At 40.4% G+C, this 71801-nt stretch overlaps 4 protein-coding genes and 2 long non-coding RNA genes across 9 annotated transcripts; 3 read left to right on the top strand and 3 right to left on the bottom strand.

The window, feature by feature from the left end:
* Positions 1-3445: 3445 nt before the first annotated feature.
* On the bottom strand, positions 3446-3829 carry LOC126633869 (adenylylsulfatase HINT1-like). Its single transcript, XM_050304406.1, has one exon. The coding sequence runs from the start codon at positions 3827-3829 to the stop codon at positions 3446-3448; it is 384 nt and encodes a 127-aa protein (XP_050160363.1).
* A 2449-nt stretch (positions 3830-6278) lies between these two features.
* On the top strand, positions 6279-8511 carry LOC126583218 (uncharacterized). The gene is made up of 4 exons (XR_007609694.1): positions 6279-6445; positions 6608-6663; positions 8120-8161; positions 8247-8511. It is a non-coding gene; the product is annotated as an uncharacterized LOC126583218 (long non-coding RNA).
* Positions 8512-8672: 161 nt separating this feature from the next.
* Positions 8673-15105, bottom strand: LOC126583216 (uncharacterized). The gene is made up of 2 exons (XM_050247542.1): positions 14725-15105; positions 8673-9103 (listed from the first exon to the last, which is right to left on the bottom strand). Exons 1-2 carry the CDS (start codon positions 14983-14985, stop codon positions 8924-8926), a joined length of 441 nt encoding a protein of 146 aa, XP_050103499.1. The 5' UTR covers positions 14986-15105; the 3' UTR covers positions 8673-8923.
* A 26087-nt stretch (positions 15106-41192) lies between these two features.
* Positions 41193-45329, top strand: LOC126583213 (mitochondrial arginine transporter BAC2-like). 2 transcript variants are annotated; one of them, XM_050247539.1, is made up of 3 exons: positions 41193-41225; positions 41293-41967; positions 44449-45329. In XM_050247539.1, the coding sequence occupies exons 2-3, from the start codon at positions 41734-41736 to the stop codon at positions 45157-45159; spliced, it is 945 nt and encodes a 314-aa protein (XP_050103496.1). In that variant the 5' UTR covers positions 41193-41225; positions 41293-41733; the 3' UTR covers positions 45160-45329. The 2 variants fall into 2 exon arrangements, with proteins under 2 accessions (XP_050103496.1, XP_050103495.1); XM_050247538.1 differs by lacking the exon at positions 41193-41225 and having other exon boundaries at positions 41241-41967.
* A 1490-nt stretch (positions 45330-46819) lies between these two features.
* LOC126583214 (pyridoxal 5'-phosphate synthase-like subunit PDX1.2) lies at positions 46820-48727 on the bottom strand. Its single transcript, XM_050247540.1, has 2 exons — positions 47509-48727; positions 46820-47212 (listed from the first exon to the last, which is right to left on the bottom strand). Exon 1 carries the CDS (start codon positions 48444-48446, stop codon positions 47520-47522), a length of 927 nt encoding a protein of 308 aa, XP_050103497.1. The 5' UTR covers positions 48447-48727; the 3' UTR covers positions 46820-47212; positions 47509-47519.
* A 3146-nt stretch (positions 48728-51873) lies between these two features.
* Positions 51874-62615, top strand: LOC126583219 (uncharacterized). Of its 3 annotated transcripts, none has more exons than XR_007609697.1 (5): positions 51874-52284; positions 52368-52527; positions 52633-52701; positions 61354-61412; positions 62403-62615. It is a non-coding gene; the product is annotated as an uncharacterized LOC126583219 (long non-coding RNA). The 3 variants fall into 3 exon arrangements; XR_007609696.1 differs by lacking the exon at positions 61354-61412 and adding an exon at positions 53400-53458; XR_007609695.1 differs by lacking the exons at positions 61354-61412; positions 62403-62615 and adding exons at positions 53400-53458; positions 54449-56384.
* The last annotated feature ends 9186 nt before the right edge of the window (positions 62616-71801 follow it).

Below are 71801 nucleotides of genomic sequence, written 5' to 3'. Positions count from 1 at the left end.
CAAAAAAATAATAAAAAACAAAAATTAACCTCACAAAAGCACGTGCATTGCAAATTCCACAAACTTACCATATATGTTGCAGCAGCCCACACCTTTTATTATTATTTTCTTTAGTAGCTTCAAACCCTAGCCTCATAGCCCCACGTGCCTCCTTCCTCCTTCTTTATTTCATGTTTAGGAGCTTTAATAATGATAGTTAGTACTTTCAATGCTCCTATCATGTTCCCGCTCTCGCCATTTTCAACGAAAATGTAATAAACTATCTCTCATAATAATCTTAACTGATGATTTCCTATTTGAACTTTTTGTGAGAATGGAATAGGCTCCCATCTTTCCTAAAATTAGAGAAAGACCTGCTCTCTTCAGACTTAAATGACTAATTGCTTTGGATGACACTTCCTGAAGAGATTCGACCATCATAATACTTTTGATGACATTCTTGTGTATAGAATAATTATTTGGGTTTGCTATTCTTTGTTAGAATATTCACGACTCATTCATTAATCAGTATAACAACTAATCATTTGTATCTAGTTAATGTTGATGACATGCCTTTTCCAAGTTTATTTTTCAAACCATTGGCCACTAATTTCTTGGCCCCCAAAACCATAGATGCTAGTGTGCATTTTCCAATTGAGCTTCATCTGTTGTCCATTGTTTTCTCTACCATGGTTAATGAAATAGTGATAGTACTAGTGTTCAGTTTAAAAAATAGTCAGTGTTTAGTTTACGAAATAGTGATAATATTAGTGTTTAGTTTACGAAATAGTGATAATATTAGTGTTTAGTTTACGAAATAGTCAATGTTTAGGTTACGAAATAATGATAGTATTAGTGTTCAGTTTAAAAAATAGCTAGTTTTTAGTTTAAGAAATAGTGATAATACTAATGTTTGGTTTAAGAAATAGTTAGTGTTTTGTTTACGAAATAGTGATAGTATAAGTGTTCGGTTTAAGAAATAATTAATGTTTAATTTACGAAATAGTGATAGTACTAGTTTACTAATGAAGCTTTGAAAGCTGGGGCTCTGTAAATGAAGTTTTCGAAGCTAGAGCTCTGTAAATGAAGCTTTCGAAGTTGATTGACATGAGTAATCCTCATGAATGTTTATGTTGATTGACATGAGTGATGCTCATGGATGTTGACATGAGTAATGCTCATGAATGTTGAATGAGTGATGCTCATGAATGTTGATATGAATGCAACTCATCCAATAAGATTAGGTCTAGCACTGAATTTCTCATTGTTCTACTATGAGATTCTCAATCAGTCTGATAAAGCTTGCAGCATGGCCAAACAGGAGAACATGCAGGAAACGGAGTGGGAAACAAAAGCAAAAGCGGAGATAAGATTCTTTTCTTATTATTAATTTTATTATCATTCCTTGTCTACCATTTGCAAAAGGGAAAAGAAAAATAAGAAACAAAAACAAAAACAAAAGCAGAAAGCAGAAAGAAAAACAAAAGCAAAAGCAAATAAAAAGAAGCAAACATAATTGCGGTGGTGATGGCATTATGGGCGTGACCCATTGAGCAGAGGGCCGGATTTATTTTTGAATGATGTGATTTTTTTTTATCTTTCGAAGACATCTGTATAAACCCCATCAAAGGGTAATAATAAAAAATAAAAAAATTAAAAAAAAACGGCAAGCCAAAATAATGGGCTGGAACGTTATGTGGAAGGCGAAGACCCATACGCCCAAAAAAGCCAGGCTCTCTATTATCACTAACCAGGTGATCAAAAGTACGTCTAGTACTTCAAAAATTATTCGGCAGCCTGCCGCTATTATCAACAAACCAGGTGATCAAAAGTACGCCCAGTACCCCTTTCCTTTATTACATAATTACATTTTAGTCCCCCGAGTATTTATACGAGATCTAAATACGGAGGCTCTAAGTATGGTACAAACAGTAGTCCCCCAAATCTTCAATCAAAAGAGTCTTTTGGTTTGAGACTTGAAATTCAGTCCATATGTGGGCCGAAGTAACTAGATGTCGTCTAGAACTGAATACTTGATATGAGACGGTGCTCAATCTGAAATGATGCTCAACTAGAAGTAGCACATGTTGCGAAGCTGCTCGGCTTATGGCTTATGTTGCCTTGGTTGGCTCGGCTTGTGGTGTTGAAGGTGATGGAGTCCCTTTTATAGAATAAGGGCTCCCTCCTCAATACATAAGTGATGGGTTAGGAGTGATGCTCACGGCGAGGCGGTTGTTCAGCAGGCGGCGATGCTATCTAATGATGGTGAGGGAGTTCCTTTTATAGAATAAAGGCTCGCTCCTCAATACATAAGTAATAGGTGATCTCTAATGAAAGTGAGGGAGTCTCTTTTATAGAATAAGGGTTCGTTCCTCAGTATATAAATAATGGGCTAGAGTCCCCCAAGTATTTTTCATGAGGCCCAATATATGGTACATAGTGTAGTCCCCAAGTCTTCAGTCAATAGAGTTTGTTGGCTGGAGACTTCAAATTGAATCCATGTATGGGTCGAAGTGGCGGTTGTTTGGAGGCGGTATTTGTACACCCTGCACTAAAGCTTTGTAGGTGAAACTTTGCAAGTGAAGCTTTGAAGCTAGAGCTTTTGTAAATGAAGCTTTGAAAGCTGGAGCTCTGTAAATGAAGCTTTCGAAGCTAGAGCTCTGTAAATGAAGCTAGAGCTCTGATTGACATGAGTGATGCTCATGAATGTTGATATGAATGATGGTCATGAATGTTTATGTATGATTGACATGAGTGGTGCTCATGAATGTTTATGTATGATTGACATGAGTGATGCTCATGTATAATTTTGGAGTACTAGATGTACTTTTGATCACCTAGTTGGTTATAATAGAGGGCCCGGCTCTTTTGGGCATATGGGCATTCGCCCTCCACATAATGTTCCAGCTCATTATTTTGGGCTTGCCGTTTTTATTTTTTATTTTTTATTTTTTATTATTACATTCTGATGGGGTTTATACAGATATCTCTGAAAGATAAAAAAAAAAAAATCACATCATTCAAAAATAAATCCGACCCTCTGCTCAATGGGTCATGCCTATAATGACATCACCACCGCAATTATGTCTGCTTCTTTTTATATGCTTTTGCTTTTGTTTTTCTTTCTGCTTTCTGCTTTTGTTTTTGTTTCTTATTTTTCTTTTCCCTTTTGCAGATGGCAGACAAGGAATGATAATAAAATTAATAATAAGAAAAGAATCTTATCTCTGCTTTTGCTTTTGTTTCCCACTCCGTTTCCTGCATGTTCTCCTGTTTGGCCATGCTGCAAGCTTTATCAGACTGATTGAGAATCTCATAGTAGAACACTGAGAAATTCAGTGCCAGACCCAATCTTATTGGATGAGTTGGTGACAAATCCGCAAGCGCTATGTGCTGGGCAGCCTTGTAAGCAAGCATAGTGTCCTCATAAATAGTCTTTCTCTCTTCAGTAGTAGTCTTTCTCTCATCATAGGCCATAGATTACCTTTCCCAGGCCGGTTAATCCATCATTGAGCTTTAGGATGACTAAAACGTGAACAGGAGCCTGCAGATTGATATCACGAAATGCTAAGACCAGATCATCCTCATATACAATGCTTGATGGGATTTCCTTAGATATGATCTTGTCAAATATTGTTGGAGCTCCAGTGTCGGCATTCACTGCAGCTAACTTTGCAGCAGCCTCCTCGTTGTTTGTAGTGCTAACACGGCACAGGGATCTACGAAAGTGCAGAAGAAGAAAGGAAGTTATGAAATTGGTGTTTGAGGCTTGCACTATCACAAAAGCGCTCACAGTTGTTGTTACATAATTTCTAAACAAAGAGAAGGAGGTGACTGCAGCAGTAACCATTGGAATTTTCACTGCCTTTTCGAGACTCAGGTTTGGAGGCTAAGACGGCAGCGTTTCGCTCCTCGTCCTGCTTGTCGAGAATGAAAGAGGCTGAATTTGTTAAAGTTTGTGTCATTGCATGCAGTGGCAATTGGATCGATGGTCGCAGAGCATAGAGACGCGATGGCTCAAACACTTGTTTCTCACGGACCGGCGCCGGCTCAGTTGTCTTCCAGTTCAACACCTCTACCCACTGAGGTTTTTCCCATCTGTGATATGAAGCAGAAATTGACGCTGACTGCTCCGCCACCATCGTCGTCGAAGGCCGTCAGGTATCCGACTAGGCCTGGGTACGGGAAGGTCGGCGAGAAAGTCCTAAACAAAAGTCCCACCTTGGCCATTGTCGTCAGCTCGGCGTAGCTGTTGGTTACATCGACGGTAGAAAGAGCATGGAGCTGTCATCGTCCTCAGATTTCTTTTTCCAGTGGAAGTACCTCATGGAGAAAGAGAGTATCTGCACCACTTGCCTAATCAGAGGATCTGCACCGTCCGTCAGCCTCCAAGGGTCGAGTCTTGTTTCCCTTTCAGCTGCAAGCCTTTGAGCCTTCTAGAATTCTTTAAGTACGGCCTGGAAATCCTTTGCAAGCTTAGCATCCGCAATCTTCTTGACAACAGTAACTTGGGCATGGTGATCAGTTTCACTAGCTTGCTTGAGCTTGTGAGAAGTATCTTTCATGAACTGCCTAATATGCGCCCTTGTCTTATGCAGCTTGTCTCAGAGTTGAAGGGTGTCTCCGGGGGTGCCGAGTAGAACTCCGACGACGCGCTTGCGAACAGAACCAACAGGTGAACTATCACCTTCTCGATCGGCCTTGACGAGATTTGCTGCGTTTTGATCACATCCATTGCTGGATTTCTTGTGTTTTGAGCACAAAGGGATGCGTCTGCGGCTGCAGCTCCAAGTAATCATACAATTAGTAGTCACTACTCCTCCACCACCAACACTCACACCCCCAGATCTTCACCCTCCCTCTCTCAAATTTAACAACCCACAAAAAGGTATCTCCAAGATTATGCTCCTCCTCCCTCACCTTCTCAAATTTCTCTCTCCAACCATGCTTCTGAAATATTTTTAGAGAGAGAAAGAAAGAAAGAAAGTTGTTTCCTTTCTCTCTAGAGAGAGAGAGCTGGGGGAGGTTGGTTCTTTTTTGGGTTTTGCAGTGACTGTGCAGGTGTTTGGTTCTTGGGTTTCTGCAGATTCACGGTGGTGAGATAAAAAAATGAAAGAGAACCGATGTAGCTTTTCGTGTGGATTCCCACAGACGACACCAAATGTTGATGTACAAAATCGGAGGGGTCTTGGAACAACGTAAATCCGACCGTGAATCTGCAAGAAAGTAAATAACACAAGATGTATCGTGGTTCACCCCAATGTTTGGGCTACGTCCACACTGATATTATGAGCCTTGTGGCTTTGTATGTGAGGAAGAGAGCTTCTAAGAGTGAGAGAGCTCTCTCCCATAGCCTAAGAATTGGTCTCCCTTAATGAGGAGAGTGAGGGGTCCTTTTATAGAATAAAGGCTCCTCATTTATTACATATTTGCCCATTCATTTATTACATAATTACATTTGAGTCATCCGAGTATTTATACGAGATCCAAATACGGAAGCCCTAAGTATGGTACAAACAAGTTTAAGAAATAGTGATAGTACCAGTGTTCAGTTTAAAAGTTAGTCATTATTTGGTTTGAGAAATAGTTAGTGTTAAGTTCTAAAAATAGTTAGTGCTCGATTCTAAAAATAATCAATGATCAGTTGTAAATATAACTAGTGTTGACATGACATGACACAAACTTAAAAAATTGTCCAAACTAAAGATAAAATCACTATTTCGAAATTAAAATAAGCATTGTTTATCAAACTGAAAAATGAAAAATTTTCTTTATTTTTTGTCAAAAAAAATCATGAAACAATGGTAAAAAATAAAGTTAGTGGATGATTTTTTGTTAATAAAAAGTTTAGAGAAACTCTTTTTCATTAAAGATCCCTTTATTTTGATTTTATGTAATATGTACTTTATCAAATCACTAATAAGTCAATTCTCTATACTTTCTCAAAAAAAATATATATATATAAAATATAAAAAATCTCTTTATGCCATCTTCCGCACCACATAAGATCTCTTATTATAAATTAGTTATTAGAGATAGATGACCAAAATGATGGAAACTGATTATCGTCGAATTCTTTTCTTGAGGATCTCGTGGATTCTGTGATCGTAATCGTTCATCGTACGTCGTACAGTCAGAAATTATTTGAAATTTAAAATTTAAAATTAAATGTAAATAGTACGTAACGAAAACTGACAATATGATGCTGCCACAATCACGGAATCCTAAGAAAAGAAACCGGCAAGATCCTTTTCCCAAAAAATCGACTCATGCCAGATCAAAAAACAGGGGCTGCCTCACGCACGTGAGTAGCACGAGCAATATCGAATATAAATTGGTGATTTTCCAACCACGAAGGGCAGCTGCGTATTATTGCGAATAGGGCTGTCCTGTGGATTTGTCGTTGCTCCCAATTCCAACCGAGCAAGACTTTTGCCCTAGATCGCAGCCATGTCTTCCAAGCAAGGTATATTCTTTACGATTGAAACCCTAGATTTTCAAGTTTCAATTCCCAATTCCGACTCCAATTTTTTGTAAACCATAAAATTGGGTTAACAACCCTAAAAATTCGTTAGCTTTCGTTTGGATATTCGAGCCCAGAAATATGAAATTGTGTTTCGTTTTTTAGGTGGAAAAGCTAAGCCCTTGAAGGCACCCAAGGCCGATAAGAAGGAGTACGACGAGGTATGAACTGGGAAAATAGTTAGAGGAATGATTAGGTTTATGTTTGAGGTGGATAATGATTTGTGTTTTGGCTGGATCTTTTTAGCTCTGAATTTCTTTTTACTGTATGTTGAAATTTAAAAATCCCTTTTATTGGGTAAAACTTATGTTAATGGATAGGATGTAGCTGAAATCGTTATCGTGTTTGATTAATCACTAGATAGGAGCAGGGTGATGTTACTCAATACTTTTCCGTCAAGTTTGTATTTTGTAGGATTTGAAGTTATTCAAAGAATCTTTATAAATAGATTTTGCCCATGGTGGTTTGTGACATATCACCGTACGTTGAAGCTCATGGTTTTACAAATACATGTTCAATTTCATGTAGTAGTTAGCTTGCTTTCCTGTGCTCTATAAAATTACTTAGGCTACATAGTCAAAATGATCCTTAAGATTTGCATAACTCATCATTTTGGTCCCTAACATTTCAAATCAATAAAAGTGGTTCCTAAGATTGTCCACCATCCATCATTTTAGTCATTCCGTTAAAAACTCCGTTAAGTGTCCCGGAACTCTTGGTCGGAAGTTTGGGCAATTTTCAAAGCTTCGTAACTCAATCGTTTCTTAATCAAATTCGATCCATAATATATCAAAATAAAGATAGGAAAGTATAGAATAAGATTATATCTATTTGGAAGTCCAATGGTTACCGGAGATGGCCGGAAAATAGCCTCAAAGTTGACTGGTCCGAGGGAAAACTTGAAAACTCGCCGGAAACTTGGTAAACTTTAAACGTTCATAACTTCTTCAATACTCAACGAAATCAAGTGATTCAAAAACGAAAATCATGCTTCTCAACGAGACAAAGAGAATGATACTTTTTTTTACGGCTAAATCGCCGTGATTTGACCGGAAAAATGCTCAAAAGTGGCTGTCTTGGTCTCGAGTTAGCCACTTTTAAGCAGTGTTACGGACAAACCACGGTGATTTAGCCATCTAAAAATGTACTATTCTCTTCGTCTCGTCAAGAAGTATTATTTTCGTTTTTGAATCATTTGATTTCGTTGAGTATTGAAGAAGTTATGAACGTTTAAAGTTTACCCAGTTTTCCATTTTTCTCTCGGACCAGTCAACTTTGAGGCTATTTTCCGGTCATCTTCGGCAGCCATTGGGTTTCCAAATAGGTATAATCTTATTCTACACTTTCCTATCTTCATTTTGATATATTATAGGTCAAATTTGGTTAAGAAACGATTGAGTTACGAAGCTTTGAAAATTGCCCAAAACTTTCAGCCAAGAGCTCGGGACACTTAACGGAATGATCAAAATGATGGACAATCTCAGGGACTATTTTTATTGATTTGAAATGTTAGGGACCAAAATGATGAGTTATGCAAATCTCAGGGATCATTTTGACTATTTAGCAAATTACATATAATGTCCCTTGCAATAATAATCTTTATCTTCTATTGTGCAGTCCGATTTGGCCAACCTTCAGAAGAAAAAAGATGAGGAAAAGGTGGGTTTATTTTTACCATAACCCGGCTCCTTTATCGAGTGTTTTGATAAATTATTGATGAAATTATCATGCTTGTGATAAACAGGCACTAAAGGAGCTTAGAGCCAAGGCACAACAGAAGGGGTCATTCGGAGGTGCTGGGCTCAAGAAAAGTGGGAAGAAATGAGTGGGTTTATCCAACCCCAAGCTGGGATACAATATATCGATCTTGAGCTGTAATTACGAACTCTATTGTGTTGGCGTCTTTCAATTTATGCGCTGTTCTAGTTTCTAATGTGCGCTAGATCTAGCTTGAGTGAATTTCAGTGTGCAACATTATGACCCAGTCTAAATAAATTGAGTTTGTCTAATCTGAAGCTTGTCTGATCTGTCTTTTTGAGCTTTCTTTGCAGTGTTGCCTTGTTTGGTTTGGTTTGTTATTCACAAAAAATATCAATGAGGTTTCGAGATTGGTGCTCTCATATCGCACAACCTGCTGGTCTATTTTTGTGTGAAGTAGAGAAACATAATATGAAACAACGCAAAAATCCCGCAACTCTGATTAACCAAGATTTTGATTTGCTTAACAAAAAGGCATTGCTATTTATATATATCTAAGTAGCAACAAGCGTTACGTTCCAGTATTATTCCCAAAAAAATTACTTCAACTGTATCTATTCATCCTTCAGCAGATGCACTCGCTACTTGGCAAAGCTTTGACACGCGCAAGGCAGTACCACATACAAGTGAAATATGCCCCACAAACTCTGGTTTGATGCATATCTACTGCTGCCCTGGGTCTTCTGGGGTTTCCTTGTCTGCATCTTCCTCCTCTTTCTTTTCTTCCTCTTCTTCGTCTTCTTCAGGAGGATCTGCTGGCAGTGGAGGCGGTAAAGGTGTTTTCATTGGGCTAAACTGGGGAAATATATCTGGTCTCCTAGCAGGTTTCGGCCATTCCCATTCCTTCAATGTCAAGAAAATGCACACAAGATAAGTATATCTAAATTTACAATTACTCAATCCTATACTTAATAATCCATACGATAACAACAACAACAACAACAAAGCATTTTCCCACTAAGTGGGGTCGGCTATATGAATCCTAGAACGCCATTGCGCTCAGTTTTGTGTCATGTCCTCCGTTAGATCCAAGTACTCAAGTCTTTTCCTAGGGTCTCTTCCAAAGTTTTCCTAGGTCTTCCTCTACCCCTTCGGCCCTGAACCTCTGTCCCGTAGTCACATTTTCGAACCGGAGCGTCAATAGGCCTTCTTTGCACATGTCCAAACCACCGGAACCGATTCTCTCATTTTTCCTTCAATTTTGGCTACTCCTACTTTACCTCAGATATCCACATTCCCAATCTTATCATTTCTCGTGTGCCCATACATCCCACGAAGCATCCTCATCTCCGCTACACCCATTTTGTGTACGTGTTGATGCTTCACCGCCCAACATTCTGTGCCATACAACATCGCGGCCTTATTGCCGTCCTATAAAATTTTCCCTTGAGCTTCAGTGGCCTACGACGGTCACACAACACGCCGGATGCACTCTTACACTTCATCCATCCAGCTTGTATTCTATGGTTGAGATCTCCATCTAAGTTTCCGTTCTCTTGCAAGATAGATCCTAGGTAGCGAAAACGGTCACTTTTTGTGATCTTCGCTAGATTGCTCCGGTCATTAGTGTGGATAAGTATATAAATGGATAGAGATAGGAAAGCAAACACAAGATGTACGTGGTTCACCCAGATTGGCAACGTCCACGGAATAGAGGAGTTCTCATTAATTGTGAAGGGTTTACACAAGTACATAGGTTCAAGCTCTCCTTTAGTGAGTACAAGTGAATGATTTAGTACAAATGACATTAGGAAATATTGTGGGAGAATGATCTCGTAACCACGAAACTTCTAAGTACCGGAGTGTGGTATCGTCTTGACTTGCCTTTTCTGTCTCATAGGTAGATATGGCATCTTCTCTGGAAGTACTCTTCATCCATCCAGGGGTGGTATCTGTAACTGGTGGAGATGCACAAGGTAATGTATCAATTTCACTTGAAGCTTACTTGTAGTTTCAGGCTTGGTCAAGCGCGATACAAACCATGTAGTAGAAGTCCCCCAAGTCGCCGAGCTAGGGGATCTGCTGAAAGAGGTGACAGACAAGGTAAGCAATCAGAGCTCCGGCTGATTGTTCACATTCTCCCTATCTTGCAGGCAGCATGAAGGATAAAGAGAAGAAAAATGAGAAGAGATTATATGGGATACTTTTGCTTTTGAAGAAGTAACTTTCCACAGGCTTATTCTTGAACTGGGCTGGAGGGTTTTCTGGTTTCCTCCAGAGTATAAGGCCGACTGAAGAATTTGAGGGTCAAAACAAGTCCATCAAATCTAGAGTACGTTCGACCCTACTGATATGGGATACTTTTGCTTTTGACAGAGTAGTGGATGTATCGGCACGTGTGCTGTTACGCTTGTCTCCACATGCTTCCTTGTATCCTTCTCACTTGCCCTATCTGTTCCTCAGGTAGATGCGGTATCTTCCCTGAAAGCATAAGATGTTGAAGATGAGTACTCGAGAGCAATGCCAGGTAAGTAATCAGGTAAGGGGTTCCAGGCAGTCAGTTCCTGGCTGGAAGCTTGATTCCAAATGCTGACTGATTGCTCTCTTTCTCATTGTCTTGCAGGTAAGAACAAGGCCAAAGGAAAAGACAGGGAAAAAGCATGATATGGGATACTCTTGCTTTTAACCCTGATGATATGAGATATTCTTGCTCTAGTATAGCTTGTTTACAGAGGTGTTATCGGGGGGAAAGAAAGCTGAATATTTCGAAAGGCTTCGTTGGGAGTGCCCTCTCAAATAAGAGGAAGGGTTGAGCATTTTTGCAGGTCTGCCTGTCCGTTAGGGATGGAGGTCGACATATATAGGAGTCTCCCTAACATCAAGTAATAATGTAATAATGCTATTCCTTTACCCTGCTTGGTCATAGCACGGTAGTGGGAGCTGCCAGCTTCACATGTTTTAACTCTGTCAGAGCACTTTGAAAAAGTGGTCTGTGGTATCTGGAAAGCTGATGTTGCGTGTGAAGATTACAGACAAGCTTTATCCAAGGAGATCCGGCTTTTGAAGTTGGGAAAGTGGTGCCTCTTCGGTTTTGAACAAGCAATCCTGTCGGGGATCTGGCTCTCGAGATTCGGAGAACGATGCCTCTTCGATTTTTGAGAAAGCAATCTTGCTGGGGGTCTGGCTCTCGAGATTCGGAGAGCGGTGTCTCTTCGATTTTTGAGAAAGTAATCATGTTGGGAGTCTGGCTCTCGAGATTCGGAGGGCGGTGCCTCTTCGATTTTGGAGCAAGCAATCTTGTTGGGAGTGTTTTCTCGAATGTGAATAAAGGTTGGGCATGTTTGCTAGTCTACCTTGCCACGAAGCACAGAGGTTGACACACCGGGACTTTCCAATTATCCAGCAGTGGTACTGTTCCTTTACCCTTGTGGGTAATAATATGGTAGCTAGACCTTCAAAATTTATGTGTCTAAACTTTGTTAGTGTTGTTTCTTTGCTATTCTTTTACCCTTCTTGGTCAGAGAGATGTAGTGGGAGCTGCAAGCTTCACGTGTCTCAACTTTGTCAGAGAACTTTGGAAAAGTTATCTGTGGTACCCATGAGCTACTGTTGCGTGTGGGAAGTGGGTGATTGAACAGTACGATTCATGTGCTTTCTACTTCGCCAGAAATCTTCGACAGAATGCCCATAATTTCCGCAAAGCTGAGTGTGCGTGTGACAGGTGCTGACAAGGCTGGAAAAGTAGGTGCCTCTTCGATTTCTGAGATCGGCCCTCGTGGTCTCTGAGCAGCCCAGCTTTTGAGAAAGCAAGCCTCTTCGATTTCTGAGATCGGCCTTCGTGGTCTTAGAGCAGCCCAGCTTCTGAAAAAGCAAACGCCTCTTCGATTTCTGAGATCGACCCTCGTGGTCTCTGAGCAGCCCAGCTTTTGAGAAAGCAAACGCCTCTTCGATTTCTGAGCAGGCGCCTCTTCGATTTCTGAAGCTTCGTCGAGTGCAGATTTTTATAGGAGCTGACATTAAGTTCCAAAGCACACTTGAATATCCACCAGTATAAGCTCCATTCTTGCACTTCTAAGATCTTGATTTGTCCGACCTCTTCTCTCTTCAACACCTTTGAAAATGTCTGGCCCCTCCGACCGTCGTTTTGACTTGAACCTTGTTGAAGAGGCAGCCCCGCCTTCTCCAGACAACATATGGCGCCCATCCTTCGTCTCCCCTACTGGTCCTCTTACCGTTGGGGATTCCGTGATGAAGAATGATATGACCGCTGCGGTAGTGGCCAGGAACCTTCTCACTCCCAAAGATAACAGACTACTTTCCAAACGGTCTGATGAGTTGGCTGTTAAGGATTCTCTGGCTCTCAGTGTTCAGTGTGCAGGTTCTGTGTCTAATATGGCCCAACGCCTATTTGCTCGAACCCGCCAAGTTGAATCATTGGCGACTGAAGTGATGAGTCTCAAACAGGAGATTAGAGGGCTCAAGCATGAGAATAAACAGTTGCACCGGCTCGCACATGACTATGCTACAAACATGAAGAGGAAGCTTGACCAGATAAAGGAATCTGATGGTCAGGTTTTACTTGATCATCAGAGATTTGTGGGTTTGTTCCAAAGGCATTTATTGCCTTCGTCTTCTGGGGCTGTACCGCGTAATGAAGCTCCAAATGATCAACCTCTGATGCCTCCTCCTTCTAGGGTTCTGTCCAGTACTGAGGCTCCGAATGATCCCCCTCCGGTGCCTTCTCTTTCTGGGGCTCTACCGACTGCTGAGACTTCTCCTAAGCAACCTTTGTGAAGGCTCCCTCTTGTTTGTTTATTTTGACTCAAGTATATGTACATATTTGTAACTTATCGGGGATATCAATAAATAAGCTTTCCTTCATTTCAACGTATTGTGTTAAATACACCAAAGCCTTCTTCGCTAAATTCTTTGAATTTTCTTTTATTGAAGCTTGTATGTTGAAGCTTTGTGAGTGGAGCATGTAGGTTGAGGTAGTGTTCCCTTAATTTCCCGAGTGAGGAAAACTTTTCGGTTGGAGACTTGGAAAATCCAAGTCACTGAGTGGGATCGGCTATATGAATCTTAGAACGCCAGTGTGTTCTGTCCTGTGTCATGTCCTCCGTTAGATCCAAGTACTCTAAGTCTTTTCTTAAGGTCTATTCCAAAGTTTTCCTAAGTCTTCCTCTACCCCTTCGGCCCTGAACCTCTGTCCCATAGTCGCATCTTCTAATCGGAGCGTCAGTAGGCCTTCTTTGCACATGTCCAAACCACCGTAACCGATTTTCTCTCATCTTTCCTTTAATTTCGGCTACTCCTACTTTACCCCGGATATCCTCATTCCTAATCTTATCCTTTCTCGTGTGCCCACACATCCAACGAAGCATCCTCATCTCCGCTACACCCATTTTGTGTACGTGTTGATGTTTCACCGCCCAACATTCTGTGCCATACAGCATCGCCGGCCTTATTGCCATCCTATAAAATTTTCCCTTGAGCTTCAGTGGCATACGGCGGTCACACAACACGCCGGATGCACTCTTCCACTTCATCCATCCAGCTTGTATTCTATGGTTGAGATCTCCATCTAATTCTCCGTTCTTTTGCAAGATAGATCCTAGGTAACGAAAACGGTCGCTGTTTGGTATTTCTTGATCTCCGATCCTCACCCCTAACTCGTTTTGGCCTCCATTTGCACTGAACTTGCACTCCATATATTCTGTCTTTGATCGGCTTAGGCGAAGACCTTTAGATTCCAACACTTCTCTCCAAAGGTTACCTTCCCACTGTAATCTACAATGAAATCCTTATCGAGACCATTCCAGAATGCATATGCTATATCTAAGATTATATTTACATAACAGTTACTTGTAGGTTAGGATGGAGAGTGAAGCAGACTAATAAATCATGCAACAAGCACCAGGTCAAATGAACCAGTGCACCTCTCAATGCTGCCTTAACCTAAGACAACACAATGTTGGAAGGACTCAACTCATTTCATATATGTTTAGCTGACAAATCACAAAATTGGTTGAGCAATTTCATTGCTTGAAATCTTGTTAACTTATTGGCAAGACACCGGTGTACACTTATTAGAACTCAATCAAAAGATGTTAAGTAAGGACAATCCAATCAACAAGAAGCAAGAGTGTATTAGAGATCCCTAGTTTGGTATGTGCGTGTGTGTGTATGTGCGTCCTGCTCGCTCGCACATACACACAAGTATAGTTTACACCAGAGGATGGGATAGTTCCACTACACAAACAGGCCATTGGCATTTGGAATATTGCTTCCAGAATATATAAGTTCCCAAGTACCCATGAAATACCCAACAAACAGGAACCCTCATGCTGCTAAGAGCTCAACTGGACTAAGTGAATTGATCCCAACAGGCAAACATTACAAGCATTATGGTACTTGTATAAGAAAATACTGAAAAAATAAACCACTTTTTGGACACAAAATAGAGCACAGAAAGTGTTCGACAAAATTACCCACAGAAAGATTGAGATGGGTTAGAAACTTACAATGGGGAAATCGAGAGGGGAGCGACGGGTCAGCTTTTCCTCCTCGGGAGCCATCCGAACGACAGGGCTTTGCGTCTGACGATTGAGAAAGGTTAGGGGTTTTGGGCGGAGAGTGATAGAGCAAACGAGATAACGTTTATACTGGTTCTGTCTGAAACTACACCAGAAAGAAGGATATGGAGAAGGAGGAGAAGAAGAAGAAGGTGTTGGTAATGGCTGGATTACGGCGGGCAGAGGCAGCGTGAGGCTCCGCAACGCCATATTTGGGTCGGGAGTTTGGATTACTGAGTTTCTTACTGAGACTGATATCGTATCGCATTATGCTGCTACTCTTCGGGACTCTTTAGTGCTGACCCGATGCAACTTCGGCAAGTCTGCGCCGGGCTCCCACCAATCAATTAATCCGGCTCCTGAAATTTGATTAAACAGTTATGAATAGGGAGCCATTTTAAAAGTTATAATAATTTTAGCCGTTGAATCAAATTTCAAGAACTCGGATTAATTGATTGGTGGGCTTTGGTGGGAGAGATCCGGAAATGATCTCCTCCCATCCACGCCGACTCAATCCACAAATCCAATCCCAATTCTTTTCTTTATAAGCCCAAGTCTAAGTAATGGGTTGGTGGTAGGGGTGCAACTCGAGCGAGTTGGGCGGGTTGGAAGGTCAACCCAATCCTAACCCAACTTTTACAATTCGTGCTCAGGTTTGGGTTGAGTTTCATTCGGGTTTAATTGGGTTATGGCTCACTTGGGTTGGGTTCGGGTTGCTTAACTTTTTCAAGTTTAATCTTATAACAACTTTGTTTCCAAAAATTCCTAAAAAAAATTAAGCCAAGTAGCATCAAAACTAGCTAACTTTAATTTCATAAATCAATCAAAGTTGTTGAGCAATTGCTTCAAGACACAAAGAATTTAGGTTTTGGAGACTAACAATCTACTATAAAGCTTTAGCATTTAGAGACTACGAATATCGGCTGACTAATCAAAACCTCTTATTCCCTAAAAGTTTAAGTAATTATAAAGGGTAATTTATTAAAAAAATATTAGAAAGGGCATTGGTTTTTGGACTTGGCTCACTTGGGTGTAGTATGAGCATTAATTGATATGGGTTACAATCTGGTTAGATTGGGTTTGGTTAGTCGGGTTGGGGATGGACGGGCAAATGATCAACCCAACTAAACCCAATCAATGAACGGGTTGAAATTGGGTAGGGTTTGGGTGGGTTATAACTAAAAAAAACCCGCTTGTTCGGGTTTAAAGTCGAGTTAGACATTGACGGATTCGGATTGGCCCAACCCAAGTTGCAACCCTAGTTGGTGGTTTGGGGAAAAAAATATAGGTATTCACTGATTTCTCCCACGCAACATGTAAGCAGTTGTCAATTTTTTTTCATAAACTTTCATTTTAGCTAATTACCTCTTCTGAGTCTTAATAATTGGACACAACTAATGATTTGTTTTCAGCAAACATTTTCTATGTTGTTGATTATTCTTTTTGAGCAAATATTGCAACAAAAAGCACTCCACTTATGCCCTGCCAAAAGGATTACGATACAATGGGGTTTACCAAGTCAAAAAAATGTTGGAATACAAGTAAGAGCTTGTTTAATATCCTTCTTATATCTAATTCTCTATTTTAGTTACATTCATCATTTCTGAAAAGAAAAGAAAATATTTTCAAATTGAATACCACAATACTGAAAGTTATTCACAATTATATGTCAGATTTGGATTTTCACTTAGGTGGTGCTATTCACACACCCAATTTTATCTTTCACACATCATCTGTTAATTTCTATCATTTGATCGTCTTCAATTCATTTAATTCGACATACAAAAATTGTCAGGGATGTGTGGAAGATAAAAAGCCGTATGTTGTAAAATCTCATCCCTGGATTTTACTATTTAGTTTTACGTATTTCGTGTTTATCCTCGACTGGTGCCCCCAATTGGTGCGGTGCCCCATCTAGACGACGTTCCAATTTTGGACTTGTCTCGGTGAAAGAGGGAAAAAAGAGAGAAGGGAGAGAAAGCAGAGACAGAAAGAAGAAGAAGATGAAGTCATCGGCTGCCACGTGGCAGTTTGAGGGAGTTTAGAAATCTAGATTAAGGGTCCATATTTAGTCAAGCTAGGGAACCAAAATGAAGTTTTCATTAAAATTTTAGGGACTTACGAAATTATCCAATATTTGGCAGTTGGGTGTAACAATCTACCCCCTTTATAAAAATTTCGTCCCCGAAATTTACAACCTTAAGCAAATAAAAATAGATGCTAACTCCTCATCAGGTCTTCCGTTTCCCACGTCGCTTCCTCAATAGCGTGGTTCCTCCACATCACATTCACTAACGGGATAACTTTGTTCCTCAACACTTTATCCTGTCAATCAAGAATAGCCACTGGTTCTTCGACATAGCTAGCATCCTGACTTACTTCTAGTGGCTCTCACTTAATGATATGAGAGGGATCTGATACATATTTCTGAAGCATAGAAACATTGAAAACGTTGTGAATCAGAGACAACTCCAGTGGTAACTCCAATCTATAGGCAACTGCACCAATTCTTTCCGTAATCTAATAGGGACCGACGTATCGAGGACTCAACTTTCCTCGCTTACCAAAACGAACAACACCCTTCTAAGGAGTCAACTTCAAGAATGAATAGTCACCAACCTTGTACTCAAGATCCCTGGAATGTTTGTCCACGATGTTTTTCTGTCGGTCTTGCGCTGCTTTTAGGTTTCTCTTAATCAGCTGGATGTTCGCATTGGTAGTGTCCACAATCTCTGGTCCCAGCAACACTCGTTCGCTAGCCTCTACCCAACACAACGACGTCTGACACACTCTCCCATACAGAGCCTTATAAGGTGCCATACCAATACTCGAATGATAGCTGTTATTGTATGCAAACTCAACCAACGGCAGATAGCTATCCCAGCTACCCTTCCACTGGAGAACAGACACTCTCAACATGTCCTCTAATGTCTGAATTGTCCTCTCAGACTAACCATCGGTCTATGGATGATAGGCAGTACTAAATAGTAACTGAGTACCCATGGCAATATTAAAAGCTTTCTAAAACCTGGAAGTAAACCTGGGATCTCTATCTGAAACAATGGAGACAGGTACACCATGAAGTCTAACAATATTATCGATAAATAACTTCGACAACTTCTCCAGTGAATAGGTCTGTCAAACAGGCAAGAAGTGAGCGGTCTTAGTGAGTCAATCGACAATTACCCAAATGTCGTCCAATCTCGACTGTGTCCTCGGCAAACCATACACAAAATCCATGGTGATGTCTTCCCATTTCCACGCTGGTATCGGAAGATTTTGCATCAGTCCTCCAGGTCTTTACCTCTCAACCTTCACCTGTTGACAAATGATGCCTCTACACACATAATCTGCCATATCCCGCTTCATTCCTAACCAGTAATAAAACGGACGGATAGTGCGATATAATTTAGTGTTTCCCGAATGCATGGCATATGCTAACAGGTGCGCTTCATCCAGGATTTCCTTTTTCACTGCTTCATTATCATGAGGCACATACAGTCTGTTTCCCCACATCAAGGCTCCATCCTTTCGGATAATAAAATTTTCCTCTTTTTTTTTTCCACCGAAATCTTTATGTCAGCACATTCCTGATCAAGCTCTTGGGCTTCTATGACCATACCTACTAAAATGGGTCTAACCTGGAAGTGTACCAACCAAGCTCCCTAATCACCTACTTCCACCAAAACACCCGTTTCTCGATAGTAGCGGAACATGAATAGCTTGAAGGGATGCAAGTTGTCCTTGATACTTCCGACTAAGTGCATCCGCCACTACATTGGCATGTCCAGGATGATATTTGATCGTGTAGTTATAGTTAGTGATAAGTTCCATCCATCTTCTCTGCCTCAAGTTCAAGTCTCTCTGCGTAAAGATATACTTGAGACTCTTATGATCAGTGAAGATGCGACACTTCTCACCGCACAAGTAATGTTTCCAAATCTTCAGAGTGAACACCACCGCACCAAGTTCTAAATCATGAGTAGGATAGTTTCTCTCGTGGATCTTGAGCTGTCTGGAAGCATAATCAATGACTTTATCATACTGCATCAGTACACAACCCAAACCTGACAGAGAGGCATCCGTGTACATCTCAAACTCACCGCTATCGTCTGGAAAAGCAAGAATGGGAGCTTGAGTGAGACGCTGTTTCAGCTCTTGAAAACTCCGCTCACAAGCTTCATCCCATTTAAATTCAACTTCCTTCCGAGTCAACTTATTCAAAGGTAAGGCAATCGCTGAGAAACCCTTAACAAATCTTCAGTAATAGTCAGCCAGTCCTAGAAAACTCCTTACCTTTGTAACATTCCTTAGTTGCTCCCATGTAGTTATTGCCGACACCTTCTGAGGATCCATACTAATTCGCTCAGTAGATACTACATGATTGAGAAAGCTGATCTGGTTTAGCCAAAACTGACACTTGCTAAACTTAGCATACAGTTGCTGACTTCTCAACCTTTCCAGCACCAACCTCAGATGCTTTCTGTGTTTACTAACACTCTTAGAATAGATTAGAATATCATCGATGAACACAATTACAAAACGGTCTAAAGACTCTGTACATCAAATCCATAAATGTTGCAGGTGCATTCATCAATCCTAAAGGCATGACACAGAATTAAAAGTGTCCATACCTAGTGCGGAAAGTCATCTTGGGTACATCTTCCTCCCGAATTAGTAGCTGATGATAACCTGAGCGAAGATCGATCTTAAAGAAGACCTGAGCACCTTTCAACTGGTCAAACAGGTCATTGATCCGAGGTAGAGGATAATGATTCTTCACCTTTACTCGGTTTAGCTGTCGATAGTCGATGCAAAGTCTCATCGATCCATCCTTCTTTTTGACAAATAAAACAGGAACGCCCCAGGGAGACATGCTGGGTTGGATGTAACCTTTATCCACTAACTCCTGAACTTGAATCTTCAATTCCCTCAATTCCGCTGGTGCCATCCAATAAGGTGGTAAAGAGATAGGGTCTGTACCTGGAAGTAAATCGATGGTAAATTCAATTTCCCTCGCAGGTGGTAACCTTGGTAAATCCTCCGGAAAGACATCGATGAATTTCTTCACCACCGGCACATCCTTAGGACTCAACAAAGGTTTATCCCTCGTCACTACATAAGGTAAGAATCCCACACATCCCCTATTCAACAATTTAGTCGCCTAGATAGCGGAAATAATACTATTGGGAAGGATTCGTCGCTCACCCAGAAATATGATCGACGGTCGTCTAGGCCGATTGAACGTCACAAATTTCTCCCAACATGCGACGTAAGCACGGTGCCTGGATAGCCAATCCATCCCTAAAATAACATCGAACTCTGCTAAATTAAAAGGAACCAGATTAGCCTCCATCATTTCTCCTTCCACCACTACTGGACAACTTTTATACTCCCACTGAGCACAAAATAGATCTCCATGCGGCATTTGTACAAGCATATCATAGCCAAGCGCCTGAAGGTACTGTCAAATTATGTGATGCTGAGGTCACCCTGTCGAAACTTTAAATACTCCTGCCTCTTTCTCAATCTATAACTGGGGCTTAGAAAATAAGTAATAAAACGTTTCCTGAAGGCAGCCCATGTCATCCAAGAACCAGGTGGACGAGATTCCTTCGTTGATTTCCACCAACTATTAGCATTGCCCTGAATAAATTAACCTGTTGTGTTTGCCCACTCATTTAGTGGACACTTCATAACCTCCAGAATATCCTCCATTTTTTCTAACCACTGCTTAGCCTCTTCACAATCTCCCATAGATTTCAACTCAGTAACCCCATGGCTTCTAGAGATTTCTAAATACGTCTGATTCGGCCTATGACCTGCAAGAGCATTCATTAATGCAGAGGTAAGCTACTGGATTCCCCCCATTATAAAAGAAAGAGGTCGTCAAGGCATATTCCCACCAAGATTAGCCATGATTCTGACAGGAGCAACCAGATTTAGGAAGGCTGAAATTTACCAAATTGGTGAAAAGAAACCCTAACCATGTTCTGATACCAATCTGACACGTCCCAACCCTGATATTCTCTGAATACCTGGATAGGCACGTGTTGGCCGACACCCGAGGGTGACGAAAGCCATTTATTGAATACAAGAGTAATGGTTAGGAGAAAATAAACATGAATAATCATTAGAATCTAAAGGTAATAAACAAAGTTTAAGGAAATGTCTAGAGTGCACAGAATACGTTCTAATTCAAGATCACAAAAGGAAAGATCTTTATAAGATATCACACAGTGAATGATAGACTGCTACTTGTAGGGGAATGCCTCGTACGTTGTCTCGTAGTCCTCGTTTCTAAGACCTGAATGGGGGTGCAAAACAAAGGTGAGTAGACCAAGTTCATATTTACAATACTAATAAAATAGTTATCAAGATACTAACCCCCACAGTTTATATAAAGAAAACTACTAGCATAATAAGTGATAGGTTTACTGAAAACCCTAGCATGCCAAAAACATCTCAAAGGTCATATCGCAGAAAAACATCACGGAGATCAAAATATCAATCGTCTCACAGATCATCTCGTAAGCACGGTGTGTTGCCAGTAAGATCACTGAATAAATATAACTCCTGGCCGTATGCCAGAACCATGGTCTCTGCGCCTCTAGCCAGAGATTACCAACTCCCGGCCCAATGCCTGCTCTGTGTCCCTTAGCCTATAGCTAGGGATTATTTCTCCCTACCTAACTGCCAACACCAGATCCTCGCCTCAGGCGGCATAATGTCCACTAGTTACGTACGAATAGTTACGCCTCTCAAATATAACCACTTCATAGTATAAAGTCATCCATCGTCTATACAATAAATAGGGGTTTTGAAAACATGTTCTAGCATCCTATCGTCATCCATCAAATAGTCTACCAGTTCATGGTTTTTATAGAAAATATGATATATTAAAATATAGCTCAATATAGGCCAACAATTAATTCCTTACAAAATAACGAGACGATAATCAACATTTCAATAAATTCATAAACTCGTAAAGCATGCATTTCATTTATGCATTAAACTATAAAAGTATGCAAATTTTAGAAGAGGCCCACTCACCGTACACCGATGGTGCAAAGCTGTACCAAAAAGGAATAATGGAATCACCGTTAATAATTGCACCTATTCACATAAAAGGGAACCTTTAGTCAAACTCTATTCAAACGATTGAATCTGGGAAAACGGACTTCAAAAACAAGTCTAGGACGTTGAAATTAGCCTAGGAAAGGTCCCAGACTAAACCTCGAAAAGTCAACAGTCAGAGTCAACGGGTTAAAGGGTCAGACTGGGCTTGGATTTGGGTTGGGCTGATTGGGCCCTAAGGGTTTTGGGTCTCAAGGGTAAACGGGCCAAAGGCCCTGATCCTCACAAGGCCTAAAGACCTGTGTGAAAGGGTTTAAGGAGATTGAGCTCAAACCCTTAACAGAAAATGGCCCAAAGGGCCCTATTTGGTTTAAAACAATTTAAATAAAAGAAACTAAAAAGGAAATGGGTTTTGGGTTGAAGAAAGAACGGGCCGAAGACTCTATTAGGAATGGCCCGAAGGCCATTTGGGTTTTAAAACAATTAAAACAACACAACTGACTAACTAAACTGAAGGGGAAAAGGGTTTTTGGTTGAGTTCACCATGGGCCTAACGCTCGAGTGTACCGGAGAAGAACACTGGAGCTTCTACAGCTCCGGCCGACTGCAAACATAGCCTTTAGGGTCCGATCTAGGTATCAAAATGAAGCATAAGATGAGAGGAGTGTGTTTATACCTTCCTTTTACGGTAGAATGGTCAGAGACGACCGGAAAATCCCTCAACTCATACGGGTTCACCGGAGATGGGTGAGCTTTCCCCCGAGTTGATTTCGTTCTGAAACCTCGACAACAACACAATAAAATCCATTAAAACACCATCACGCATGAATCTAGGACCAAATAGAGGGAAATTCAAGGCTCACCTAACCGAAAAATTAAGAAAACCTCGCAGGAGGTTTCTGGGTTTCGTCCTCGCAGCCACGGGAAAGAAAAGGAAAGAAGGACGAGGTTAACGATGATGGTTGTGGCTTCCTCTAGCAGGAAATGCAGATGGGTGCGTATGGGTGTGTGTGTGTGTGTCTCGATGAAAGAGGGAAAGTAAAGAGAAGGGAGAGAAAGCGGAGAAAGAAAGAAGAAGAAGATGAAGTCACGGGGGGGGGGGGTAGGGTATAGAGAGAGAAATATGAGGAGTGTTGGGCTGCTGCCACGTGGCAGTTTGAGGGAGTTTAGGAATCTAGATAAAGGGTCCAGATTTAGTCAAGCTAAGGAACCAAAATGAATTTTTCATTAAAATTTTAAGGACTTACGAAATTATACAAATATTTGGGGGTTGGGTGTAACAATCAAATGTGAGGAGTGTTAGGGTGTTGGGGTGTTACCATGTGGCAGTTTGAGGGAGTTTAGGAATCTAGATAAAGGGTCTAGATTTAGTCAAGCTAGGGAACCAAAATGAAGTTTTCATTAAAATTTTAGGGATTTACGAAATTATACAAATATTTGGGGGTTGGGTGTAACACATCCACCTTCTTTGCCTCAAATTTAGCTCATTATAGGTGAAGACATACTTCAAACTCTTATGATCGGTAAAGATGCGGCACTTCTCGCTGTACAAGTAATGTCACCAGATCTTTAGAGCAAATACTACTGCACCGAGTTCCAGATCATGAGTGGGGTAGTTTTTCTTATGATTTTTTAGCTGCTTGGAAGCAAAGGTGATGAATTTCCCATGCTACATCAGAACATAACCCATTCCCGACAAAGTTGCATCGCTGTAAATCTCAAACTCACTGCCATCGTCCGGAAGAGCAAGGACGGAGGCATAAGTAAGACGCCGTTTAAGCTCCTGAAAACTCCATTCACAACTCTCATCCCACTCTAATTTGACCTTCTTCCAGGTCAACCTAGTAAGAGGCACGACGATTGCCGAGAAATCCTACACAAAATGTCGGTAATAGCTAGCCAGTCCCAGAAAACTCCTTACTTCCATAAAGTTCCTAGGCTGTTCCCATATATACACTACAAAAATCTTATGAGGGTCCACACTAATTCCCTCAACGGAGACCAAATGTCCAAGGAAACTGATCTGGTCTAGCCAAAACTGACACTTATTGAACTTTGCATATAGCTGATGTCTCCTTAACCTCTCCAACACCAACTTCAAATGTTTCTTGTGCTCATCATTATTCTTGGAGTAGATCATGATGTCATCGATGAACACAATTACAAACCGATCAAGATACGGTCTGAAAACTCTATTCATTAAATCCATGAAAGCTGCAAGTGTATTGGTTAACCTAAAAGGCATGACACGGAACTTATAGTTTCCATACCTAGTGCGAAAAGTAGTCTTCGGTACATCTTCATTCTGGATCAGCAGTTAGTGGTAACCCGAATGAAGATCAATCTTAAAGAACACCTGAGCACCTCTCAGTTGGTCAAACAAATCATCAATCTGAGATAAGGGATAACGGTTCTTCATTGTCACTCGATTCAGTTGCCTGGAGTCAATGCAAAGTCTCATCGACCCATTTTTTTTCTAACAAATTGTACAAGAGTGCCCCAGGGAGACATACTAGGTTGAATGTAGCCTTTATCCACGATCTTCTGAAGTTGAATCTTCAATTCTCTTAACTCAGTTGGTGTTATTCGGTATGGTGCCAAGGAAATGGGGTTGGTACCTAGAAGTAAATCAATGGTGAATGGCGAATTCATTCACCATTGGCACATTTCCAGCACATAGAAAAGGTTAATCCAGCGTGACTACATGGGCTAAGAATCCCACATACTATTCTAGAGAATTCATCGCTCACCCTGAAACGTGATCGCTGGTCATCCAGGCCCATCAAAGGTCATGAATTTCACCCTACATTTGACATATGCATTGTGCCTAGATAGCCAATCCATTCCTAGAATGACATCGAACTCCACAAGTTTGAAGGGAATCAAATTGGCCTCCAAGATTTCCCCTTCGACAATAACTGGGCAATCCTTAAAGTCCCATTGTGCACATAATAGATCTCTAGGTGGCAATTGAATGAACATATCAAATCCGAGCGATGTAGGTTGTGGGTTTACAACCCGTGCAAATGGTGAGGATAAAAATGAATAAGTGGCACCTGAAAAATCAAAACACGAGCCCAGTTACCACAAACAAGTAACATACCAGTAATAACTTTGGGGTTCTGCTCACCTCCTGCTGAGTCATGGCGTTGATACGCCCATAGACCTGACGTCCCGAACCACTATTACGGCCGCCTCGAGTCCTAGGACCCTGGCTGTTGCGGCCTGCTCAATTCCTCTGAGCACGACTGCCTGAAACTACTCCAGAATACTGCGGTTGTCTCGAAACAGAAAACTGAGTACTCTAATTGCTACTCCCACCATAACTCTGAGTAGCCAAAAAATTACCCCCACCGTAACTCGAAGTACTTGGATTATTACTCCCACCGTAACCTGAACTAGAAGAAAATTATCAGATAAAGGTGGAGTATCGTAATTTCAGGCTATGTTTCCAAAGCCGTCACACCTGTAACACTCGACCAGATTAGCTGTTGGAGATATGCCCTGAAAGTCAATCTTTGGAAGAAACCTTTCAGGACAATGAATGGATGTATGGATGATTCTTATACATCAAATGGCAAAGATACTAATTAGGATTATCTCTATAAACGATATATGTCATAAATAGTGAATCCATGGACAATGGATTGATGGAAGAAGTAATCTAATGATGTTAGACTACAGAGACCTTCTTCACATAACCATCATGTCCAAAAAGGTTCCTGGTCATAAGATTGTCAGAGGGATACTGACAATGCATAGACCGGTACATACTATGTCCGCTTCAATTAGAAGGATGGAAAGTCTCATCCCATTCGTGTAGTGACACTAAGACAAGTATGTAGGTGCTTATTAAGGGAATGAGTTCACTGAACACAATCGAACGAGAGTACTTGCATGGAGGTCTACTCACATGTCAAGCAAGTAACTCTAATGGTTGGAATAGTGTAAGTAGTCCTTTGACCTGAGGCATCATCGTTGTCTTGTGGTTAAGTACTTGATCTTTGATTATGTCAAAGTCACTCCATCCGCGAGTGTCCACGGCATAGTCGGGGTTAAGCCACTTAGTCATGAAGGCAAGTGAATGTTCAACAAGGAATCTCTAATCCTCGTTATGAGAGGATGAATACTCTAAGATATGATTCGGGAATCTTCGGCCGAAGTATCGAGCGTAATAAAGGAAAGCGTTCCTATACGACTCAATTGAATCATATAACATGGAATAATCACATTAGGGGTTTGACATATTATATCCATACCCTAGTGATGTGATTGAGAGTATTGTTTTAGAGAAGGATCGAATTGCATTGTAATTCCAATTGAATAGGTTCTCCGAACAACTTCTACATTAGCTTGGGTAGCCATGATATATGGTTAGATGTCACTCATGGCTTGTGAGTTCTTCTAGATGATTAAATGTAGTCATCAAAGAAGAAGGTGAAGTAAAAGTAAGTATTAATTCACTAAGTGATTGGATTAAATATAATCAATTAGATTGGTGCCAATCACCTCACTGCCTTGCTAATTAGAACCTAAAACGATTGTTCACCAATACACTCTTGTAGTGAGTAACTAATGGATGATGGAAATAATTAATTGGATTAATTAAGTGTTGTGATTAATTAGATAGTCTAAAGAAATCATAAAAGCGATATAAGATCGTTTTGGGCTTAAAGAAACGTTCGGGTTTAATTGGGCCCATTGGGCCTAAACCCATTGGGATTTTATTCAAGCATTGGATGACTTGAAATAAATAAAAGCCCAAAAGCCCAAACAACACTAAGGGGGCCGGGCATATAGAGTGAAAAGGAGAGATAGGAAGTCAAGTTGTTGGCTAGGTTTCTTTGTGTTATAAAAGGAACTTTATAGTGAAAAAGTTCTTTAAGGGTTTTGTGTGTTGTTTTTCACAAAAAGAAGAAACCATCTCTCTCTCTCAAAACTCACACAAGGCCAGCCACCATAAGGGTGATTTAGCTAATCATTTTCTCACCCTTTTGGTTATTCCTTCATCCTTCTCACTACACTAGTGGGTGAGGATCTTTAGAGGTTTTCAATTTTGGAAACTTGAAGAGAACCTAGGAGCACTCATTCTAAACAAAGTGGAAGAGGCAAGGAAGGAGGCTAGGCTCAAGGAGTTCAAGGAGCAAAGGTCTTGGAGGTGGTCCATCCTTGGTCTAAGATCTAGATCAAGAGGTATAAAACTACTCATAAACTTTGTTCTTTTATATGAATTTGTTTTTTATGCATCTTACATAAACCTATGCATCTTGAAGGGGATTTGCATGACTAGAGCCTTGATATTATTTGATAACATGCTTCCGTTGCTTTCGTATATAAATCTTGAATTGTATATGCATGCTAGTCACTAGAAATCCCACATGAAATCTCATAAATTTCCCTTCATTAGCCGCACTCCAATTAAAGTGGCTGAAAAATCACCGCGCCAACTCACTGCATGAGCCCTCACTAGATGATCTTGAACCCTGACCCTGTCACTTGAATGACTGAGAGCTTCTAGGGCTGAAGGAATTAGAAGAAGTAGAAGGCTCCTTCATGCTTCGAGATTGGAATCCACGACCCTGTTGACTCCGGTTCCGAGGCTGGTTCTGGCTCCGAGGCTGTTTTGGTGTTGGGTCTAGTTAAGTCTGTTCCACCTCCTATGTTCGATTCTCAAAGCCGCCTCAATCATCTCCTCGTATAAGGTATGCCTCTGTGGTGCCAGAAGCTCACAAAAGTCATGGTTTATAACAATCTACAGATGAATCATCATCTTCCACTAGTTCCCATAGATTCTCTCATGATGTCTCGACAAGCGCTGAAAAGTGCTATTAAACTCTTTAATACTCAGATTGCCCTAGTGAAACTAGAGGAATTCCTACCTCTTCCTCAACTGATAACCGGGGCTCAAAAAATGTACGCTGAAAAGTCTCCTGAACGTAGCCCAAGTCATCAAAGAGTTACGTGGGCGAGAGCCCATCATTGACTTCCACCAATATCTAGTGTTCCCCTAAAATAAGTAACCAGCGGTATTTGCCCATTCAGACATTGGGCATCTCATACTCTCTAAGGTATCTTCCATCTTTTCAAACCAATACTCAGCCTCTGCATAAGCTCCAACTACATTAAGTTCTGTAATGTCATGGCTATGAGCAATCTCCATATATGTACGATTCGCCCTGTTACTACTAGGAAAAGCATTTCATAGGGCGGAGGTCAATTGCTGAATTTCTCCCATTAGACCAAAACGAGGTCGTCGAGGTATATTCCCACCAGTAAGATCCATGATTCTAATAAAAGGCAAACAAGATTTAGAAGGATGAAAGATTATGGTTACAAGAAAGCTTAGGATTACCAAGTGGAAAAATGAAGTCCTAAGTATGCTCTGATACCAATCTAACACACCCCAATCCTGATGTCCGGGGGACAGCAGGATGGCCACGTGCTAGTTGACACTCAAGGGTGACGCAAGGCATTTAATGAATGCATATGCCAAGAACATGTGAAACATGCATATAAATTTCGCTCAAACTACATAATGTAATATTCAAATGCAAACTTTACCAAAATAATATAATAGTCTTCAGCCGTCAATAAAATGATAGTGATAATGCATGACATGTTCAGAGCATATATCTAGTTCAGAATACAAGTGGAAGATGCTATTACATGTGAAGTCAAAGCAGAGAGGGTAACACGATATCATTAGTAGGGGAATACCTCGTATCTCATATCGTACACCTTGTTCCTATGTCCTAAGGAGGCGCGAAACAAACATGAGTGGACCAAGTTGATATATAAGCAATACAAACATAGTTATTCCACAATGTACTAACCCCCAAAGTTTATGGAAACTACTATTATAATAGGTAATAGGTTTTTCGAAAACACTAGCATGCCATAAAACCTTTCATAAAATATATATCATATATAGTGTGCTAAATAGTGGTATCAAAACGCCCGAAGGCTCTCCATCACACGCCCATAGGCAAAACAATTGCCCGTAGGCAAGACATACGCCTATAGGCACAACATATGCCCGAAGGCAGAATATACGCTTGTAGGCAGAACATACGCCCGTAGACAAAACAGTGACCACTAGATAAGCACAAAAAAATTGAATATAATCTTTCCAACATAAGTACATATATTTCGACGAAGCTTAGTAGCTCAAACATCATATCTCAAAACATTTTCATAGTATGTAGTCATCCATCATATATACTACAAAGAGTGTAAAAACATGTTCATAAATAGTATATAGTCATCTATCATATATACTACAAAGAACATAAATTCAATAAAGTATGGTATTCCAAAATATTCTCAGTAAAGCATAATAATCATAAAGTGTAACATCTAATTTACTCATAAACGTAACCATTAAATCATGCTTTTCATGTATGCATTTCTAATAGCAAAATTATGCATTTTAGAAGGGGTCCACTCACAGGTACTCTATCGTCGATGAGCCGTGCGAATTATGAGGGATGGAAACGCCACTAATAATTGTACCTAAGCAAATAAAGGGTCCAATTAATAAAAGTCCACTATAACGATTGAATTTCGGAAAACAGACATCATAAATGGATTCAGGACATCGAAAAACATAAGGGGGGACCTTGGGTACCCCTACGCACCACTGCATGGGACATCGAAAAAGTCACCGACGCAGCCATAATCGTCCCCGTCTATGGCAGCACATGTGTTCCATATGCCAGCACTAGCAGCCCTTCACACGTGCCCACGTACAAGCCCATGCACGGCCTGAGTTCCTGATATTAGATTAGGTTGGGCCGGATCTAGGTTTGGGCCTGTGCTTGGTTTCAATAGGTCGAAAGCCCTAGTTTGCACAACCCAAGGGCATGGTTCATAAGGGTTTTAGGCTTGGTTTTAATGGGCTTAGGGCTTGAAAGCCTGGCCCAAATGATTGGATTTGGGTTGCTCAATGGGCCGAAGCCCTTAGGTTTTGGGTTAAAAGGTTTGGGCCTGAAAGCTCGGCCCAAAGAATTGGAGTTGCTTTGTGGTGTCGTTGGAGGGATGAGAGAACAGAGATAGAGAGAAATATCTTTGAGAGAGGGAGAGTAAGCTGAGAGAAAGCTCGGTGGGGGGAGAGAATAAAGAATGAAAGAAAAATGATAGAGGTGCCACGTGGCAGGTAGAGAGAATAGGATAAGGTTAAAATAATAAGAAGATAAAAAATATATCTCAAAAGGTAATCCGGGTAGGGTGAGGAGATAAGGGCCAAAAAGGTAAATTCATAAATCCATAAATATGAAATTACATACATTTGGGACAGGGTTTCACATGATGCATGATTGGCAGTAGTAGCAAGCGTTAAGAGCTTATTACACCAGGGAACAGCCTCTAGAGTGGTTTCCACAGACACCTTCATAGATTGAGCTAAGAATCTTCAAGTCAAGGCGATAGGCAGCGGAGATGTGGTCCTAAGAAGGATCTATGAACAAGCATGACGTTCCACATGTAGTAGCGTGCTACCTTCATCTGGAGTTTCCTGGACTCCAGTCCATCTATGGGGAGTGTTCCGTTGACTATGTAGTCCGTATATGCTCGGCTTTTCCAAGTACTCGACTCAGATAGAGCGCTTGAGCTAATGGTCTAAGGTAGAGCCTAGGCCTGCTAGTGCATCTACATAGGTATTTTTTACTCATGGAACCTAAATGAGTATGTACACCTGGAGTCGCTAGCTGCTATCATACCTTTTCGAGGTATCAGGTCGTCCATGGATACTGTGCTGCATACTCCCCTGAGGTTTGGTTGGTTATCAATTGGAATCGGAATAGATCGCGAGCTTCTTCACAGCTAGGTCTTTCACCAATTGAAGATTTGCTAGTAGGAATTCATACTCTGCTTCGTTTGACGCCTTAAAGCTTAGAGTGATTGACTACTCGAGCATCAAACCGTCTAGGGTAGTAAGAGCTAGGCCTGTTCCCAATCCTTGGTAGTTAGATGATTCGTCAATGTGCAAGCGCCAGAAATCTCCTGCATTTAGGGTTGGTGCGGCAAAGGCATGCTCGGCTGCTCCTAAGGCACCTCTGAGCTGAGTTGCTGAGCTCGTCTAAAAGTCCGCCAATTTTTACGCCTTTAACGTGGTGCGTCTGGATTGTGCAAAATATCACATCATGAAGATAATTATGTATGTGTAAAGGTACGGCTTGAGCTTATGGGTTGCAACAACTAGCGCCAAAATCAAAGTTTTGATTTTTAGGTATCTGGTTTCCACATCGATGAGAGCTTTTGAACTAGAATACATGTGGTCGGGCCCCCAACTTTTCTCGTATGAGGGTAGAGCTCATTGCTACTTCAGATACCGCCATATAGATGCATATATCTTCCGCTGCTTCCGTCTTTGATAGTAGGGGAGGTGATGTCAGGTACTTCTTAAAGTCCTGTAATGATTTCTCGCACTTCATTGTTCCATTTGTCTCGCTATATGTCCTGACTGCCTTGGAAAAAGCTTGCATCAGTCAATAGGTCGCGAGAGGAATCGGTTGAGTGCAGTTGCTCATCAGGTCAGACCTTGGATCTCCTTCAGAGTGGTGGAAGACTTTATATCCAACATAGCTCATATCTTCTTTGGATGTGCGTTATGCCTGGTTTAACCGCTGCTTAGGGTAAGGGATATGTGATCGACGTCTTCTTCGAGTTTCCATCCGGATTCATCTTCCAGAGCATTGTTGACCTTGACGCCATCTTCCTGACCCGCCTGCTATGAATGTTATTTGGTAGAGGTAGAATCGTCTTTCTGCACTTCAGCTGCTACTAATAGGGTAAAAAAACTTCTTCTTCGTCTCCTTGAGAACTTGTACAGTGCATCGCCAAGACATAGCATGGTCACCTTTGATCTCTCCGACTGATACTCTTAGAATGCGAAATTAGATCTTCTGATACTCGATCGAGGTCACAGCTCCACTCTTCACTATCCAGGGTCGATCCAATATCCCGTTATGGAAAGATGGGCCACTGACAATCTGAAGGTCTGGGATACGACAATTGAATGGCTGGTTACGTCAAGCGTGATTGTATTAATAGCAGTTGAGGTAAGTCCGTTGAATCCGGTCAAAACCTCTGTTTTGCACTTGATCGTGTTTTCTAGGCCTATATTCTGGATGACTGACAGTTGTAGGATATTAACTGAGCTGCCATTGTCTACCATAATTCTGCCAATGATGGCATGGGCCAGTTAAACAGAAATCACCAAGGCGTCATCGTGGGGAAGGTCTACTCCCTCAGCGTCCTGCTCAGTGAAGCTAACAATTGGTCCAAGCATAGCATCTACAGCTTGAACCTGAAAGAACGATCTCGTCGCTTGGATCTTCCTCTTCTTGGAACTATTGGTGACCCCTAGATGCTCAGATTCGGCAAAGATTCTATTGATTTAGATCATCTTAGCTGGGGGTTTAACATCAGCATCTGCTTCTTGCCTTGGCATGGTAGCTAGCCTGTCGACATACTGGTCGCACTTGCCTTCCTTCACAAGCTTCTTAAGGTACTTGATCCATGTGATGCAATTGTTAGTTGCGTTCCTTGGACCTTTATGGAATACGCAGTACTTTGTTTGGTTCATCTTGGATGTGTCTCCCATCATGGGTTGCGGCATCCTGAACCACGACTTGTCGTTGAAGTCATAAAGGATCTGGTTGATCGGGACCGAGAACTTGGTGTACATCTTAGGCGTTAAGCCTCCCTTTGCTGGGGACCGGTCCCTGCGTTTGCTTCATAGCTTGTCTTTGTTATTAAGTGGTTTATCTTCTACCTTCTTCTGAGTTAGCTCTACGTCTTTACACGGTTGCTCAGGTGGTTTCTGGTGATCATTTCCTGCAGCTGCTAGATAGAAAAAGATCCCATGAATGGCATTGCTTGGTTTGGCTCCGGCTTCTCTTCGACTTTTTTCGCTAATGGCTCATCTTCTTCATTGACTTCTTTCTTTAATGGATTAACCATTGGGTCGACTTTCACGTCAGGCTTTGCATCTAGTTGGTTGACAAGTGCGGTGATTTGCAAGTCTTTTTCCTCCACAGTCCGTGTGAGTTTTACGATCGTTTCATTCATTTGAACCAGCTGCTCCTCAAATGAAGTTTCTCCGGTAGCCATGACTTGCATGGCTGTGCTGTCGCTCACTCGGAGTAGTTCCTCGGGCTTTCCTCACTTAGCGCCCTTAGCAAGGCCAAGGTGATCGCGAGCTCATGCCTCGGGTGCTTTGTTCCTTCGGCAGAGTTGATGCAGGGGTGGAAAAGACAGTAAAAAGAGATTTTGCCTTGCTTCCAGTTATGATGCCCGAAGTGACACCGCCTACGGCAAGGACGCCCTTGTTCTTCGCGTTGGTTACGGGAACAACTTGAGCCTTCCTTGATGCCATTCGTGCTTTTTACGGATTTGCAGATAGAGATAAGAGGTAGAGATAGTCCCACTGGGCGTGCCAAATTTGTAAACACTGAAATTCCTGCAATGAATTAGACAAGAACACGTGTACAAAATAATATTTGTATTAATGATTTAGGGGTTACAATCTCTTCTACAAATTTAGCCTCTGATTCAATCTTTGTAATGTGTAGATTTATGGATTGTGTTGTTGATCCAAGGGCCGTTGGGGCTTGATCTTGAAGGTTGACAAACGGATTTTCAAGGGGCTTTTGGGCTTGATCTTGAAAAAATGGTTGTGCGGATTTCTTCAAGGGGCTTTTGGGCTTAATCTTGAAGGTTGATGGGTGAACAGATCTTCAAAGGCTTTTGGGCTTGATCTTGAAGAACGGTTGGATGTGTGGATTTGTTGATGTTATTGATCCAAACGGCCGTTAGGGCTTTATCTTAGGATGAATGGACGATGAACGATAAACACTTTCTTCGAGGGGCCGTCGGGGCTTGATCTTGAATTGGTGGAAGTTCTTCATGGGGCGTCGGGGCTTGATCTTGAAAGAGGATTTGACGAAGAACGAAGAGACCTTTCTTGATCCTTCAAGGTTCGCTTGGGAGCTTTAGAGTTTCAAAGATTCAAGGTTTTGGAGTAATGTGAATTGGTTATCAATTAGACCTCCCAAAATGGATGAAATGGCCTTGTATTTATAGAATTTTTCAAGGCCTAATTTTGAATAAAATATTCAGATGAAATAAATCATTTCTGCCAGGTGTTGACATGTGTCCTTATTTGATGACTTTTCTTATTTATTTTGATTTTTTCGTTTAGTCACACGCTACGTGTAAAATTTATGTGACACGTGAGCGTTGAAATTGCAATTATTGGTCAACATTTATTTCACCGAAATTTCGATGTCTACAATATGTTTGACGAAGTTAGGGAGGTTAGTGTTTTCTCAAAGATGAGAGGGTTTCGCATAGAGCGAGAAATTGCGCAAGGCAAATTTATGTGTTGCATTGAAGGTCTTTTGAATGTTGCAAACCCTCTTCTATTTGTAGGAGTGATTTTCACCTAGTGCGGAGGTAGAGTCCCACTCGAACTAAATTTCCTTGACATGTCTTGATCTAGCAGACTTAGGACTCTGAACCTAGTCATCTCTTGGTATTCAATTCACTCCTTGTTTTAATCAGATTCTTAGAATATTACGAAACTTATTATGCCATCCTAATCCTTGAAGACTCCTAATTGAATCAAGACCGAGCCAAATTCATTATTGATTTTCAACTGTCCATCCTTAGTTCAAACTCAGCTAAACCACTTTGGGATGGGCTTCTTATCCAAACAGACCTGAGACTCAAGTTTGTCTTCTTAATCTTACTCGGCCCAACTCCATTATTTTGGGCACAAACAGAAGGTTATAACAAAACCAATTACTACGCAGCATCAGAAGGTTATGATGGAATTGATAAAACAAGAGAGAGGAGATGCCGGGGTGGAAGAACATTACAAGCGCAAATGATCGATCATCATGAAATAGTCGACATTGTAGATAAATTAAAGGTGTGGATATAGCAAGCTGTTTTGGTACAAAGACACCATTGCATTATCTTATGTGTACTATTTTAGCTGCAGTTTCTCCACTAATATGGTTTTGCCTTGACAGGTTAAGAGCATATCCACCAATTGGTAGAGGGCAATGGCAATTATAGAGAAAGGGCAATAAAATTGTCTTACTTTTCATTATAAACAGTAATTGCCTTTGTGCAAGTCCAATAGTTTGAAAGGACGAAAGGCAAGGGTAAAGGCGATTACTATTTACAAATATATTTTTTAATTTTAAATGTTTAGTTAAGTGTGTTGAACTTTGTAAAATTCATCAAGTGTGGACTTTGAATGTTTGTAATATTTTTATTTTTAATATATGGTTGGGTATTTGTAGAAAAAAAATTGGTTCTTTTTTGGGAATTCTTTAGTAACTTTTTGGGTTTGTCAAGGAATTTTTTTTTTGTTGGAAAACCAACGGTCTAGATTAATGGACCATTGGAAATCCAACCATAGGAATGCACCAGGAAATAGCCATTTGGCTCATGTTCTCATCATGTGGGGGGACCCACGTTTGTCTGCTTAAGCAACTTTGGGGCGTCTGCCCTTGCATCAATTGCCATCTGATTTTTCAACTGCTGGAGCAGTTTTAAGAGGGTTAGAGCAACTCCACCCATGGTGGTTGCTTGGGGGACAGGCTCTAGGAAAGAGCCCAAGGGCCGGTGGGAGGAGGTCCAGCGTTGGAGGGCCCGAGTGAGGGTGGGAGCCCGAGTTGCAGGCCCGTGGAAAATTGACAGGCCTGCTGCCTGAGGCCTGTGACGTCAGGCTGACGCAAGGCCTGGGTCCGGCCTTTTTTTTTTTTTTTTGTGTCAGGCGCGTGCCCCTCACTCGCGAGTGGGGGCGCGTCGCCCGACCGGATTTCAGGGCACGGGCCCGCGCGCCTTAGAAAACCCAGTGACCGTTGGGAAGCCACGTGGCTTCCCACGGTTCGTTCGATCCCAACAGCTCTTTAATACGAGCTGTCCGATGTGCAACGGTAATAAAAAAAAAGCTGATTTTATATCAACTGTTCGATCTGAGATCAACGGTTGATATTAATCTGCTTTATAAATTAAAAAAAAAGAAAAAATAGTTTTAAAATTAAGAAAAGTTACCGTTTTGACACGTGGCACAATCTGGAGTGTTGAATTCAAATTTTTTAAAATCCAACGGCAGAGATTAATTATTTGAATAAAAATTTAAAAAAAATTGTAAAAAATTCAAAAAAAAACTGTAAAAAATCTGAAAAAAATTTGTAAAAAATTGTTTTTACTTTTCTATAAATACCATTTCTTCTCCATCTACCTCACGAATTGGTCGCTTCTTGAAGATGTTGCGTTGTGCACTAGTTGGGTTGAAGTTACTCATAATTCCCTTACGGGTAATGAGATGCAGTTGCGAGAAATGTGGAGTTTAATTCATACCAAATTTCTTGAGCAAATGGGTGGGAAAAGAACCAAAGAATTGAGGTCCAGTCGTTGGAAAATACTTAGCCATTCCTTTAATACGTGGAGAGATGCCTTGACACAAGCTAGTAGTAATGTTCGAAGTGGGGCAAATTATATGGATGAGGTAAGAATATATTATAATTATTTGTTTGTATTATTATTTTGTTACCTAATTTGATTATAATTATTTGTTTGTATTATTTATTTGTTACCTAATTTCATTATTATTATTTGTTTGTATTATTTATTTGTTACCTAATAATTTCATTATTATTGTTTGTTTGTATTATTTATTTGTGACCTAATTTCATTATTATTATTTGTTTGTATTATTTATTTGTTACCTAATAATTTGATTATTATTATTTGTTTGTATTATTTATTTTTTTATTTGTTACCTAATAATTTCATTATTATTATTTGTTTGTATTATTTATTTGTTACCTAATAATTTCATTATTATTCATTTGTAGCAACTTCAAGCACAAGCATGGTATGCTCCCAAAATAAAATCAAGAAACAAATCATTCAACCGGTGGGAATGTTGAAATATTGTTAAAGATTGTCCTAAATTCAAAGTTGTGCCTGTTGGTCCAGAAGTATGCATGAACAGCACCCCTCCACACTCTACACCCGATCATGGCTCCCATGTTGATGAAGAAGATGGAGAAGAAGTGCCTGAAACGCCCATTCCTGAACAAACGTCGGGGTCGACCCGTTATCCAATTAGGCCTCAAGGTAAGAAGGCTTCAAAGAGGAAAGGGAGTGCTTCCAAGAATGATTATGGAAAGTACATGCAAGAACTTGCTCGTCAAGGTGAATTGACGTTGGCGCGGGAATTGGTGAAATATAAGGCTGAAAAGGCTAGAGATGAGGCAAAAGCTGCAGCTATTCAACAAGCATTTCAAGCTGAACAAAGGGAAAGAAAGCTACTTAGGCAAGAAAGGGAGTTGCTTAGAGAAGAAAGAATTGCACAACGAGATCATGACATTATGAACACACGTTTAGAAGGGATGTCTCCAAATTCTAAATATTTTTGGCAGTCGGAGAAAACGGATGTGGTGCAAAGGAGGTGTGCAAGAGAAGCGAGATCAAGACAAGATGATCCTAGCACAACAAGACAAGATGATCCTAGCACCACAGATTGGTTAAGTGATGATGAATAGGTTATTTTTTGTAATCGGAGCCCATAGTTTTCCAATCACTTTGGGTTGTAATTTATTATTTATGTTGTTTCCAATTTATTAAAGTTAGTACTTTATTTAAAGTGAGAGTACATTTATTTAATTTCGTAATATATTTATCCTAATAATAGAATCTTTATTCATCAAATTGTTCACGTATAATAAAATTATAAAACACACCAAATAAAACTAAAAAACTCACCAAATGGAATTACATAAACACACCAAATAAAATTACATAAACATACCAAATAATAAAAAACTCACTACAAAAAACACACCAAATAAAATTACATAAACATACCAAATAATAAAAAACTCACTACAAAAAACACACCAAATAAAATTAAATAAACACACCAAATACAAACAAACATACTAAATAAACTTAAGTATCTTCAGCTTGTTTCAATGCCCACTGGTGCTCTATCAAGTCAATTTGCCGATCATTGTGCATAGATGACCTTTGAAGTGCAGTATATCGTTGAATGATCCTTTCATTGTAACGTCCATCCCTTTCTAATGGCTCATGTTGCACGGGTTCTTTGGTGGCATCATGCGCACAATATATCTGTGTTCTTGAATTGTTCATCGTGTCTGGCTCTGGCTCATATTCATCAACCGCATCATAATCGAACTCATCTTCCACAATCATGTTGTGAAGAATGACGCACGTCATCATGATGGATCGAAGTGACTCTACATCAAACATTCTGGCAGCACCCCTAATGATCGTCCAACGAGCTTGAAGGATACCAAAACAACGCTCCACATCCTTCCTGCACCCCTCTTAACAGCTTGCAAAATGTTTTTCCTTTGCACTTCGCGGACGTGGCACTGTTTTGACAAATGTTTCCCACCGTGGGTAAATGCCATCAGCTAGGTAGTATGGCTCATTGTACCTACGTCCGTTGACGACATACGTGACTTTTGGTGTCTTTCCTTGCAGGACGTCGTTGAACACTAGGGTTGGGCAAGGACGTTGAGATCATTTTGAGCCCCCGGAACCCCGAAAAAGACGTGCCATATCCATGCATCAAAAGATGCCACTGCCTCCAAAATGATAGATTTTGCTCCTTTTCTATCCCCATATGCCCCTTACCATGCACTTGGACAGTTTTTCCACGTCCAGTGCATACAATCAATGCTTCCTATCATCCCAGGAAAACCTCGCATCTCGCCCTTCTTCAGAAGCCTTTGCAAGTTCATGTGAGTAGGTTTTCGGAGGTACTCTGCGGTGTACAAAGATTCGACTGCTCCGCAAAACCTCATCAGGGCCTCAAGAATGGTTGATTTCCCCATCCTCGTTATCTCATCCACTTGGTCTGCAGATGCTCCATACGCAAGCTCCACAACACAGCAGTGATTTTTTGCTCAGGCAGGAGACCCATAACACCACAAGCATCCTTCTTTTGCACAAAGTAAGAATCATGGTTGCAAACATCAATCATGATTCTGTTGAACAAATGTCATTCCATTCTAAAGTAATCGTCCAACAGCTCTTCACCCCGTCGTTGCCTGCTTCTATCAAGGTTTCTTGAACGGTTGGGCCTGCATATCTGAGTAACAGTCTGGATGACTCGACGGGAATGTGAGGCTCTGGCCATTCTTGTTTCGTCATCTCTCCTTGTATGCTCCTCATCCTCTTCCATCTCATTTTCGGCTATCTGAAGGTTGAACATTCCTTCATATTGGTTAAACAATTCTTCCTCTTACTGATTGATTTCCCACATCATCCTTGATGAAGAAGAAGACATTGTAAGGATGGATGGTGAAAAAGAAGCAGAAACTATGAATAATGAGATAGAGATGTTGAGAAAATTGGTGTGAGATTTGTGAGGATGGATGGTGGCTTATATAGATGATTCAGAAAGGATTGGATTGTAGATAAGGCCACGTGGCATGCCATCATTTGTTAAAAATCTGATCGAAATCTATCTTCAAAGATTCTGAAAAGATAATGACACGTGGCACGATTGTATTGGATAAAAATCTTATCGAAATCGATCTCCAATAATTATCTTTTCGGATAATGACACGTGGCGCAATTTTGAACGAGTTAAAATCTGATCGAAATCTATCGTCAAAGATTCTCAAAAGGTAACGACACGTGGCACGATGACATTGGAAAAAAATCTTATCGAAATCCATCGTTAAATAATTGTTTTTTTTATAAAATGACACGTGGCACAACGAGAACGATTTAAAAAATCTTATCGGAAATTACAAATAATTTTATTTTGTATTATTTAAACAAACAAAAAAAACTAATATTTTATTGCCTATTGCCAGAGGGGAGGGCTCCAAGGGTGGAGATGCAAATGACAATTACTATTTATTAAGGGTAGTTACTATTCATTAAAGACAGTTACTGTTCAATAGAGTGAATTCAATAGTGGATTGCCAGGGGGGAGGGTTCCATGGGTGGAGTTGCTCTTAGGGGGCAATTAAACCTAATTGCAGGGGTAATTCCACACTGATGGAGTTGCTCTAACGGAGAACTGAAGTGTATCATGGACGAACTCAAGGAGAAGGATGCCGAGGCAAACATTAACGAATTGCAAGCAATTGCAGTAGAAACTCGTAGCCCACTCGCAAGAGAAACAAGTTTGGTTCATAAATATATACGTAATGGTTAATCACTAGTTGTACGTTCTTTTGTTAAAGATAATAAAATTCGTTCATGTTCTTTTCAATTGAAATTATATGAGTTCAATACTAAACTGCCACTCTCGTATTTCTCTAATCGAGAGCTTGACTAAATTTCTGATGCTCAAGAGAGTTTGTTATCAAGTTTATCTCTATTGTTCGTGACTTAATTTTATTCCTGCCACACAAGTACATAGACATAAAATATAACAGATTTAGCATAGAGGAACTAATGCTACAAATTTTATCAAATTTAGTGACCAAATTTAATGGATGTTGAGTTCAAGGACAATAGATACAATTAAGTCGTAGTTTAAGGATCATAGCTTAAATTCATTCTTGATTTAGTGATATTTCTATTATCAAGATTGAAAGTTGTCTTAATTACAAATCCTCCCTTGAATAGGAAAAAAAATTGAAAATGTGTAGTGCAAAATGGAATAGTACATGGTAATGAATTAACAAAACTTGGGCTTGCATTCTTACAACCTCTTAAGTGAGATCGAAACCATACTATTACTAAGAAGACTTTCTCAAAAAAAAAAAGACTCTTAATGGATTTTCCACCCATCTCTTCTCCATAAATGGGGGGCACAAAAGGCCACACCTGGTACAACCCCACTTGTGCAATCTCTGCAACTTTTGATATGATATTTATAGCAACTCTATGAATTCCCTTGAATTCATCATCAATCAAGACAACAATTTAGATAACACGGACATATTTTCATTATAATATTTTGTACTAACAATATAATGTTATGTAAATAAAAATTTACATAAATTGATTATTTGAATGAGACATCAAGAGTGACGGGTCATTCCGTGCCATGTAATTCTTTCACAAGCAACCAGAGCCTTTCAGGTTTCATCATTTGTTGCTTTGCTCAGCCAACCACTGAAAATTGGTTGAATTGGAGTGTGATTCAACTTCACAATCCCAGAACTTTGGTTAACATACGCTAGGATGAAAACACTGGGATATCCTCAGCTTCCACGTGTGAGCCTGCTAATGGTCCACTTGGCATTCCCTGGTTGCTTTTCTGAAAAGAAAACATTGGCCGTTTCCTTCGCGCTTAGCTTTTTTAGGCACGCTCCCTACAAATTGGAAACCGGTGGCTTTTGGTTGTGTCCCTTGTTTAGAGAGAGAGAGAGAGATTGGAAACCGGTGGCTTTTGGTTCTGTCCCTTGTTTAGAGAAAGAGAGAGAGAGAGAGAGAGAGAGAGAGAGAGAGAGAGGCATGTCCTTCGCAGCAATTCAGGAAAAAAGACTTAAGTAAAAAAAAGATCACTTTTTTTCTTATTTTGTTGACGTTGTTGTTGTTTCTGCATACTTTTCAGGAGATTTTGAAAAGATAACCCAGAAGGAAATTCTAACAACCCTTTTTAGAATTGTATATACTTTTGTATCTGAATTGGGTTTTCCAGCTGAATCCGAATTCTGAGAGAAAAACGTAGAAACCAACACACAGAGAGAGAGAGAGAGGGAGAGGGGGAGAGGTTTGAACTTTAAACACAGATCGTAGCATTTGAGGCTGGATTTTGATTTGGGTTACCTTTAAAAGGGGGAACAAGAATTGGGTATTGATCAGAGAGGAGGATAGGGCAGTGGAAATTGGAATTTGAGGTGTTTGGTGAATGGGAAAATGGATTTCTGGCCAGAGTTTCTTGCGAGCAGTTGGGGAAGAGAGTTTGTGGCAGGAGGGGTTGGAGGGATGGCTGGTGTAGTCTCTGGTTATCCCCTCGACACTCTCCGGGTCTTGCAACAGAGCTCGCCTTCAGGCTCGGCCTTCAGCATCCTCTGTAATGTGGTCTGCGCTGAAGGCCCAATTGCCCTCTACAGAGGCATGGCTGCTCCCATGGCAGCTGTCACCTTCCAGGTTCTTCTTCTCCGCCGCCTTTTTTTATCTAACAAAAATGATCTCATATTTAATTTACTTTCTTTTTGTTTCAAATTGATTGATTTTGTTTCTTAATGTTGATCACAATATGTCCGCTAGGTGAATTACTTCATTTTCTTTTAGCATTTCTTGGAATAGTAATGTGACAACTGTTTGATAAAATTTCATGTACATGAGATGTCACACTAGTCGTGTCCTGTAGCTCAAACTAATTACACACAATTGCATGTTAAACTGTTTTTTTAAGTTAGTTCATAAAAAAAAAATTTCAATGGCATTATAGGATTACAACAACAACAACAACAAAGCCTTTTCCCACTAAGTGGGGTCGGCTATATGAATCCTAGAACGTCATTGCGCTCGGTTTTGTGTCATGTCCTCCGTTAGATCCAAGTACTCTAAGTCTTTTCTTAGGGTCTCTTCCAAAGTTTTCCTAGGTCTTCCTCTACCCCTTCGGCCCCAAACCTCTGTTCCGTAGTCACATCTTTGAAAATAAAGATATAATAATATGAAAATCATATCTAACAACTAAAATACTCGTAACTTTAAAAATGAATATTTAAATTTAGGTAAAGACGACAGTTATGATTTGAATTTTCTTATAATACAAGTAGAAAACAAAACAAAATATGGTTGCTTGGTCATAGAGATTCTTAATGTTATGAGTGATGAGTCAAATCACAAGTGCGATTACGTGTTTGCAATAGGGTTTGGTCCTTTTGTGGTTTAGTCACTTTTGATAGTGTTAAGTATTTGCATTTCAAACGTCTTTGAAATCATGAGAATTGCATTTTGTTTCTTTTTAGAAGTCACTATCTAGCAATGGGTCATAATTTCTCTTATTCTAAACTTGGGAGGGGTGACACTAGAGTTTAGTTAAGGTGCAATGAAGGGAGAAATTTGGTTTTACTTGCGAAATTATCATTTTATTTCATTTTTATGTAAATATGGGCATGGTTTGGGTTTGTGGGTTTGGGCCCCATATGGGGTGTGGTGTGAATTTGTGGGTTTGATGCTATGGTGTTCCTTGTTAGAGTAATGTTTTTACTCATTTAAGCTCATACAAGTCTGGCACAACTAGTTGTGGCTTATTTAAATGTATCTAGTATCTCTTTAAGGTTAACGGTGTATTAGTGGAGATGTAAGCACACTTAGTTGTATTGTTGTTGAAAAAAAAATGCATTTTTTTTAATATTGCTTTAATTTCATTTTGAGTAGAAAATAAACAAGATTTATTTTTCTTATTCTTTGTCTTGTACAAATATATGGTATTAAAACTTTTAGTATATTTTTTTAACTACATGATAAATTTCTCGACCCGCCGCAACGCACGGGCATGAATATTGGTACCAACTAAACTTATCAACTTACAAATTGATATTGTTCTTGCTTGAATACTAGAAAATCTGTCTTGTGCCACATGTATATATCTATTTTATTATGTGATTTTGCTCACGTAATAAGAAGTTAGATACAAGAGTATATACAATCAAGGGTTAGTAAGAATATTCTAGAATATATGATTTTGGTGCTTCAAAATCACTTTTACATAACCTCGTGCACTGAGGTTATGTGGAGGACTATGTGTTTGGAGTGTCAAAGCCATTTCCCATACATAAACCCTAGAATAAACAAAAGTTCTATGTAAAGATTAACAATGCAGATCATGTTTTTTTTTTTTGCATGCCTTGTGAATGCTAAGTTTCTGTAACATAACTGTTAATGTTTCGCATCAATTTTAAGAGCGGTATTTTATAGTATACTATAGGTATTTTATTCTCCAAAGTTTTTAATTGTTAGATTTGTGATGAAAAATAAGGATGGAGCTCTAACAACTAAAAATCTCAGTGATCATACAATTTTAAGAGTCTTAAGATATAGATAGCCAGTCAGCCCAATATGACTTGAAAAAGACAGAGAACTAAACTTTGCAAAACAAATTAGAACTGAAATTCTTTCTTGCTTGAATTAAAAGCAATGTCGCCACCTAGACGCTAAGCGGCTAGCCACCCTACAATTACTCTAGGCATTTAGAAATTAAGAAAGGGTGCTAGACCCACCTAGGCAGCTAGACCCACCTAGGCGGCTAGACCCGCTAGATCGCAACTCTCACTTAGACAGTTAGATACTTGCATGAATACTCATTATATGTTGGTTCCCGTGTTTTCAATATGTTCTAATGTTTTTTTAATTCATATGTCATTTTATTTGGAAATTTATTTATCCCTATACAATTATGTATATTAATATTTAATAAATTTAATTAAAATTAAAAAATAATTGCCTAGGTCCCCACTTAAGCCCCTCTAGATGCCTAGGCGCTAAACCCCTACCGGCCACCCAACTAGGGCCTTTTAGAACCTTGATTAAAAGCAATTTTAAAAATTGTGACCAAATTAAGCAAAAACCGTCCAATTCAAAATAATTGCTCTAAGCTGACAAATGATTTGTGCATTGCAGAATGCCATGGTTTTCCAGGTATATGCTATCCTCTCCCGAACCTGCGATCCTTCTGTTTCCGCCAAAGACCCTCCTTCATACAAAGGTGTTGCTCTAGGAGGATTTGGCACAGGTGCTATACAGAGCCTAATACTCAGTCCTGTAGAACTTGTAAAAATCCGACTTCAACTCCAACGTGATGCAAAATCAAAACCCCATCAGCTGCAATCTCACAACGGCCCTATAGATGTTGCCAAAAGCATAATGAGAGCAGAAGGCTTAAGGGGAATATATAGAGGACTTTTTATTACTGTCCTTAGGGAAGCGCCGTCCTATGGCTTATACTTCTGGACTTATGAGTATATAAGAGAGAAGCTTCACCCAGGCTGCAGAAAGACCGGCGAAGAGAGCTTGCAAACAATGCTGGTGGCAGGAGGGCTAGCGGGAATTGCCAGCTGGATTTGTTGTTATCCCTTAGATGTTGTGAAAACGAGATTGCAGGCTCAAGATCCATCTCAGTACCTTCCACCCAGATATTCCGGCATTGCTGATTGCTTTCGGAAGAGTGTGAGAGATGATGGTTATGGGGTGCTATGGCGAGGATTAGGAACTGCGGTTTCTAGAGCATTTCTGGTGAATGGGGCCATTTTTGCTACTTATGAGATTGCTCTGAGGTGCCTATTCAGCAACAGCAGTAGAGCCATTCAGACAGAGAAGATGCAGTCTAGCTAGGGAAGATTTATGCCCAACACAAACATTTAAACAAGACAAGAAATTTGTATGATAGACCATTATTCTTGCTGTATTCTAAATTTTTCAAAGAAAATAAATACCAAATATGAAATGTATGATTCAGTTTCAGTTGTAAAATTAAATAAAAACTAGAATATGATTCTGTTTTATGATTCAGTCACATAATCACAGTCTCAACCATTCTACTAGTATTCAGGTCAACAGTAGTGTCTATGGCACATAATTACAATCCCTTACAGATTTGTGACAAGAAAGGTCATTATGCATTGAGGAGCTAAGGTCAGTATTCAGGTTAACCATTTTGAATTGCCTTCAAAATGGCTGCCAGATTTGCAATAGGGTGGGTCATACTGCTACGACTTGCGTTGATAGGAACAATTCCCAGTTTCAATCATTCTAAATGTCTCCATCTCAAGCATTTCATCCTTCTCAATGATATCAAGCTCCTGCTATGTCTCAATCCAATCTACCATCAATGATTCCTCAGCAGTTTCAATCTCATGTAATGCCTCCTGTATATCAAACTCTAATACATAGGATGCCCATTTCTGTTTTACACATGCAGTAACTACCTTTTGAGTTGATATATCATTCCCCCACCTAGACTTGATCATTTGAGATTGTCTAGATGTGTTTGTTACCCATCTATGAAACCATATAGATGTAATAAACTTAAATCAAAAACAACTGAGTGCATTTTTCTGGGATATGTTGCACAATATAAAGGCTATATATGTTTTTCACTCATAGACAATAACCTGCTTGTCTCCAAGCATATACTATTTGATGAAGGCAAATTTCTAAGTGTGGGCCCAACCATGCGGGCCAAGCCACGAATAAACACTTCCCTTGGAATTGGGTCCTGAATGCTCGCTAGAGTGTGGGTCCAACCATGAATGCACAATTGCATGTGGACCTTGCCTATGCCGAGAGAGAACGTTACCCGGAGGCCAGGCGAGAGTGCACAATGCCAGAATGCTTGGTTCATGACTAGGTAACTGCTGCCCATCTCCTACTCCGTTTAGAAAAATATATGTTTATTGACTTGGTGCTGGTTATTCTTCGAAAAAGAGTGAGGGGAAGAGATTCTCAAACGAAAAAAATGCTCAAATGACTTTATAAGAGCGGTAAGGACGACTTTTGTCTAAAAACCTCTTTCCCACTATCACCCCCAACCCAAATTTTGGGCTTACATAAAGTCCTTATAGACCATCTCCAAAGATGTCAAATACGTCTTGATATATATATATGATCAATTGATCACTACTCTGAAGAATACTTCTCTCAGACAAATAACCCGCCAAAATTTTCTTCTGGTTTTACTCTGTTTTTTTTTTTTTTTTTTTTTTCCACCCCATGAAAGGCAGTTGAACACAAAAAATTGGACAGAGTAAATTGCCCTCTCCATTATAACCTAGAAAAGGAGACCCATATGCTGAATAACTGGAAAGAAAGCAAATTTAAATGGGCAGAAAAATCTCCAGGTTCAAGCCATTCACTAGTGTCCCCTGCCATTAGCATTTTCCCATCCCATGCTAGTAGCTGACAACACTCGGTCTTTTTTTTGTTTTTTGTTTTTTTGTTTTTGCAATGCTAGACACAGCATGAACAATCTCAGATTCTCAGAAGCTTGCTTAAATGGAGAAAGACAGCGAAAATCTCGTTTATCTATTCATACGCATCACTAAATAAGTAAATGTTGGTGAACATAAAAACCCTTTGCATCTTATTTTGTAACAATCACATGTCAATCTCAGTGTTCCTCGTACTGTTAATCTTACTCAATGCCTCCTCCGGTTGCTATTGTTATCAATTCTTCTTATTGTAGTAATTAATAAGAATACTACTTGATTCCTTACAAGTAAACAATTTGTCCTTATGCAAAACTCAGGGTTTGACACGTATGCATATATCACTCACTAAAATCACGAAAGAAAATTTTCTGCAAACTTACCACCAAACTAGCGATTTGATAGGTCTCCAAGAAGAAATCAGTACTTAAGCGAGCGTAACTCTTAGCAATGTTCAACAACTAAATCACATCAGTTTTGTAAGGCATTAATACTTCAAATTAAACTAACGAAACTCGTATGGATAAACAAAATTATTCGAAGCACAGCATTATTCCTAAACATTTCGATAAAGTCGAAAAACAAGATTATTATTCTCACTCCTATCTGCATTTTCACAAAATTGGCCTCAATACAACAAGTTAATCATCATATGAAAAACTGGACACTAGTCACAACAGAGAGACAGATATCCATGTATAACAAAATTATTCTATGTTTTAAAACCAAACAAAGGAAGAGTTTAGAGCAACATTACATGATTCCTAATCAAACACCTCCATGGCCGCCGCCAAACGGTTCGATCCTGTCCTCGCCCAAACCCGCCATCAGGCCCGACAACCCAGAACTCACCTCCACCAGCACATGCGGATCATTGTAGTTCCTAACCGCCTGAACAATGCCCATCACCCGCTTATACGGATCCGAACAATTGAATACATCCGACCCGATAAACACTCCGTCGCAACCCAACTGCATCATCAGCGCTGCGTCGGCCGGCGTCACGATGCCACCGGCGGCGAATAGCATCACAGGCAGCCGACCCATTTGCTTGGATTGAGCAACCAGGTCGTACGGCGCTTGGATTGTCTTCGAAAACGCGAAGACTTCGTCGTCGTCCATGTTGTTGAGCAGCCTAATCTGACCCATTACGCACCTCACGTTTTTTACAGTCATGGAGACATTGCCGGACCCGGATAGATCCCCTTGGATTCTGATGACTGCAGCACCTTCTCTCACTCTCCGCAACGCGTCGCCGAGAGTTTGAGCTCCGCAGACGAAAGGGATCTGGAAATTGTGCTTGTTTATGAAATGCTCCTCGTCCGCCATGGCCAGATACTCGCTCTCGTCGATATAGTCGACCCCGATGGATTCGAGGATCTGGGCCTCGACGAAATGCCCGATCCGTGATCGGGCCACGACGGGGATCGAAACGGCGCGTTTGATGTCCTTGATGAGAGAGGGGTCGGACATGCGCGAAATGCCTCGGGTGCGGGGCGGGTCGGAGACGATGACAGAGCAAGCGCCGGCGTCTTCGGCGAGCTTGGCTTGCTCGAGGGTGTTAACCTCGACAATGGCGCCGCCGCGGAGCATCTGGGCAAGGCCGACCTTCATCGAATATGGGTTCTGCTTGTTTTTGGCGTCGGTGATTGCGCTGCTGTTGTAGATTGTGACCGCGCCGTCCTCTGCCGCCATCGAGGTGTTTGTGAAAATGCCTGAACGAGACTAAATGCCGCGAGGAGATCGGAGACCTGGAGATTTGGTTGGATTTGGGAGGTGGGGATTGTGTATATTTAGAGAAAACTGGAGGGAGATGAGAGGGTTTGAGGAAGGAGGTGGTTCTTGAAGCTTCGTGTGGGTGGTGGAAGTTTCTGGTATGTTTGTGATTGACTGCTGACTCGTGTGTTTTGATCGGTGGCGTAGGAAAATGTAGAAACTTCGGTTCCAAGTGCCAAGATTGATTGCATCTTTGCATGGTGTCTGTCTCTCCTTGTTTGGTTGTATGCGATTCCCGTGCATTAAATAAAGTTTTGTTTGTCTCCCAAATAATGAAATTCCTTTTGTTCTTTTTGGCTCCGCCTCGTAACAATTTTTCACACAAACTGATTTACTAGGGATGGTGAGTTTTTATTTGCATTGCATAATTTGAGATTGTACATTTTTTGGGGTCATATTTTGCACAAATATGTTACTCTTACTACATATTTGTACCATCTTTCTATAGAGATGAGATCGACATGTGTTGGTAAGTCTACCTCTAATTAGAGAGATGATACAAATATATGGTAAATGTAGCATTGTTTGTATTGGATCATTATTGTTGCCTTTTTATAGGCAAGCACCATCTGGTTTGGTTCAATCAAGTTCTCTCGAAATCGAAAATCAAATTTGAAAAATGGAACTAGTTTGGTTTGATTTAGTTCACTTTCATACTTAGTTTGTGTTTGGGTATGAAATATTGGATTTGGGTCAAAGGTGGGAATTCGCATTAAGGTTTAATTCTCGATCTAGTGGTAATCTTTCAAGCCAAATGATGTACAAAATCCAGCTCTTAGTGGAATTCGGCTGAATCCTAACAGAAGTGGGATTCTAGTGCATAAGTGGACTAGGTTTAGAATCCTAATTCTAGTTAAAGTGGTCGAAGACCACGTACGAATTGGTTTTTCCATATAAAGGGATAATATCATAATCCAAAAGTACATCGAGGGAGTATAGTTCTAGTGGGACTCTACTTCGGCATACTTGGTCATTGCAAAACTCGCTCCTATAAATAGAAGGAGTCTGCAACGTGAAAAGAAACTTCAACACAACACACTAAATAGAGTAAAAAAATATATTGATTTATAAATGGATTTTTTTTTCAAACGCTCAGCACAAAATCGCGCTACTCAAAACCCTCTCACATTTTGAGAAATTACCAACTCTTACAACTTCGTCATCACCCTTTCAGCTTGGAGTAACAACATTGTGTTGACAACCAACAACATCTTCAGTTTGGATTAACAGCACTGGAGACATAGAATCAGGCAATCGAGAAGTATCTTCAATTTGGATTAACAACACTACTTCAAGCTCAGTTGATTATCTATCCAAGTCTCAGTCGGTAAGGAGTCTTCGATTCTTTTGCCAAACGAGGTCATTTCACTAGCGGTGTTCTATGATTGGTTATTCTCAGGTGCACTTCAGAGTTTGGCATTTTGATGACCAAACAATGTTCACCATCAAGACACTTATCTTGTATGAGTATTTGTGTCCTTACAATTTGATCCAAGTCCGCTCACCTATATATTAACGAATATAGTTGAGGTAGCTGAACCTAGTGCAAAAGATCTTGAACTTCACGGTGACTAGTAACCTTGCCTTTAGGTTCTAGAATCTAAGGGCAAGACATGTTCCTTCCTCGACCGTGATCACTCGAGTACAAAAGTCAACAACGCATTCGACATCACCATCACAATCATTCTACTCGCCGACCGAGCTCGGTCATGAGTTAGCACGCCCGCATTCACCAGAAGGACGTAGTTAGCTCTTGATTACTTAGTTCGCGCACCAATTAAGCTTGGTAGTTTTTAAGGACAATAGTTTGGTTTGAGCCACACTCATTTGATATTTTTTGTAAAATTTCAAGGGTTTTGGGTGTGAGCTTAAACCAAACTTAATTGTTCTTCAATTGGCTCGGATTCCATTCAAGAACAGGTACTTCTCACAATGAATGAAATTCATCAAACTACACCTTCATAACCAGTTCAATACAATGACAACAAAATTACCCTTTAAGAACCAGACGTGTATAAGAATAAATATAAGATAAATCTATATGTTTCGTTCGAGATTAGGTTTAATTAGCCAAACCTAAACTGAACCGAATCGAATCGAATCGAACCGAATTTGGCTTGATTTGGGGAGGGTTTGAAACTTAAATTTTGACAAATATGAGAATTTCTAAATTGACATATGTAATTTTCTTGCTTGCATTTATAAACATTTTTTTTTTAAATTCTCTGTCAAATATAACTTGGTATTTGGAGGTTACAAATTTGAACTTTAAATTTCATTTAAATACTCTCATTTTCAAATTCACCATCACCATCATGATCATTGCATCAATTGTCCTCTCTACCATTGCTGACAAATTTTCCCCCACACCCCCCACCACCTTGGCATGACGATCACACCCTCCACCCCTACCCAACACCCAGACCATGGGCTCACCCCACCCTAGTAGCATTCATTTATATATTCATGCTTCTAAAAAGACGAACATTCAATTTCATGTTTAAATCCCACTATACTTGGCAAAATGAAAATGTTACTCCTTTAACTAAAAGGTCACAGGTTCAAGTTATAGAAACATCTTTACAAAACAAAACTAAGGCTACATATGACATATGTTCTTCTCCCGACCTTCCCAACACGGAGAACCTTGTTGATTTGAGGTCATCCTTATAATTTTAGGTTTTGCTAAAGGGAAGTGTTATTGGGACTCCAAAAATCTCATTCTACACTCCTCACAGGTGTATTTTTCTTTCCAAATATAGAAAGTTTGGAGTGTAAAATGAGATTTTTAGAATGCCAATAACAATTCCCTTGCTAAATATGAAACATTGAGAAAGTAAGTGCTAACGTTTGTGGGATCTCTTTTTGAAAAAACAAATACTATTCAATAATTAACTTTAGTAAGATTTGAAATCAAGACTTTTTTTTTTTTTAACAAAATGTGCAGTGAGTCACAAAACTAAATTAGATAATCAAAATTAACCTCATTAAGTCTCGAATTTTAGTCCTCACAAGTATACAAATCGGATGATTGTATAGCATATAAGCATGGATATCGTTTCACAGAAATTGAATTGATTCTAAAGTCTAACCAACTAAATTGAAACAAATTATGATTGAGAAGTTTTAACAAAAAAGATAGGAGATTTTGAATTAAATGGAAATAAAATAAAGCTTGAAATAAAATGCATGTAAATAATAAAATGAAAACATAAGAAAAGAAGACCTAAGGCATCCGAATTCACCATAACCAATTCTACTTAATTCCCTTAATATGTTATGCTCAAGTAGTTCCCCAATATTGATCATCGATTTTTCCTAAATTATTCAATGCCCATGGTGTCACAGCCCGTTCCAAAATATTACATTCGTGGCTGTGAATGGACGAAATTGCCCTTAAGAAATACTAAGTATGTGAAGCTCAAGTTGATAATTATCTAAGTTCCTAAGTTTTGAAAATAAAATGGAATTTAATAAGGATGGAACTTAGATTTTTAGGTTAAAATTTTGTGGTTTAGAGTTGGGGATTGGAAAAGGACCACGTGGGATCCCCATTCCTTATTTCCCTCCCCATTTCCCGTATACTGTCCTTCACACTCTCTCTCTCTCCTCCCTCACGATTACTCTCAGTTCTCTCTCCCTCTCCTTCGAACTCACACGGACCACCACAAAACCACCCTAAATCTATACCAACGACGAATCTAACACCACCATTGGAACCCTGAAGACTTCACGATCACGATGGTATCCATTTCAAGTAAGTTTTGCTTCGGAAAACCCTAGTTTCAAAGTTCCCGTGAAATGGTACTGTTCATGATCTTTTAAATGGTTACGATTTAGGCTAAAACAAGATCACAGCGAGCTTGGTGAGGTCCCAAGGAAGCTCGGAGTGCTTCGTTGGAAGTTTTTGGACGTAAGAACACGGAGATCGACAAGTTCAAAGTTTGGCCGGAGCTTTCGAGGCTTTTTCCGGAGAATCCCCGGCGAGTTAGGAGTCTAGGTAGGTATCAATCTCTTCGTCTCGCCAAGTACTACAACTTTCCTTTTTGTTTCACTCAATTTAGTTGAGTATTGAAGAAGTTATACTCATTTGAAAAATACCCAGTTTCCGGCGACCTCCGAGGCTTTCGAGGCAGTTTCCGGCCAAACCACGGCGAACTAGGTGTTGTGAAAGGTACCATTCTCTTTGTATCTTCAAGGGCTACAACTTTCGTTTTTGAATCACTTGATTTCGTTGAGAAATGACAAAGTTATGGCAATTTGAAAAACTGCCCAGAAAACGGCCGCCGGAAAAACCAGTCCGGCGACCCAAGGAAGAAGAAGGTGCTACAGTAAAAAATAAAAATAAAAATAAAATTATTTTAAAAATATGTCGACGTCCGTGACGTCGAGTAGATCACTGTGGTATATTCATATACCTAAATTGAACACCGTATGAGAAAGTTATTGAGGATTGTTGGTTAGGTGTTCAAATAACGTTTTATAGTTTTTACATTTAGGTGAAAATGTGAATTGATGATCCGACCGTTGGATCATCACCAAACTTTGATACGTTGTAATACGTAATATTTGAGGATTATTGGAACTTACGGATTGGGAATCCGAGTTACGGATCTTCCGGAATTGGAATTGTAAGTCCATAATATAAAATGTTAACCGTCACTTAGTTTTGGAAATTGACGGAGATCCGACCGTTGGATGGTAATGAAATTTTAGGATGTTGTCCTAGAGGTATAATGTGGACCTCTGGAAGTTATGGATTTAAAATCTGAGTGGCAGATCTTCCGGATCGATCAACGTAGTGACGTATTTTATATAAGTTATGTATTCTATCGATATGAATTCTGAGCCTGGATTTGATTACTATTCTAGGCGGCGATCGTCATGACGCCTTGATGTGTGGTGCTAGGGAGTTGTTGGACGAACTCCAGGTGAGTGGGCAGTTTTGTTTTCCGTATATATATATACTTGACGTTTCCCAGAAATTGAATTGAAATGAAAATATGTTTAAAATGAAATGCATATGAGTTATGTGGAAAAAACGGGAAGTGAAATACCATGCATAGAATTGATATGAAAAGTATATAGAAATGTGAGTTGAAATGCCATGCATGAATTAATATATGATGCATATGTATGAATTGGTGCGGTGGACGCACAGGTAAGAATTGATTTATGATGCATATGTATGAATTGGTGCGGTGGACGCACAGGTAAGAATTGATTTATGATGCATATGTATGAAATGGTGCGGTGGACGCACAGATGAGTATTTAATTACTGTTATGATGATGATGATATATATTGAGCTCAAATCCTGCACCATGGTTTAGTGCTTATAGTATTCACCGCATCGCACGCTCGCCTTGGATCCAAGTAGATGCTAGTCGTACAGTCCACGCGGAGTGGGTACGACAGACCAGTCGCGAGAGTGTTAGTGAGATTCCGACTGGTGGGTGACCTTAGATTATGTGCACAGATGATTTATGAGAAGCACTAGAGCGTAACTTGTGTGCAGAAGGCCGGACGGGTCACAGAGGTGACTCCGGTAGAGTGATAATGATAGATTTTGAGCTCTAGGTTCAACCGTATAGGGCTATTAGAGGGCCTACGGTTGATTACTTTCTTGCACCTGATATGATTATGTTGATGCATTCATACCTTATTACTGTTGAGATGATGTGGCATGGCATAATTAATATGAGAAATGTTGAGATGACATGGCATGGCATGATTGATAAAGAGATAATGTTGAGATAGTAAAAATGAAGTTTTGAGAATATATATGTATATTTATATTTTACATTTCTGGGAAAGTATACAGGTTTTACGGAGAGGGGTTACAACGTTTTGAGAAATGTTTGGATTTGGAAAAGAATTGTTTTACTGACCCACTCAATTTTGGTTTTGCGCCCCTCCAGGTTCAGGAATCACAAAGGTGTGGTGACTACGAGGAATTCGACGGTGTTCTGACAGATTGGACAAAATTAGGACTCACCTTCGGGTGTATCAATTTAAATTGTATCTTAAAGCTTCCGTACTGTGCAAATGGTTACGTCACTCTCACGTGACGGCCATCATGCCCTCATTCGAGACGGGGTGTGTCAGTTGGTATCAGAGCATGGTTGCAATCTTGGACATCTTGAGAAGTTTCTAGTGAATTCTGTCAGAACTACACCGCCTCGTAGCAAACCACGTAGTTAGAGGAACTTAGTCTCCTTGATTTAGCGGGTTAGGGGAAACTATTCTTATGGTGATTCAGTATATTAGAAAAATGGACATTTTAAGACGGGTTATGAGTTGAATTTGAATCACTTAAGAGAAATGATGAACCTGAGGGAACAAAGTGACGGATTAACCAATTGGAAAAAATGTTTCGGAATATGCAAGTCAAAGGAATCTTCCTTCTGACAAGGGGTCGAGACGACTACCTGGTTTTGGTTATGAATTTGTATCCTGGTGGAAACAGGAGTATGAATTGTTGTCACCAGAGGAATCAGTCGATTGAGAATTGTTTAAGGACTTGTTTAAAGGAAAAGTTTATCCCTCCGGCATTTATCGATGGTAGTAAACAAGTGTTTACAAATATGAGACAAGGAAGGTGATGATCGAGGGATATTATAGAAAGTTTTCAGACTTGCCTCGTTCCATCCAGATATTGTTGTTAATTTGGTGGAGGTGTTATGTTGTTTTAAGCTGGGTGACAAAAAGGGAAGTGGTAATTTGGGTGACCACTATCCATTGTACTTCTTACCAGGAATATACGAGATGCTGTTGAGTCTTGAGGACTCTGAGAACATGAGCAACGAGAATAAAGAAGAATAAGAAATGAATGGGAATTAAAAGAAGACGATAAAGTTAATGATTCGTCATATCAAGGATATAGAAAGATTCAGAGCTTCGAAAGAAGTGAAGCTAGAGTTAATTCTTCCAGCTGAGGTTTTAATGTCGCTGGTCAGAATAAAAGTGATGGATATACTGGTAATCCCAGATATTTGAGACAAGGTGTCTCGAGTAAAGGAAATGTACCTTGTGCAGCAGGTACAAAAATTAACACTTTGGGAAGTGTGAAATTAATGAATGTGTTTATGTGAACAGAGGGGACACAGAATTGTGAATTGTCCCTAGAATCAGTTGTACTCAATAATTTTCCATGATATCATAGTGTCGATTCAGAAGAGTTATAAACTTAGTAGTTTGGTCGGATTGACTGTGAGTACAGAGAGATTTGATGAGTTATATGTTCAGCCGTACAGGCCACGAGAAGTGGATTCGATTGACACATGCGAAATTTATGAGTTATAGGCTCGGCCGTACCGACCACGCGGAGTGGATCCGGCCGACGTATTATTGAGATAAGAGTTGAATCAACCGTATTGGTCATTCTAGTTGACTTCGGCTGATATATTTCTTATTATGTATGTTATTACCTAGAGAGTAGTAAATAAATGTAGTTGAGACGAGTGTATGTATTTTGCATTGAGTGACAAAATAGTAATGTTATATCTTTGTGAGTGGTTGCCTACTTATCGAGACAACGATGATTTATCAGTATTGCGGGCTGCAGACCGTAATATTAATAACTCATTCGTGGATTCGTTAAGTAAGTAAACCGGTAGATTATTTTGTACTTATTCAGAATGCTTAGTAGTAATAGAGTATGTATTGTGTCGGTTAAATTATTTCCATTAGATTGGTTGGTTATAATTGTGACAAGACGGAATGTTAAGGGAAACCAGTACTTTCCATCGATCTGGATGACCAGAGATTACTTTTGTAAGTATGCAAAGTGGATTGAGTTCAGCCATTATTTATGCTGTGAGAGCAAAGAGATTGTTTTCGAAAGGCTGTCAAAAATACTTAGCTCATGTGGTGCTAAATGATGTTGTTTGGAGTAGTGTGAATAATGTCGAAAGAGTTAGACTTTTCTTGATGTCTTCCTTGAAAGTATACCTGGATTGCCTTCAGGCAGAGATATGAGGTTCACTATTGAATTGTTGCCAGGTATAAATTTATGTTAAAGATTGGTTCATGATGAGTTAAGGGAATTGGAAATTCAGTTGAGAGAATTGGTTGATAAAAGTTTTATTCAACCTAGTACAACACTTTTGAGGAGCCCCAATTTGTTGGTGAGGAAGAAAATGGATCTTGAGGTCTGTTTATTATCAATTGAAGATTATGAGTAACGTTGTTCCTAAGATTGTTTTTCTGGACTCGTTATAGTCTTTATGAAATTTGGTGATGCTATATGGATACTCATGCTGTTTTATGAATTATTGGATGAAGTATTCCAATAATGCCTTGATAAATAGATATCATTTTCATTGAAGATATTCTGGCATATTCTGAGCCAGAGCAGAGCATGTAAACGTATTAAGTCGGTAGAACAAAGATTGGAAGAATGTCGATTGTATGCTAAGTTTAGCAAATGCGAATGTTGGATGAATCAAGCAGCATTTCTGGGATATGTTATATATTCTTAAGGTATTCAAGTGAAACCTTAAAAGGTAACAGAAATTAAAATTTGGAACAACCACAACAACAACAACAACAAAGCCTTTTCCCACTAAGTGGGGTCGGCTATATGAATCCTAGAACGCCATTGCGCTCGGTTTTGTGTCATGTCCTCCGTTAGATCCAAGTACTCTAAGTCTTTTCTTAGAGTCTCTTCCAAAGTTTTCCTAGGTCTTCCTCTACCCCTTCGGCCCTGAACCTCTGTCCCGTAGTCACATCTTCGAACCGGAGCGTCAGTCGGCCTTCTTTGCACATGTCCAAATCACCAGAGCCGATTTTCTCTCATCTTTCCTACAATTTCGGCTACTCCTACTGTACCTCGGATATCCTCATTCCCAATCTTATCCTTTCTCGTGTGCCCACACATCCCACGAAGCATCCTCATCTCCGCTACACCCATTTTGTGTACGTGTTGATGCTTCACCACCCAACATTCTCTGCCATACAACATCGCTGGCCTTATTGCCGTCCTATAAAATTTTCCCTTGAGCTTCAGTGGCCTACGACGGTCACACAACACGCCGGATGCACTCTTTCCATCCAGCTCGTATTCTATGGTTGAGATCTCCATCTAATTCTCCGTTCTCTTGCAAGATAGATCATAGGTAACGAAAACGGTCGCTTTTTGTGATCTTCGCTAGATTGCTCCGGTCATTAGTGTGGATAAGTATATAAATGGATAGAGATAGGAAAGCAAACACAAGATGTACGTGGTTCACCCAGATTGGCTACGTCCACGGAATAGAAGAGTTCTCATTAATTGTGAAGGGTTTACACAAGTACATAGGTTCAAGCTCTCCTTTAGTGAGTACGAGTGAATGATTTAGTACAAATGACATTAGGAAATATTGTGGGAGAATGATCTCGTAATCACGAAACTTCTAAGTATCGGAGTGTGGTGTCGTCTTGACTTGCCTTATCTGTCTCATAGGTAGATGTGGCATCTTCTCTGGAAGTACTCTTCCTCCATCCAGGGGTGGTATCTTTAACTGGTGGAGATGCACAAGGTAATGTATCAATTTCACTTGAAGCTTACTTGTAGTTTCAGGCTTGGTCAAGCGCGATACAAACAATGTAGTAGGAGTCCCCCAAGTCGCCGAGCTAGGGGGTCTGCTGAAAGAGGTGACAGACAAGGTAAGCAATCAGAGCTCCGACTGATTGTTCACCTTCTCCCCATCTTGCAGCAGCATGAAGGATAAAGAGAAGAAAAATGAGAAGAAAAATTTGGAACAACCACGAGTCGTAATTGAGATTTGGAATTTCTTAGCTTACCAGGCTATCTTGGATGGTTGTGAAAGATTTTTCAGTCATTGCTTTGTCATTGACGAGACTGTTGAGAAAAGAGGTCATGTATGAGTGGGAAGGAAATTGTGAGCAAAGGATTCAACAACTGAAGTATTTCCTCACTCATGCACGTATTTTGGTATTCCTAGAAGATAGTGGTAATCATAAATTTTTAGTGATGTTTCTTGAATGGTATTGGAGGCATGTTGATGCAAATGTTAGGGTGATTGCATACGTTTCACGATAAATGGAATCTCATAGGATGAATTACCCTACTGGTGATTTGGAAGTCACGATTACCATTCTTGCTGTGAAGTTATGGAGACATTATATTTTAGTGGGAATGCAAGATTTTTTTTACGAATCCAAAAAGTCTTCAATATCCATTACTTGGAAGGAATTTGATATGAGGCAGCGAAAGTGAATTGTATTGCTTAATGAACATGATTGTACGATCAGGGTGATCGTAAAGTTTGTTCTAGCTGAAGCACTTGGTGAGAAGACTACAGTAAGATTAATATCTGGCACGTTTGCCAAGAGTATCATATTGTGGATTGAAAACCAACGGAAGAAAAATTAAGAATGGAAGATCGAGAAGAAGTTATACTTGTTAAATTTCAAGTTAGGCCTATTTGGTAAGGTCGTACTCGAGACTCAAATGCTTGACGAAGGAATTCAATAATTAACCGAGGCAGAATTGGATGGTATGTTTATGCAAGAGAATGGGACGTATGTGCCAAATTATGTGGAATTAAAGAAAGCAATTTTGACGATGTACACTGTTAAGTTTTTGAGTATGTTGGTTACTTCTAAGTTTTGGATAGCGTACAAGAAGCTTGGTTACCAAGTTACCTTATAGTACACCTTTGTGTTGGACAGAAGTTGTCAAAAGAGTTCTTGCGGGCCCTGAGACTATGGATGAGTCTCCTCAAAATATTCAGGTGAGTAAGTTAACCTGAAAGTAGCCAGGAATGACAAAAGAGATTAACAGATGGATATGCCACTAATCAAGTGTGTAAGGTAAATGGTTTGATATTTTTGGAAACTTCACCATGAACAGAAATAGTAAGATTCAGAAAGGGAGACAAGATAAGTCTTGAACACATCAGTCCGTTTTGATCATTAAAGGAATCGACGAAGTTGCATACAAGTTTGTGATGCCTTCAGAATTGGCTAAGGCACATAATGTATTTTGTGTTTGATGCGTTGTCACTAGGTGGCAGATTTGTCACATGGGATTATGGTGTAACTATTGAGAATTAAATTGGATTCGACTTGATAAGGAACCAAGGACGACTTTGGATTGGAAAAAGAAGGTCCTGAGAATTAAGACAGAGTAAGTAGTAAAAGCTTTGTGAAGGAAATCATTCAGTAGAAAAGTATGTGGGAGAAAGAGAATCGGATGAGAGAGATTTACCCGAAGCTATTGTTGGAGTATGGTTGATTTAGTTGGTTGCTGGAATTTCGGGGACGAAATTCTATAAGGAGGGGAGATTGTCACAGCCCGTTCCAAAATATTACATTCGTGGCTGTGAATGGACGAAATTGCCCTTAAGAAATACTAAGTATGTGAAGCTCAAGTTGATAATTATCTAAGTTCCTAAGTTTTGAAAATAAAATGGAATTTAATAAGGATGGAACTTAGATTTTTAGGTTAAAATTTTGTGGTTTAGAGTTGGGGATTGGAAAAGGACCACGTGGGATCCCCATTCCTTATTTCCCTCCCCATTTCCCGTATACTGTCCTTCACACTCTCTCTCTCCTCCCTCACGATTACTCTCAGTTCTCTCTCCCTCTCCTTCGAACTCACACGGACCACCACAAAACCACCCTAAATCTATACCAACGACGAATCTAACACCACCATTGGAACCCTGAAGACTTCACGATCACGATGGTATCCATTTCAAGTAAGTTTTGCTTCGGAAAACCCTAGTTTCAAAGTTCCCGTGAAATGGTACTGTTCATGATCTTTTAAATGGTTACGATTTAGGCTAAAACAAGATCACATCGAGCTTGGTGAGGTCCCAAGGAAGCTCGGAGTGCTTCGTTGGAAGTTTTTGGACGTAAGAACACGGAGATCAACAAGTTCAAAGTTTGGCCGGAGCTTTCGAGGCTTTTTCCGGAGAATCCCCGGCGAGTTAGGAGTCGAGGTAGGTATCAATCTCTTCGTCTCGCCAAGTACTACAACTTTCCTTTTTGTTTCACTCAATTTAGTTGAGTATTGAAGAAGTTATACTCATTTGAAAAATACCCAGTTTCCGGCGACCTCCGAGGCTTTCGAGGAAGTTTCCGGCCAAACCACGGCGAACTAGGTGTTGTGAAAGGTACCATTCTCTTTGTATCTTCAAGGGCTACAACTTTCGTTTTTGAATCACTTGATTTCGTTGAGAAATGACAAAGTTATGGCAATTTGAAAAACTGCCCAGAAAACGGCCGCCGGAAAAACCAGTCCGGCGACCCAAGGAAGAAGAAGGTGCTACAGTAAAAAAAAATAAAAATAAAAATAAAATTATTTTAAAAATATGTCGACGTCCGTGACGTCGAGTAGATCACTGTGGTATATTCATATACCTAAATTGAACACCGTATGAGAAAGTTATTGAGGATTGTTGGTTAGGTGTTCAAATAACGTTTTATAGTTTTCACATTTAGGTGAAAATGTGAATTGATGATCCGACCGTTGGATCATCACCAAACTTTGATACGTTGTAATACGTAATATTTGAGGATTATTGGAACTTACGGATTGGGAATCCGAGTTACGGATCTTCCGGAATTGGAATTGTAAGTCCATAATATAAAATGTTAACCGTCACTTAGTTTTGGAAATTGACGGAGATCCGACCGTTGGATGGTAATGAAATTTTAGGATGTTGTCCTAGAGGTATAATGTGGACCTCTGGAAGTTATGGATTTAAAATCTGAGTGGCAGATCTTCCGGATCGATCAACGTAGTGACGTATTTTATATAAGTTATGTATTCTATCGATATGAATTCTGAGCCTGGATTTGATTACTATTCTAGGCGGCGATCGTCATGACGCCTTGATGTGTGGTGCTAGGGAGTTGTTGGACGAACTCCAGGTGAGTGGGCAGTTTTGTTTTCCGTATATATATATACTTGACGTTTCCCAGAAATTGAATTGAAATGAAAATATGTTTAAAATGAAATGCATATGAGTTATGTGGAAAAAACGGGAAGTGAAATACCATGCATAGAATTGATATGAAAAGTATATAGAAATGTGAGTTGAAATGCCATGCATGAATTAATATATGATGCATATGTATGAATTGGTGCGGTGGACGCACAGGTAAGAATTGATTTATGATGCATATGTATGAATTGGTGCGGTGGACGCACAGGTAAGAATTGATTTATGATGCATATGTATGAAATGGTGCGGTGGACGCACAGATGAGTATTTAATTACTGTTATGATGATGATGATATATATTGAGCTCAAATCCTGCACCATGGTTTAGTGCTTATAGTATTCACCGCATCGCACGCTCGCCTTGGATCCAAGTAGATGCTAGTCGTACAGTCCACGCGGAGTGGGTACGACAGACCAGTCGCGAGAGTGTTAGTGAGATTCCGACTGGTGGGTGACCTTAGATTATGTGCACAGATGATTTATGAGAAGCACTAGAGCGTAACTTGTGTGCAGAAGGCCGGACGGGTCACAGAGGTGACTCCGGTAGAGTGATAATGATAGATTTTGAGCTCTAGGTTCAACCGTATAGGGCTATTAGAGGGCCTACGGTTGATTACTTTCTTGCACCTGATATGATTATGTTGATGCATTCATACCTTATTACTGTTGAGATGATGTGGCATGGCATAATTAATATGAGAAATGTTGAGATGACATGGCATGGCATGATTGATAAAGAGATAATGTTGAGATAGTAAAAATGAAGTTTTGAGAATATATATGTATATTTATATTTTACATTTCTGGGAAAGTATACAGGTTTTACGGAGAGGGGTTACAACGTTTTGAGAAATGTTTGGATTTGGAAAAGAATTGTTTTACTGACCCACTCAATTTTGGTTTTGCGCCCCTCCAGGTTCAGGAATCACAAAGGTGTGGTGACTACGAGGAATTCGACGGTGTTCTGACAGATTGGACAAAATTAGGACTCACCTTCGGGTGTATCAATTTAAATTGTATCTTAAAGCTTCCGTACTGTGCAAATGGTTACGTCACTCTCACGTGACGGCCAGCATGCCCTCATTCGGGACGGGGTGTGTCACATGGCATCTAGTTGCATCAAAAGTATCCTTACATGTTAACCCTCTATGACATCTAGATGAATTTAAACAAGTAAGAACTCCTTAAGCTCTATGGAAATCGTTGGACAATCACACAAACCCTAATTGCATGGCATCTACAAATAGGTGTTTATGGTATCAATTACAAGAAACTAAACCCAAGTTAAGTATGACCTCTACTCTAACTTGCATCAAATCAACTTAATTGAAACCTAGGCGGGAATCAAGCATCTAAATAAAAATCAAGTGCATTATGATTAGCAAATGATACTCAATAAGGAAGAAAAACTTGATAATAACAATGCCACAATACAATTAAATATTCATGATTAGGCTACATCGTAGCCCTAGCAAAATAAAAAATGAAAAGTTCTTCCTCTTGTCCTTCTTGCAGCAGCATTTTACTCCAATAAGATGATTTTTGGTTTTTGGTGGCCTTCCACCTTTTCATAAGGAGTTTTAATCTCTTTTTGTAACCCATGGAAATAAACATAAATCCTACTAAATTCTAATTAAAAACCACTTTTCTAAAAGTCTCCGCCTAGCGCCGCCTAGGCATCGTCTAGGCGTTAGGTGGTTCGCCACCGCCCCGATTAATGCCTAGGAGTTTGAAAATTAAGAAATGGCGCCTAGACCTGCTGAGGCGCCAGCCTAGGCACCCCCTTAGCCCGCCCAGACCCGCCTAGGCACCCGCCTAAGTTACGACTCACTTAGATAGAAAATAGATAACTTTCACTTTGCATTTTATTTTTTCAATAAATTGTAAGAGACTTGTTGAATACTTAAATGAGAACACATTATATGCTTGTAGTTTATGATGAAATTAAATATATTTTAAGTATAAATTGACACTTATTTACACGAAATATAATTGATTTACTTAAATCTGCCTAATCTGCCTAGGCGCTAGGCCCCAACCTGTTGCCCAACTAACGCCTAGTATCTTTTAGAACTTTGTTAAAAACCCACTAACTAATTAATGGACTTTAAGACCTTATTAAAGAAAGGGAAAATTAAATGGAAATCATAAAACTAGTAGTTAAGTTCTTTCCTAAAATCCAATGAATAGTGTCCCCATGTCGATTTGATTTCCAAAACCATTGCAGTCTCATCTTCTTGTTGTAATGCACATGTCTTCGTGCAGTTAGTTCAACTCTTGCACCACCGAAATTACCCTAGATACCCCAAATCACCATTTTTCATTTCTTTTTTGCATAACTTTGGTACTAAAGCCTATATATTAAAAACAATTAGATTTAGTGCATTTAACCAATTTGAATACACAAAATCCAAAGGAAATATATGATAAAAATATATGAAATATGACCACTTCAAATAACTCCAAACTTAGACTTTGCTAGTCATCGAGCATAACAGAAGAAAACACAAGGACTCGACAAAAAAAAAATTAATAGCTAATCTCTAAATTTTAATCCTGGTGAAAACCCATCTGTAGACATCGAAATTTCGGGAAATTTTCGTGTTCACACCATCCGTGAGATAACTTTCAAGAAATAAACAATAGTTCACGACATTATCCAAGAGTTAACCAAATTTGAATTGAACCAACTTGGAGTGTAGTGTGTGTAATAGTCATGTCAATGCAATTCCAAGCTTCTTAAAATTATCATATGCATACAAAGAGCTTCTCACAAGGCATACACTCATTAACTCATATTTGTGGGTTAATATGTTTCATTCAAATGATCTCACAAAACATACCGCCATATGCTTGCTTGTCTACCTAACTCACTATCAATATCAAGTAACTTCTTGAATCAAAAGGTCTTTCACAGAGTTGTAATGAGGCTGAGTGTTAATTGGCTAAACAATTAAAAGGTATGAAAAACACAAAGTCTAATTAACTAGTAGAGCATTACAATTGTACTGGAGAGATAGAAATGCTTTAAACCCATAAAGCACTTTAAGAACTTGAGCACAAAAATAGAACTTTATTCATTGGGAGTTTTAACGAAAAAGGCTTGGCACTATTCATTTTTAATCAAAATGACATTTTGTGTATGAAAAGTCCATAATGGATCAAGCTCTTTTCTTTATTTACTCTTATGCCATTTTTATTATTATAGCGGGGTCCACAATGATGTTGACATTTCTGTCTAACCAAAATACATTATTTTACATGATGTTATTCAACTTGTTTGTACCATACTTGACCAATCCCCGAAACTACTGAGCACCGGTCAACGTTATACCGTCAAGGACCCAGAAGAGTTTCCCTCCAACAAGGATGCCAATCATAAAGCGACACGTGTTGACATTAGAAGCCAATCATAGCGCGACACGTGTTAACATCAAAAGCCAATCACAACACGACATGTGTCAATGTCAAAATGAAACTAGAAACTCTCTTCTATAAATAGAGATCATTCTCTCACAATATTTCCTAATGTCATTTGTACTAAATCATTCACTTGTACTCACTAAAGGAGAGCTTGAACCTATGTACTTGTGTATACCCTTTACAATTAATGAGAACTCCTATACTCCCTGAACGTAGCCAATCTGAGTGAACCACGTACATCTTGTGTTTGCTTCCCTGTCTCTATCCATTTACATACTTATCCACGCTAGTGACCAAAGCAATCTAGCGAAGTTCATAAACTTAACACTTTCTGTTGTACCAAAGTCCTTACTGATTTTGTGCATCAACATATGGCGCCGTCTTTGGGAACGACACTTATTCCCACTATCTTCAGCTTTATCAAGTTGGTTTCCACCATTTGTACAATCTCTTTTGACCAGGCATCCCTCTCCAACATGGAGAGCGAAGGAAGCCACAGCACACAGAATGACACCCCTCTTACACCTAGTGTGAAGCAACGAAAGAATGAAGGAATGAGGGTTGCTCTTCAAGCTATAGTCGATGAGCTAGAAGCTCAAAACAACAAGATAGCAATGAAGAATAAGGTCCTCTAGGAGCAGTATGAGAAGCTCTTTGAGACGTTCCATGAAACTATACGTACTCAACCATGCGAGCTTATTGCCCCTGTGGACATCAACCATTATCCGGTGCCCCACCAACACGGAGGGTCACCTTCATTCGACATGGGTATCCCTAATGAGGAGCAAGCTAATCATCAAAACATTGATCAACATGAGACTTCTCTCAACCCAGCTGTTTCGACCTGAAGCAGGAGAAGTGGAGGAAGATATCTCCTTGCAGAAGGGTTGGAAAGATCGAAAGCCGTTTATCGTGACTGCCGAGACTTCTTAAAGCAACGTCGAGAGAATCTCCTCCACATATGCTCGAAGATCAATGACCCAAGGGTTTCTGAAAGACTCGGTCCCCTCCCACGACCTAGGCCAGCTGCCAATCTAGGGAAGGAACGACATGTCCTAGAGGAACATAAAGGTACATGGGACTCTGAGGTATTCCGACAGACTCGCCCTAGAAGTCAGTATGGCGAGTCCAAGGAAAAATCACACGCCCTTGCTCAAACTTTCCTACTTCCAAGAGGCGATGGAAAAATCCACGCCTTTGCTCAAACTTTCTTACTTCCTAGAAGTCAGTACGGCGAGTCCAAAGAAAATCCCAGTGGTACATGACTCCACTCAAGACCCCCTTGTCCTACAGATCATTGAGGAAGTAAACAAGTTGAAAGCCGAACGTCAGGCCGAGATACCTGACTGGAACCAACCCAGGCCTGGCCCTCTCACAAAGAGGATCCTTGACACCCCCCTTCAAGCGAAAACAAAACAAAAGCTTGGTTTACAACTCTATACTGGAAGGGAGGACCCAATTGAACACCTTAACCTCTTTGAGTCTACCATGGCATATTGGATGCACACCGACAAAGAGCGATGTCTTCTTTTCCCCTCCACCCTCTCTGGCGGAGCTCTAAACTGGTATTACTGTCTTCCACCTGAGACAGTAGACTCATTTGACGAACTGAGGAAACTGTTTGTCTCTCAACACATCTTCCAGACCGATCACTTGCATTCTGCAGATGACTTGTACACTATTTGCCAGAAGTCGGACGAGTCACTACGAAAGTATGCTGGTCGTTTCAGCCATGACTATTCTCGTTGCGCTGAGGCAGATGACAAGACCGCCCTCAAGGCCTTTACGGCAGGCCTACATGATTGTTTCTTCAAGTACATGATCAATGCCAACACTTGGAAGACTTACTCTGAGGTGATGGCACAGGCTTACAACCATGCCTCCGCCGAGGCAAGAACATATCAAGGGAAACCCCCACAACCAACCCTTATCAGCAAGTAGGGAGTGGAAGCCAGATCCAACCAAATGAGAAAACCTCGGCCTTCCAAACGGCATCGGTGCCTCCCCCTGCCTTACTTAATACTTTGCCAAGTCAATAGACATTTCAATCTCAAGGCAAAAGGAAGGATTTCCATCCTCACCAGTCTCATTTTAGTAAAATGAGTAAGGGAAACTATCGTGATAACCAAGGGTATCGCCATGATAATCCCCGACCCCAGGTAGTCAACACAGTGGGTCAAGCACGTGTCAGGACAGCCCCTACCTTGAGGTATGAGGCATACACACATTTGAACGCCACATGCGTGGCCATTTACCCCAGCATAGCACACTTGATGCCGAAGCCAAAACCGAGGCACCCGGATTACAAGCCCACGAAGAACACGGGCACGTTTTGCTGCTACCACGAGCATAACGGCCATGATGGTGAGAAGTGTATCACCATTTGTGATCATATTGAAGTTTCGGCACGTGAAGGAAAAATTGATCAATTCCTCCTTTACCCTCCAAGGGGTAACCGTAACCAACGCCAGGTAAATGTGATATATTCCATAAGTGGTGGCACACCCATATCTAAATCTTCCAACAGGGCCATGAAAAATAGTGAACGAGCTTTAAGGTCTGGCCACCAAGTGTTTCACATGGAAGACATCAGGGGAGGTAAGTATCAAAAGCCTAACTGGGATCCAATATGTTTTTACCCTGAGGAAGAAAGAGGTATCATCTACCCTCATAACGACCCACTGATCGTGGAAGCTCACATAGCCAACTTTGAAGTACGACGAATCCTGGGAGACACGGGGGCTTCGGTCAATATCATGTTTGTTGAAGCTTTCAAGGCACTTAATGTAGCTGAACATTTGCTCGACCGCTCGATTTCCCCTCTGATAGGCTTCTCTGGTGATATCGTGCAACCTTTGGGAAGCATACACTTACCTTCCACCATTGGTACAGGCCCTTACACAGCTACCATTACCACTAACTTCCTGGTGGTTGATTGCCCAACGACATACAATGTCATCTTTGGACGCACAGGCATCAGTGATCTCAAGGCCATGGTATCCACACATATGTTGTTGATGAAATTTCCAACCCCCTATGGCAATGGTTACATCATTGGAGATCAACTTAGTGCACGATCATGTTACAACACTTCGGTCAAGCAACAACACCTGCATATGCCCAAGGAAACCCTTTCTATACATGACCAAGTCATAAAAACCAGCAAAGATGAAGCCAACTTGGATCTTCATGGTGGTAACAGTCAACCTGACGATTCTCAAGATGACTCTTTCACCCAGCAAGCACAACCCGCTGAAGAGTTGGAGAAGGTCTCTATCTCAAAAGATTATCCGGATCGCATGGTAAAGATTGGTACCACCTTGTCACCACCCATTCGGTTGGCATTGATTTCTTTTTTGCAAGAGAACATTGAGGTCTTCGCCTGGTCATACGAGGACCGGCCAGGCATTTCTTCCGATATAATCTGTCATCGCTTAAGTATTGACCCCAAGACTCAGCCAGTGAGACAGAAGCGAAGATCTTATGACTCTGAACGGTACGAGGCAATGAAGGCAGAAGTTGAAAAACTCAAAGGCATAGGCTTCGTCCGTGAAGTCAATTATCCAACGTGGGTAGCAAATGTTGTCCTTGTTAAGAAAAATCCGACCAAGGAAAGTCTCCTGTTCCAAAAGCTCTTGTGGAGAATGTGTCGATTACACCGACCTAAACAAATGATGCCCGAATGATAGCTTTCCTCTTCCTCTCATAGACAGACTTATAGACTCTACGACAGGGTGTGAACTCTTGAGCTTCATGGATGCTTACTCAGGATACAACCAAATCTTCATGAACCTTCTGGACCAAGAACACACAGCCTTCACTACTGACAGGGGACTATATTGCTATAAAGTCATGCCCTTCGGCCTAAAGAATGCAGGAGCGACTTATCAGAGACTGGTCAATTCAATGTTCGCCGAACAGATTGGGAAGAGCATGGAAGTTTACGTTGATGATATGCTAGTTAAGAGCAAACATGTTGACCAACACATCACCAACCTATCTGAAACTTTCACCATTCTGAAGAGGTATCGAATGAGGTTGAACCCCAACAAATGTGCCTTCGGCATAGGCTCTGGCAAACTCTTAGGCTTCATGATAAGTCAACGAGGCATTGAGGCAAATCCCGAGAAGATCAAAGCAATCCTGGACATGACGGAACCGGTAACTTCAAAAGACATCCAGAGCCTTACTGGCAATGTGGCAGCCTTAACTAGGTTCATCTCTAAGGCCACAGACAGATGTGCTCCTTTCTTCAAAGCACCTAAGGGAAGTAAGAAGTACGTTACATGGACTGATGAATGTGTTGAAGCATTCAAAAACCTCAAAGACTACATGAGTAAAGCCCATTTGCTCTCCAAACCTGAGGTTGGTGACGGTCTCATTATCTATCTATTGGTATCGGCTTTAGCAGTAAGTTCCGTTCTCATTCGAAAGGATGGTAATGTCGAACGGCCTATCTACTACGCTAGCAATGCCTTACAAGATGCGGAGACATGATACTCCAACATTGAGAAATTGGCTCTAGCATTGGTCATGTCTGCTCGAAAACTTTGCCCTTACTTCCAAGCACACTCCATCATCGTGCTTACCAATCATCCTCTTCGACAAATACTCCAAAGTCTTGACACTTCCGGGCGAATGATCAAATGGGCGATAACATTGGGTGAGTTTGACAGCTCCTACCAACCAAAGCCAGCTGAGAAGGGCCAAGTAGTGGCAGACTTCATCGTCGACTTCACATATCCTGTTAACATTGTTTCTACGCCTAAAGAAGTGGTTTCATTACCCTCGGAAGCTTAGAAAATAGAACCGACAGCCCCAGCATGGAGTCTATATGTTGATGGCTCGTTCAACCAACAAGATTGTGGAGCAGGACTAGTCCTTACGACCCCTGACAAAGTGGCGATGGAGTATGCTATTCGTTTAAAATTCAAGGCGTCGAACAATGAGGCCGAATATGAAGCCCTCCTAGCAGGCTTACGTTTGGCCTGATGCTAAGGATAGCTCCATGGCAGTATATCTGGCACAAATACAATTGTTGCTCAAGCACTTCCAATACCAGATCACCCAAATTCCTCGAGCGGCAAACAAACAGTCATGCAGATGCTTTGGCTTGCCTCGCCTCAGCGGTGGAAGACAAGATTGGGAGAAAAATTCAGGTCGAATTGTTGGTAACACCAAGCACCATGGCTGCGGAAGTGTGCAACTTACAACAAGGAGATAGTTGGATTACCCCGATTTATAGATTCTTTGCTCATGGCACCCTTCCAAATGATAAAGTCCAAGCTAAGCAGATTCGATACAAGGCTACTCGTTACTTGATCATTAATGACCAACTCTACAAGCAGGGTTTTAACCTACCATACCTAAGATGCCTTACGCTCGCAGAGGCGGAAACTGTCCTTCGGGAAATACATGAAGGAGTCTGCGGAGATCATGCTGGATCTTGATCCCTAGCACACAAGGCTTTTTGCCAAGGATATTACTGGCCAACACTCCACCAAGATGCCATCAGAATATCCCGCTCATATGATAAGTGTCAACGCTATGCAACTATTCCTCACTCCCCTCCCGAGCCGCTCACTCATATGATCAGCCCTTGGCCCTTCGCCCAATGGGGATTTGATTTGATCGGCCCAATTCCTGCAAGGATGGGCAAGGTTCGCTATGCAATCGTTGCAGTTGACTACTTCACAAAGTGGGCCGAAGTAGAACCCTTGGCAACCATTACTGAGGCAAAAATAGAAGACTTCGTGTGGAAGAACATCCTTTGCAGATTCAGCATTCCTAATGCGATAATCACTAACAACGGGCAACAGTTCGACAACAATAAGTTCAATATATTCTACTCTAAGTTCAACATCAACTTATGTTTTGCCTCCCCAGCTCATCCCCAGTCTAATGGACAAGTTGAAGCAATCAACAAAATAATCAAATGAACTTTGAAAACCAGCTTGGACAAGGCTAAAGGTTGTTGGCCAGAATTTGTACCCCAAGTTCTTTGGTCATACCGTACTTCGTATCGGACATTAACAGGAGAAACCCCATTCTCACTTACCTTTGGTACAGAGGCAGTTGTCCTAGTTGACTTTGAGCAAGCAACGTTCTGAGTCCAGAACTACGTGCAAAGCGAAAATGACAAACAACTTACCCTCAACTTAGATCTAGTCGAGGAACACAGAAACCAGGCTCACTTGAGGAATGTCGCCTACAAGCATCTCATCTCCAACTACTATGACTCAAGGGTCAAACCTCGTTCTTTCAAAGTGGGGGACTGGGTATTAAAGAAAAGATTACTCTGCGACAAAGTCCCGAGTGAAGGAACACTTAGTCCAAACTGGGATGGACCGTTTAAAGTTGTTGGCATCAGTCGCCCTGGCTCCTACAAGCTTAGAAGCTCCGATAGCAAGACCATTGGCCATCCATGGAATGCTAATCACTTGAAGTACTATTACAAGTAAACTCACATTGTACAAGTGTTAAGCTTTAGCCGTTCGACATCCTATGTAACGAAGACTATTTAGCATGAATTCAATAAAGAGGTGATTTAGACAACTTGATCATAATCCTCTTACATTCCTAGCAATGAAACACTCGGGTTTAAAGCTTCAACATGAATGCTTCCAACATGAAACAAAGTCTAAGTATATGTCAACAAGACTATACAAATAAACGAACAGCTTCACAGTATATTCGTTCAATCATACATTCCAACACATTCATACATAAGCCAACTGTTCTTTGAAAAGGTTCAACATATTTTGTGTCATTCAACACTTGCTACAATGTGCCTAGACACCTTGCCCTTATTCTCACCAACCAGGTGATGAAATGTGAAAAAGGAACTCATCTTCATGCCACCAACCAGGTGATGAAATGTACAACCCGTACT

The sequence above is a fragment of the Malus sylvestris genome, chromosome 9 (assembly GCF_916048215.2).
Source record: "Malus sylvestris chromosome 9, drMalSylv7.2, whole genome shotgun sequence".
Taxonomy (NCBI): Eukaryota; Viridiplantae; Streptophyta; class Magnoliopsida; order Rosales; family Rosaceae; genus Malus; species Malus sylvestris.
The sequence above is the reverse complement of the archived record's forward strand: the minus strand, read 5'-3'. Positions and strand labels throughout refer to the sequence as shown.

Excerpts from the sequence above, each read along its gene's own strand:
- LOC126633869 (XM_050304406.1), bottom strand. The coding sequence starts at position 3,829 with ATGGTTACTGCTGCAGTCACCTCCTTCTCTTTGTTTAGAAATTATGTA.
- LOC126583216 (XM_050247542.1), bottom strand. The coding sequence starts at position 14,985 with ATGGCGTTGCGGAGCCTCACGCTGCCTCTGCCCGCCGTAATCCAGCCA. Across the intron at positions 9,104-14,724 it reads CCCCTCTCGATTTCCCCATT|GAATGGGAATGGCCGAAACC; the intron begins GTAAGTTTCTAA and ends TTGACATTGAAG.
- LOC126583213 (XM_050247539.1), top strand. The coding sequence starts at position 41,734 with ATGGATTTCTGGCCAGAGTTTCTTGCGAGCAGTTGGGGAAGAGAGTTT. Across the intron at positions 41,968-44,448 it reads TGGCAGCTGTCACCTTCCAG|AATGCCATGGTTTTCCAGGT; the intron begins GTTCTTCTTCTC and ends TGTGCATTGCAG.
- LOC126583214 (XM_050247540.1), bottom strand. The coding sequence starts at position 48,446 with ATGGCGGCAGAGGACGGCGCGGTCACAATCTACAACAGCAGCGCAATC.